Below are 72,089 nucleotides of genomic sequence, written 5' to 3'. Positions count from 1 at the left end.
CCATTCCAGAGTTATCGTGATCGTGCCTGACTCATTCATTAGTTAAAACTCTGATATCCTAACAGATATGGTTATTTTCTTCTCCTGCTAATTACATTGGAGGCAATAGTCCAATATCTTCTATATAGACGTTCATCTGCTCCTTACCATGTATGTAATCCGTTGATAACTTTCCGGAGTTATTTTTCTCTTGTACTGTTTCATCAGGTTCATTACTTCGATCTCTTGTGTTCTAACTTGAAGAGTCACTACGGCTAATGCAGGCACTACGTTCCATATACTATGTCGTTTGTCCCTAAACTAATTAGGGGAGAAAAGGATGTCGTTGTTCCTAGTGTCATTAGCATATGATTTATTTAATTAGTCTAATTAGAGGGTATAATTTTATATGGATAAGCATCTTCAAGTTTTGTTCAACCTTCCATCAATCCACTACTTCTTTAGTCTGCAAGACTCTTAACTGATTCTTTACCGTACGTGTTCCATTTTTTTTATATTATATTTTTTTATGTACAAAGTAGTTCCACTATTTGATACTCCATACTTCTTTGCAGATTGACACTAGATTTGTGGAAGTGATGACATTCAGGTAAATAGTCCCACCGGCCTCTTCACATGATCCTTTTCTAGAGTTGTGGTTTCTTCTGCTAGTATAAAGCTTGCATATTGTTGGGTTACTGATTTCCTAGCATGTAGAAAGACTAATTTAGTAGTTAATGGAGGATAAATTTTGAGATATTGTTCATTCTTCTTGTATTGTAAGAACTTGTAATCAGCTTTCCTCGTGTCTAGACATTTTATACACTGTAACTTTGGCTTACATTCAACTTCCTTTACATACACAGAAAACACCACATGGCATTTTTTTTCAGAAGTCGGATCTATTCTTCGTCTGAATGCTACAACCTCTGTGCTTTAAAATTCAAGTTTAGGAAACAGAACCTGCAACAACTTTGGTAAGGTCATTCACATTCAATTGTTGTTGATATTACTTAAGATCACTGAAGAGACGAATTTGATACTAGAAACCAAGCAATGAATCAAAATCGAAATTACCCTTATTATTAATTTCTGTCACTTTATTTCGTCCACCCCTCTTATCAATTTTCGATTTGCAGTGGATGCCCTTCCAAGAATATGCAATGCAGTATTTTGTTCAGAGATATGAGATCTAAGTTCTTGAGGTACATGGTTAAAATTTGCAACGCAAGAATGGAGGGTCAGTATTCAGGATTTCCGGCCAACAGTGGCTATCAACCAAGCTTTAGAGATGGACGCAAATTCATCTGCTTCAACAATCAGTCTTTCAAATGAGATACATAGCTAACTATGTACAACATACGTAAAATATCGTATAGTGGATATGCACATCATGACACTAGAATTAAAGGGTGTTATTACTGAATGATACTCAAGAGAACGCTTCAACTAGTTAGATTTTGTTTTGTTCTTTTAGATTGAACAAGAATTACTTATCTTTTAGTTTTTGAGAATTTAAAGATGAGTGTTGTAATTTTTGGTTTCACATAACTTGAAATTCTATTGTCAATAATCTTTCGAGTAATGCAATTTTCATTTGTTTTAATTGATTAATTTATAGTTATCTATATTGTTTCACAGGGAAAGTATAGGTGTTTCGAAGGAAGCAAATAATATTTCTATGATTGCAATATTAACGACAAAATAGTTGGTTGTTATTTCTTAATTGATCATCATGAATAAGTATCTAACGACGGATTACTGTTTCGTCTTTAAAAATTAACGACGAATTATCGTTTCGTCGTTAACTTTTAACGATGAAATTGTAACTTCGTTGTTAATAATTAACGACGAATTATGATTTCGTCGCTAAAAGTTAACGACGAAACGATAATCCGTCGTTAATTGTTAACGAAGAAACGGTAATCCGTCGCTAATGCTTAACGACGAAATCATAGTTCGTCGTTAATAAACGTCAATTATTAACGACGAACATCCTCGTTAAAGCCAATAACGACGGAACCTGTTACAACGAACATCATGACCGTCGTTGAAGGTTTTAACGACGAAAGTTGAGGCTTTTAACGACGAAATTGTTCGTCGTTAAATGTCATTTTTCTAGTAGTGTGATCTCGCAAGCATGCGCTCGAGGCCACGCGTGTTGGCGCGCGGAGCTGCGATCGCTGGGCGACCAGCTCTCGCCCTCGCGCGCGCGCGCCTCTGCTTGTACCGTGCCATCGCTGCTCGCCCATCGCCAACATGCGCGCAGCGCTCGATACAAGGCAGGGCTGCTGCCTTGTGCTCGCGCGCCATCGCCTTGCTCGCTGCATTCGTACCGCATGGGCGACGAACTCCCTTGCTCGTCGTCGCATGCCCGCACTATACAACACCCCTTAAGGGTAACACGTAGCGTCCATTGCTTTGTGCGTGCAAGTTTTATGAGCGATTGCATAAAAATTTAAAATTTTAATTTCAAAATTAATGAAAAATTAATAAAATATATTAATTTCATTATTTTAGGGCGAAAAATCAAAAATTCATTAATCAATTAATTTCCGATTAACATGGATTCAAATCTAGGTCATAAAAATTTAAAATTTAACACAAATTAACAATTTTTATGGTGGTTTTTAATCATAGGTATCTAATTAAATTATTAATTAATTATGAAAATCAAATCAATTCTAAATTATTCAAATTTTCAACAAATTAATTATAATTACAAATTAGATTGCATAATTAACAAGGCTAGGCATTCAAACTTGTTAAACATATACAGTAGGTCAATAAAAAATCCAAGATTTTTCAACAAGAATCGCAAATATTTAAATTAACATCTTAAATTTACAAACTTTTGCGTTCGAAAAACTAAAACCTCCGAAAAGTCATAGTTAGGCTTCGAATTTGGGAATTCTGGGTTTCGGTGAAAAATATAAATTTTTGTCAAAATTTTAGAATGCCTTTTACATGCGGAATTGACACAAAAATCACTCGATTTGGTTGAGTAACGAACATTCTGCCGAAAAACTGCGTACATATAATTAAATAAACGCAATTTGCAATTAATTAACAATTACGAAAATTAATCACCCCTTTTAATTCTTGCAAATTTGTAATATTTAACCATGTTTATGCAATTTAGATTATGAAAATAATAAGAGGCTCGTGATACCACTGTTAGGTTATGATACATATGACAAAACATAAATCATGCGGAAAAACCTTAATGCCAGGAAACATATTATTTACACATAATCATTTAGCATAATTTAGGAGCATACGCTTTGTAGCGTGCCCTCCCTAGCTGCGCCCGAACCGAACAAGAACAAGTCTTTAGGACTCCAAATGTCGTCCCTCCGTAGATAGTCCACAGTACGTCCGGATCCGCCTCAAGTTAGACCAACTAGAATCGCCCTTAAGGTTACTAGGAATTTCGGCTATTGTGTTTGCAAGTGTATGGCTGATTTTTCTTTCAAAAACTTACCCTTTGAATACTTCAATTGTATCTATAAATTATGACCCTAGGCTCTTATTTATAGAGGCATGGAAAGTGAATTGGAATCCTAGTAGGATACAAATTAATTAAACTTAGAATCCTATAAGAACTCTAATTAATTAATTTATCCTTTTAGGAATAGGAATTTAATCATATACCAAATCCTAATAACTTTAGGAATCGTGCATGAACACAAACACACACACGCACGGCAGCCACGAGGGCCGCCCATGCGCGTGCGTGCGAGCAGCAGCCCATGCCACGAGGCCCACACAGCCGTGGCCATGGCGCGCGCTGGGCCTGCCTTGCGGTGGGCCTGGGCGCTGCCTTGGCTGGGCGTGTGGCGCGCGTTTGGGTTGCTGTGCGATGGCCCGGCTTCGTGCTGGGCCTTCGTCCGGCAGGCCTCGTCCGATGCTTATTCGTACGATACGCTTCCGATTAAATTCCCGGTTCCGGAATTCATTTCCGATACGAACAATATTTATTATTTCCCATTCCGGAATTAATTTCCATTTCGAACAAATATTTAATATTTCCGTTTCTGGAATTATTTTCCGATTCCGATAATATTTCCGATTCTGACAATATTTCCGTTTCCGGCAATATTTCCTATTCCGGCAATATTTCCATTTCCGATAATATTTTCCGATACGTACCATGTTTCCGTTTTCGGCAATATCATCGTTTCCGAAGTATTCATTTCTTGCTTGTGACGATCTCAGCTCCCACTGAAACCAAGATCCGTCGATTCCGAATATCCATAGATGGAGTATTTAATGCCATTAAATACTTGATCCGTTTACGTACTATTTGTGTGACCCTACGGGTTCAGTCAAGAGTAAGCTGTGGATTAATATCATTAATTCCACTTGAACTGAAGCGGCCTCTAGCTAGGCATTCAGCTCACTTGATCTCACTGAATTATTAACTTGTTAATTAATACTGAACCGCATTTATTAGACTTAACATTGAATGCATACTTGGACCAAGGGCACTATTTCCTTCAATTTCATAAAAAATAAATAAGTTAAAACCAATAAACACAATTGTTGATTAAAAAGAATGTCATGAAATTGATTTGCTTACTTGGGTATCATTTCATTAATGTCTTATTGGTTTAAACCGATTATTTTGGCAATATATAAAAAACCAAACCACACAAAATATTTTTAATAATGTGGTTTGTTTTGATCCGGTTTGGCATGTACGGAGTAATATAGTAAGTTTGGTGTGGATTTGGTCTCAAACCGGAATGTGTCCATCCCTAAACAAATTACACCACCTTTTAATTATGTTGTTAGGTCCCTTAAAAAAATGTTATGCTGTTAGTTGAGTTAGGGTTTTAGAGTAAATAAGTGATTCTAATTTTCATAAATAAAACTTCTCTAAAAGAACGTTAATAAATTTCACAACTCCATGTCTCCTTGTCTCAATTTATTGAAGTATTCTTGAACTTTTTATAATCGTCTTATTTTTTTTCTATCATTCTAGATTGATACTTCAACTGATTTTGGTTGCGATCATTTGTTGTTTCCTTTTTTTCATTTCATTTGTTTGTTATTTTAATTACTTTCCTTGTTTTTTTCTTTTACTTGTTCGATTGTTATTGCTTCAATTCCCTTTTATATTTTTTTCTTCATGTGTTTAGTCAATTATTTTTCTGCCTTTCTCATTGTTTCCTAAATGAAAGATTAGATGGTACGTACATCATGACATAATTAAGCGGCTATAAGGTGAAAATTTATTGAATTTATAAGACAATAGATGAAATAAATGAAGAGAATAGATAAATGAAGGGAGTACGTACAACGTAACTAATACTTCGTATCATACTTGTAATTATAGTTTAAGAATAAGTTATCTATGAGGTCACTATATTGAGTGCCACACACGATTTATTCATATTTTCATTCATAGGCTTGAAATGAGTAGCAAAGTCTTTATATGTATACCTATAACTATGGACTCGATTAACAACATTAATTAATATATGTTAAATTAAAACCTGCTAAGAAAAATAGCGCTATTTTCGACTTTACATTAATACAAAATGTATTTTATTCTTAGCAGGCTTTATATAAGCAATTTATTTTAAAAAACTAGTAGAGTACGACTTTGTTTTAATTTTTACATAGCTTAAACACAATTTTTGTGTACGTCGAATAAGAAAAACAGGGAAATTATTTTGTGCTTATTGTTGGAATATGCTTTATTAGTTATATAATCGAATGAAGGTTTTAAAAAACGTGAAACCCTAATTTTATCAAGCCTAGCCACATAAAGAAATTGAAGCTCGAGGTAAGTTCGAGCTCGAGTTCGAACTCGGTTAAATATAACCAAAACAAGCCGAGTCATGTTAGATAGAGTTTGGCTCGTGTACCCCGCTGGGCATTTCTTTATACAAAATCGCAAACATAATTAAACGAATTAACATATATGTGTGTTGCACAAGCCAATAGTATTAAAATAAAAACTCTTAAACTTCCATTTATAACAGATCTATGTGATTACAAAGCACAAAAGGGAGAATCCTCCTTTTTTATTCGTTGATCACATATCACAAACCACAAATCACAATCCCAAGAGGGAAGCATTTGTTTTATTAAGTGCATGATCGAAATAAAGACGAACTTAATTAATTGCATAAATCAGATGCTTGCTAGCTATGTAGCCTGTAGCAAGCAAGCTGAAGCTGGTCGAAGTGACAATTAAGCTAATTGTAGAACCTTGCAACTGCATAAGTACCAGTAACCTGAGCCACAATCTTGCCTCCAAGAATTGGGTCAGTGGTCTCAGCTTTGCTTCCAGAATGTTGGTCCAGTTTCACTTCAACTACGTTCCAATCAACCGGACCTATTGGTCCAGCTTCAACATATATCTGTACGTACAACATATATGTTGTCAAAAAAACCTATAAAATATTTAAAAGTACTTTCACTTAATTTGGTTAGTTAATTATAATATATAGTACATACCTTTCCACTTGGGCCATCTACAGCAACGATGAATTTACGAGCAGTGGTGTCTTCACCATCAGCATAGACGATTCCCCACTTAACACCTTTAGGAAGGGGTCCGGCCTGGCGCATGGCAACACCAGTGTTAATTGGGAGTGCAGGGAAGTTAGTCAAAGTGCGTCCATTCCAAAAATGAGTCTCCACTTTGTGCACGCGGCCTTTGCTAAAGTTCTTGATATCGGTCATCAATTGATATTCTCCGGAGTTGTTGGCCTTGGAACTAGCCTCATATTCCTTGGCCTTTGCTTCCAAATCAATTTCCACATCCTCCACTACTTCAGGTGTTACATTAATGTCCGCCATATCCTTTCCTTTTTCTTAATAACCTACAATTAATAAATACATTTTATAATAATAATAATAATATAATCAACACAGCAACGTACAAAATAGGAAAAATAACAAAAGGGAAATCCCATAACTAGATTGTACATGCAACATCTTAGCTACCTAAAGATCGACTATATGAATTAATACTACATATAATATTTTACCTTAGTCGTTAAAATTAACACTACATATTTCTACATATTTAATAAAAGGGAAGAGGAAAATTAACAGGAAAAGTAAATAAGAAACGAGAAGATTACATTAACTTTGAGATATATAATAATAAGAAAACACGGAATTGAAGGTGAGATTGTATTACTTGATATACATGAAGCAAAATCGATTGCATATTTATAGACTAAGGCATTCGCAAAGGCACAACCATAGTGAACAAGCTAATATAAGGATAAGTGCACGTAAAATTCAAGATTCTCTAATCCTATCTCTCTTTTGTTATGGAGTCCCCAAAGAATGCCCTTAAAAGCCAAGATTCTCTAATCCCATCTCTCTTTTGTTAGGGAGCCCCAAAAGAATAAGTGCACGTAAAAGCTTTTGCAAATGGTTTTGCTTGCCTCCGATTTACCATTATAATATCATTGTGTGACACCACTTATTAGGCATAAAGCAAAAATAACCATTATTCTCGATAAAATTTACAAAGTACTTTTATATTCTCAATAAATAAAAGTTACACTAAAAATATATAAGTGACCCTAATAAAACTATTATCTCCGTCCCTTTTAAGTAATTTTTTTATTTTTGTGTTTTTTGTATAGAGAACGAGTTACAAAGGGCAAAACTACAAATGATTTACATGAGATCGATTGCATCCTAGATCTTTGTTGCCAATCCCTTAAAGATTTACCAACTAACGCAATTAAATTATTTTAAGTATTTTAAATAGATAAGATACTAGGTAGGAGTTAAGGTGCACAACTCCTGTAATATAATGGAAAGAAAAAAGCAATTCGAAATAGAGCACGAGCCCAAAACTTTTTGTTGACACGTATCTAATCATATCTTTTCTTATATTGTAGTTATTCATGATAAGATCCTTTTCTTAAAAAAGTCCGAAAGGACCCCTAATGTAATAACTTTTAAGTTTATTGGTCCTATCTATCGTATCAATAATTTTGTATCACGTGGTAAATGAGTTGTAAATATAGGACCACTATAGAATAAATGAGTAGTAAATAGGACCACTATAGAATAATTACAATTCTGCATGGGCGAGGACATAATTCCTAATAGATTAAGTACACTTCCCAAGTATTTTGTTCGAGTAAATCCCCTAAACTCTACTTTATTTTTAGAGGATTCTTAGTTTAGATTAACATAATAGGGGATGAACTAGTCACTACAAGAAATCGTGTTTGTTAACGTCGGCAATAATCAGTTGTTGAAGTATTTACCGACGATTAATGGTCGTAAATGGGTAGTCGTTAAACCTGTAGTCGTTAAATGAAAAATAAAAATTGATTTCACAGTCGATAAATTTACCGACTTATTTTAAAATTTTACCGACCAACATTATAATGGTTGGTAAAAGAGGCGGTCGGTATGTAATTAAATACAGTCAGTAATTTCTATTAAGTTATGATACATATGACAAAACATAAATCATGCGGAAAAACCTTAATGCCAGGAAACATATTATTTACACATAATTGTTAGGTTATGATACATATGACAATTCATAAATCATGCGGAAAAACCATAAAGCCAGGAAAACATATTATTTACACATAATCATTTAGCATAGTTTAGATGCATACTCTTTGTTGCGTGCCTTCCCTAGCTACGCCTGCACCGAACAAGAACAAGTCTTTAGGACTCCAAGTGTCGTCCCTCCGTAGATAGTCCACAGCACGTCCGGATCCGCCTTAAGATTGACTAACTAGAATCGCCCTTAAGGTACTACTTATTTTCGGCTAAATGGGCAAGAGTTATGGCTGATTTTTCTGCTTAAAAATCCTAGCTTTGAATACTTGAAAACTTGTGTATAAATTTATGACCCTAGGAATATATTTATAGAACCTTGGAAAGGATTTCGAATCCTGTTAGAATACTAATTAATTAATTAGAATCCTATTAGAACTCTAAATAATTAATTTAATCTTTTAGGATTAGGATTTAATCTATGCACGAATTCCGATAGCTTTAGGATTCTAGCACGTACACACGCACCGCACGAGCATCGCACGCCCATGCGCAAGCCTTGCGGCCCACGCTGTGCGCACGGCGCACAGGCCCACTGCCCGCAGCCCATTTGTGCGCGCGCGCCAGCCTTGGCTGGGACTGGCCTTGCGCTGGGCCTGGTCGAGGCATTGGCGTGTTGTTGGATGCGTGTGGCTTGCTGGGCGATGGCCTGGCTTCGTGCTGGGCCCTCGTCCGGCAGGCCTCGTCCGATGCTTATTCGTACGATACGCTTCCGATTAAATTCCCGGTTCCGGAATTCATTTCCGATACGAACAATATTTAACATTTCCGATTCCGGAATCAATTTCCGTTTCGAACAAATATTTAATATTTCCGTTTCCGGAATTATTTTCCGATTCCGATAATATTTCCGATTCTGACAATATTTCCGTTTCCGGCAATATTTCCGATTCCGGCAATATTTCCATTTCCGATAATATTTTCCGATACGTACCATGTTTCCGTTTCCGGCAACATCTACGACTTGGATAATATTTATATTTCCGATACGATCCATATTTCCGTTTCCGGCAATATCATCGTTTCCGGAGTATTCATTTCTTGCCTGTGACGATCTCAGCTCCCACTGAAACCAAGATCCGTCGATTCCGAATATCCATAGATGGAGTATTTAATGCCATTAAATACTTGATCAGTTTACGTACTATTTGTGTGACCTTACGGGTTCATTCAAGAGTAAGCTGTGGATTAATATCATTAATTCCACTTGAACTGAAGCGGCCTCTAGCTAGGCATTTAGCTCACTTGATCTCACTGAATTATTAACTTGTTAATTAATACTGAACCGCATTTATTAGACTTAACATTGAATGCATACTTGGACCAAGGGCATTATTTCCTTCAGTCTCCCACTTGTCCTTAGGAACAAGTGTGCATTTCCTAATTCCTTTGTCGCTCGATGCTTGCTCTTGAACATAAGGTAAGAGTTGTCATCCTTATTATGTCCAGAGGTGTTCCTCGGTTTCAGAGTTCAACTGATCAAATAAACAGATAATCATAGCCTATGATTCATCCGAGCACGGCCATGCATTTCACAGTTTCTAGCTCTCCGAGTGGCCTTGTACAACTTTTAAGCATCTCATCCCGATTTATGGGAGGACAATCCCAATCTTGCGATCTTGAGATTAGACTTCGTTTGATAGGTGATTACCTGAGCGTTGCCTTTATAGCCTCCTTTTACGGTGCGACGGTTGGTCAACGTCAAAGTAACCAGTTCTCAAACAAGTAATCTCAAATCACTCAGGTATTGAGGATTTAGTGTCTAATAATTTTAATGAAATTTACTTATGACAGATTTTCATCTCTTACAGTAAAGTTTCATAGGTCTTGTCCGATACTAGTCTTCCCAAAGTAAGTATCTATGCAAATGATTATGACATTGCCATGTCCACATAGTTCAAGAAACAGAACTACTAGTCATCTTGCATTCTAATCGTCTAACGTTTTCTATGCGTCCAATTTTATAGAAAACTCCGACTAGGGACCATTTTCAACTTTTGACATTCAAGTTCACTTGATAGACATTTCTTAGTCACAGGACTGGTCCTGACAGTCTATCTTGAATATTTCGTCAAATTGAAGGGACTCATCATTTAATACTAAACCAAGATTAAATGGAATATGAAAATTCATTTCATATATGATAAATGTTCAACCCCAATGTTTTACCACCATGGGCCTCAAACCCATCTTCTAAAACAGTTCATAGAATTCAAAGCTATGCTTGATTTCCAGTGCTACAATGTGAGTGTTTTTTCTCACTTGTTGCATAGGTTTAGTTATCATGCTTTGCCAATCTTAATATCCTTTTCATCGAATGTTCTTCGAGATAGATGATAAGATCTTTTGAGTATGTTTATTTTGTGATCTAGTCTTTTCTTGCTTCAAGAGTGGTTCTACGCATTTTTTCAATGAAGAACCATCAAGCCAGCAGACATGTGATCTACCCAAGTTCAGTGAAGAACACTTTAACATAAACAACCCTGTTTTATTGCTTCTTAGGCAATAAGTACCTTTACTTCAACTTTATAGGTTGCTAGTGATGCTTTGTTTGGAATTACTTATCCAAGCAGTTCACAGATATGTGGAATACTTTCCAGCTGTATCTTAGAACATAGAAATTAATATTTTAATATCCCACGCAACAACTCATGGTCTCCAATCCATGTTGCCATTTCAAAACACGATGCTCTATAGCTCGTCCTTATCAATGGTTAACTCCAAAGGGTCTTGCTTGATCCTTTGCCAGTGTTTATGCGTGTAGCATCAATATTTAGCATATCTTTATTTCCTTGAATCAAGAACTATTCCTATGTACCTTTTCAAGTACCATAAGTATTCTTGATCTTAATCTAGTGGATCTTCACTTAGATCAATAGAGATTGGAATATGTTCGTCATGCCTAAAGTCATACGATACGTTTTTGGCGATCCTCATATTATATCATACATGATAAATTCTTTTGCAGAATAATTCCCAATTGAATTCTATTCATGTAACTTTAGCTTATCTAGTTTCAGTAGATACTAAATTCAGCTAAATTCTTTGACATATAATATAGGTTAAGAATCTCATTTAGACTCTTTGATGTTTAACTTAGTAAATGCTTATACATAGTTCAAACATCCTTTACTTAGATTTATTCACATGGGTCGAATATCTCCAATGGAGACTTTCGTGTTTGATTTAGTAAATGCCATTACTTAATCCAAAACAATATCATAAGATCTTTGTAAATAGATCTTAATACCCAGTATGTACTAAGTTTCGCCTTGGTCCATCATTGATGAATAATTTCAAATCTAAGTCATTAGCATTTGAATGTTATTTCACAATGGAGAGATATGTGTGTGATACACATAGGACCAATTAAGTTTTATATACTCCCACTAAACTTCTTATATATCTATAAGAATCATGTACATTTTATGAAACTAAAATACTTATTAGCTTCATTAAAATATAATTCCAATTCCCAATTGCTTGCTTAAATCTGTACTTAGATTTTATAAGCTAGCTTTCTCTTTCAAGCATTTATTTGGATCCACAAATCCTATGACATACCATGTACATAGTTTATTCCAACATTTGATTGAGGAATACGTTTTGTCATCCAATTGTTATATGTACCAATATGCAATCATTGCTTGAATTATAGACTTGAGCATTACGATTATGCATGAGGTTTCAACACAATTCACACCATGAATTTGCTTGTAACCTTTAGCAACTACTCTCGCTTTGTGTGTGAGCACAATTTCATGTTTGATGGTTTTTATCCTTAAAACAAACTTGCAACCAATAGGTGTGAACCTATTCTTGCAAATCAACAAAATTTCAATTTTGTCATCAAAACATTGAGTATGTTTTATGGCCTCTAACCATTTAAAACATTTGAGTCTATATATGGCCTCTAACCATTTTAGGGAATCTAGGTTTCGTCATAGCTTTACAAACTCATTAATCTACATGATAATAGTTTGACTGCAAGTTGTAGGTTTCTTCACTATCTAATAGAAGAATTGCATAGTTTCAGTGACCTAAACTCCATGTTTCTTCACTATCTAATAGAAGAATCTCATAGTTTCAGTGACTTGAACTCTATGCCTACTTGGGTATAGAACATCAAACAATAGAATATCAATAGCCACTTGAAAGTCCTTTGAATATTCTGTTCTCCTTGAAGCACTTGTAAAGTCTTCTAAGAGATGTCTATTCTTTAAAGCCACTTGTAAAGTCCTTACAGAATAAGTTCGGATTTTCTGAAGCACTTCGAAAAGCCTCCGGAATGTCCGTTTATGTTTGTTGTTCGCCTCGAAGACTTTCGAGGTCTATTTTCTCCCACTTGTCATTTTGGAAACGAATATCCAAAAGGACATTATTTCGAGCAAACAAACATTATGTTCTCAAAAATTCGTGGTAGAAACAATACCCTTGTGTCTCATTTGAATAAATCACAATGAAACATATATCTATACTTGGGCCTTAGTTTGTTGAATAACAAACACTAAGCTCCCACTGAATTTAGCAACTCTTTAGATATATATAATTGAAAAGATATCCTGAAATTACTTTTCAATAGCTTTGACGAATTTGGTTTAGTTTGGTGGTAGTTGAGCATTTTGTTTTAGAAATTATAGGAAAAGTCTTTATGATTCATCATTAATCGAATCAAGTACTTATTGACTTCGATTATTCCAACTAAGATATGCCATATCTTATGGACCTAGATTGTGAAATTACAACACACAATCATTGATGATCATATTTGGTCTCAAGTAATCATCAACATGATCTAACCTAGATCTTTATGATTTCTTGCCAAGTGGATTTTATACTTCTGAATCTTTGAACTAGCCAAACAGATTCAACTTATATCACATTTGAGTAAATAAACCTATATTCACTCAAATCCATGTGAAATAATAAAGTCATAAAACCTTTCTTTAGCTTTGAACTCTATCGTCTAGGCGTTCTAACAATAGTTCATATTCTTTGTTACTTTCAACAAGTAAGACTAGCTTGTCTTAAGTTGATCTAGAAATCAACCAACTTTCAAAAGTCCATTAAAATAGAGCTTGTGAATGTTAACTTGTTGATATGGTCTAAGCAACAATGCCAAAGATTAGTGGAACTCAAATCAAGGGGTTGATTTGAACCTAGTAAAGTTTTTATTTAAAGAGTTGTTTGTTTTAATCAAGCATATTGACTCAACCCGTAAATGACCATTTCATTCAAACAAACACACAAACAAGCATTGTTTTTGTTCTTCTGAATGTGAGTCTTTCTGTGTTTGAAGCAGAAATTTAGGTATGCTGATTATGGAACAAAATAGCCATTAAGTTCCAGCCTTTGAAAGGACTTAAAACAAACTAGATGACCCTACAACTAATGTAGCATTGCCATGCTTCATTTCCCACTTGTAGGCCATTAGTGTAGCCTAGCTTCCATTATTTGAGTTATTACCGAAGTAAGAACCTCAAGCGGTATATGATACCAAGGAAGTTTGATTCCTAGGTCACTTCTCTTTAAACATAAACTTATAGGTAGAAACGGAATTATAAATTCCTTTCATTTGTTCCTTTGTTTTCCTATTTCTTGTACCCTTTCTTATAGTCTTAAGAATTGAATTCTTTAGTGTTGACTTTTATACTTTGTTAGACATGTCCAATGTCACCAACAAGGTTCTTTACCATTTTAATTTATGTTGAATATTTTGTTTCAACTAGATGATCTTACCAGAAGCTTCTAAAGTTCTCTAAGTATCGATCTATTCGAATGTCTAGGGACTAGACTCATTCGAGATTTAAATGGAAAAAAGATTTTAGGTTGTTAACCATTGGTAAAGCTGAGCGTTTAAACTCAATGCTTTATGATCTCAAAACTACAGTGTATTTTGAATTCACAAGCACCAATTGGTTTGCCATTCGACTTTGATGTTCGAAAACAACCATAAAAGTCGCTATAAGAAACGTACATTTTAAATTGCTCACTTTCTCTCATTTCCGTGAATCGTTCTTGGATTCACTACCAATCGAGGAAATTTACTGTTACCTTTCTAAAAGGATTTATTGCAGTGCAAGATATTTAATTATAAACAATAATTAAAACATTCATTGAAGCATGCAAAGTCTAAACATTTATCATGAATAATAACTTGAAATTAAAGCAATCATGCAATTCAAACAAGTTATTAGCATTTTATTCGAATTTATTGTTCCGGCAGGTGCGAATAAAATGATTCCAAGATCCTAAAACCATTGAAGAATTAAGCACAGTTTGTCGACTCAATTCTAAAACATTTTAGGTAAGCAAAAGCCTTTTGCTAATAGTCTAGAAACTATTCTTGGTTGATAGGTACGTCTAAGAACTTATTAGGTAAACCTATCGATTTTGCCACGACATAAAAGGACTCCTTACTTATATCGTTGAGTTTCACCAAAACTAACATGTACTCACAATTATTTGTGTACCTTGCCCCTTTAGGACCAATAAGTAACACCTCGCTGAGCGAAAACTATTACTAGATTGATGTAAAGGATATCCAAGCAAGTGTATATTTTGGCATGGCACCTTTTAACTCAATTTTTAAGTTTGGAACTTAAGGCTCTTACTATGTTGGTTAGATTTTAAGTGAACTAAAATCCTTAATCATGCAACATAATCAAGCCGCAATCTCATGCATAATTAAGACATATTTAAAAGCAATAAATAACTTAAAACATGCATAAGATAAATGTGATCTAGTATGGCCCGACTTCATCTTGAAGCTTTAACTTCAAAGTCCGTCTTGAAAATCTCCGTGGGAGGCACCATTTTCTTCAAATAGAATAAGCTATAATAATAACTAATTACAACTGTTTGATGGTACGCAGACCGTATTTGAATTGAAAAATAACTTTGGTACTTTAGACCAATTACATTCAAATTAATGGTACGCAGACCATATTTTCTATCCTATTTGGGCCATACTAGTCACTTCATAACCTGCAAAACAGTACATATACAATATATACCATTCACCCATTCATTATCATGAATGGCCCACATAGCTGGTTAGTAAAACACATTATGCATCACATAAACATTTGCAGCAATTAATCAAGGGCACCAATAATCTACAAATTATTCAGTCCTTATTAATTCTAATCAAGTTGTTTTAACCTTAAGGATTTGTAGACCTGATCAAGAGTTTATGACTAAAAATGCTCCCACTTAAACCAATAAATTTATATGCTTTACTAATTTTAAACATAAAAATGTATTTCTAGTTTAACCGGAAACATACAAATTTAATTAAAATTTAAAGCTCATATAAATTTGTAATTGAATCCAAAAAGTTTAATTTAATTTCAGTCGTATTTTAAATTAATTCATGATTTTAATTTTAGTAAAATAATTAGAATAAATAAAATTTATTATAATTACAATATTCAAAACGGTTTTTTCATGAAATGCCCCTGAGGTTTCACGAAACGCACCAAATACACCTGCGCGTTTCAAAATACATAATATACCCCTTTTTTTAAAAAAAATGCACCAAATGCCCTTAAATGTCATTAATGACTAACGGCTGTTAACTCCGTTAGTATTAACCTCTAATTTCCTCTAATTAACTCTAGCTAACAAATAACCTAATTACAATTCAAATCACAAAATCAAGCATAAACTAATAAAAAACTATAAACAACAAATTAAAGAGAGAATTAAATAATAAAAGAGAGAGTTAATTATACTATTAATAATTGAATTTGAAGCCCAAAATTGAAGAACTGATATTCTGAAAATAAAGAACAGAACCGAGGGAGAGAGACAAAGAAACTGAAAGTTTCTGAATTCCAATCCCAGAAAACTAAAATCCAACTCAAATTTGAACTCCAAATTGCTCTAATCTACCTTAACAACTGCTGTTGTCCCTTTACATACGATGTTGCTGCTATTTTTGAACAAAATCAGAATACTCAAGAATAAAAAATGAGAAGAACGAAGAAGCAAGAAAAATCCCCAACTCTAAACTGAAATTCTAGCTACCGATTCCAATTTCTAATTTCTCTCTAATCTATCTTCTCTGCGCTATATCCCCCTCCCTAATCGGAGCTCATATTCCCCCTCCTATGTGCTGCTCGCTGCCCTATTTTGTTCCCTCCCCCCGTCGAACAGCCCCATCGCAAAAATGAATCAGCCCAGAAAAATAGGGGTTGTTTGTTCCATGTTGCTGTGCAACTTTGTTCTTCGTCCTTCGAATCCAACCCCCCAAATTCACAAAAAAAATCAGCCCAGAAATAGGGGCAGCACCATGTTCATGTGCGGCCGCACGAAATTGATACGGGTGCACGGTTTCATCAAACTTCAAATCACAATTTCAATTTATTCGAAAATCTGGGTTCAAATATTTTGGGATTTGAGTTAGCAATTGAAGTTTGATGAAGATGGGTTCACCATTTTGATACCCAGAAAAAGGAGATGTGAGATTGAGAGGAAAGAGGGGATTTTGAGTTAATTAGGGTTCATTAGGTGTTAATTAGGATTAATTAGGCTAATCAGTAGTTAAGTAGGGTTAATTTAGGATTAGCTAGATTAATCAAGAGTTAATGTTAACGGAGTTAGACTTCCGTTAAGTCTAGGGGCATTTGGTGCAAATAAGTTTAAATAGGGGTATATTATGTATTTTGAAACGCGCAGGTGTATTTGGTGCATTTCGTGAAACCTCAGGGGTATTTCATGAAAAAACCGTATTCAAAATTAAAATCCAAGAAAATAATTTAAATTATTAATTTTAAAATTAATTAAAATTACGTAAACTGAAAATTTCAAATTAAAATTTCAAAACGATCTAATCGCAACGCAACAATCCCACGCAACGCACGCCCATGGGCCACACGCACACAGCCATCGCTGGCCATGTGCACGCAGCCCATGCGCTGCGTCGCATCGCTGCTGCTCACCATCGCAAGGCATCACGCGAGCTGGTGCTCGCTGCGCGCGCCAGCGCTCGACGCACGAGCATGCTGCCGCAGCCCATCGCTGGGCGCAGCGCTCGTCGCACGTCGCAACAAGCAAGCTGCTTGCCATCGCTGGGCGCAGCACTCGTCGCACGTCGCAACAAGCACTCGCACGCCATCGCTGGGCGCAGCGCTCGTCGCACGTCACAACAAGCAATCGCACGCCATCGCTGGGCGCTGCGCTCGTCGCACGCACAATAGCGCTCGCTGCGCGCGAGCGATCCATGCTTGGGGCGTAGCACTCGTGGCACGCGAGATTGCGCTCGCTGCGCGCGAGGCTCCGCACGCTTGCGCGAGGCAGTGCGCGCTGTGGCGCAGCTCGCTTGCTGCCCACACGCGACTGCTCGTGCCTTGCTCTCGCCCTCGCCCATTCGCCCATCGCACACAGCCCACGAAACAAGGCAGGGCTGCTGCCTTGTGCTCGTGCACCATGGCCTTGCTCATTGCATTCGTACCGCATGGGCGACGAGCTCCCTTGCTCGTCGTCACATGCGCGCACTATACAACACCCCTTAAGGGTAACACGTAGCGTCCATTGCTTTGTGCGTGCAAGTTATTTGAGCGAATCGCATAAAAATTTAAAATTTATATTCAAAATTAATGACAAATTAATAAATAATATTAATTTCATAATTTTAGGGCGAAAAATCGAAAATTTATTATTTAATTAATTTCCGATTCACATGGATTCAAGTCTAGGTCATAAAAATTTAAAATTTAACATAAATTTACAATTTTTATGGTGGTTTTTAATCATAGGTATCTAATTAAATTATGATTAATTATGAAAATCAAATTAATTCTAAATTATTCCAATTTTCAACAAATTAATCATAATTACGAATTAGATTGCATAATTAACAAGGCTAGGCATTCAAATTTGTTAAACATATACAGTAGGTCAATCAAAAATTCAAGATTTATCAACAAGAATCGCAAATATTTAATTTAACATCTTAAATTTACGAAATTTTGCATTCGAAAAAACTAAAACCTCCGAAAAGTCATAGTTAGGCTTCGAATTTGAGAATTCTGGGTTCGGCCGAAAAATACTATGTTTGTCAAAATTTTAGAATGCCTTTTACATGCGGAATTGACACAAAAATCACTCGATTTGGATGAATAACGAAGAATCTGCCGAAAAACTGCGTACGTATAATTAAATAAACGCAATTTGCAATTAATTAACAATTACGAAAATTAATCACCCCTTTTAATTCTTGCAAATTTGTAATATTTAACCATGTTCATGCAATTTAGATTATGAAAATAATAAGAGGCTCGTGATACCACTGTTAGGTTATGATACATATGACAATTCATAAATCATGCGGAAAAACCATAAAGCCACGAAAACATATTATTTACACATAATCATTTAGCATAGTTTAGATGCATACTCTTTGTTGCGTGCCTTCCCTAGCTGCGCCCGAACCGAACAAGAATAAGTCTTTAGGACTCCAAGTGTCGTCCCTCCGTAGATAGTCCACAGCACGTCCGGATCCGCCTTAAGATTGACCAACTAGAATCGCCCTTAAGGTACTACTTATTTTCGGCTAAATGGGCAAGAGTTATGGCTGATTTTTCTGCTTAAAAATCCTAGCTTTGAATACTTGAAAACTTGTGTATAAATTTATGACCCTAGGCATATATTTATAGAACCTTGGAAAGGATTTCGAATCCTGTTAGAATACTAATTAATTAATTAGAATCCTATTAGAACTCTAAATAATTAATTTAATCTTTTAGGATTAGGATTTAATCTATGCACGAATTCCGATAGCTTTAGGATTCTAGCACGTACACACGCACCGCACGAGGATCGCACGCCCATGCGCAAGCCTTGCGGCCCACACTGTGCGCACGGCGCACAGGCCCACTGCCCGCAGCCCATTTGTGCGCGCGCGCCAGCCTTGGCTGGGACTGGCCTTGCGCTGGGCCTGGTCGAGGCATTGGCGTGTTGTTGGATGCGTGTGGCTTGCTGGGCGATGGCCTGGCTTCATGCTGGGCCCTCGTCCGGCAGGCCTCGTCCGATGCTTATTCGTACGATACGCTTCCGATTAAATTCCCGGTTCCGGAATTCATTTCCGATACGAACAATATTTAACATTTCATATTCCAGAATCAATTTCCGTTTCGAACAAATATTTAATATTTCCGTTTCCGGAATTATTATCCGATTCCGATAATATTTCCGATTCTGACAATATTTCCGTTTCCGGCAATATTTCCGATTCCGGCAATATTTCCATTTACGATAATATTTTCCGATACGTACCATGTTTCCGTTTCCGGCAACATCTACGACTTGGATAATATTTATATTTCCGATACGATCCATATTTCCGTTTCCGGCAATATCATCGTTTCCGGAGTATTCATTTCTTGCCTGTGACGATCTCAGCTCCCACTGAAACCAAGATCCGTCGATTCCGAATATCCATAAATGGAGTATTTAATGCCATTAAAAACTTGATCCATTTACGTACGATTTGTGTGACCCTACGGGTTCAGTCAAGAGTAAGCTGTGGATTAATATCATTAATTCCACTTGAACTGAAGCGGCCTCTAGCTAGGCATTCAGCTCACTTGATCTCACTGAATTATTAACTTGTTAATTAATACTGAACCGCATTTATTAGACTTAACATTGAATGCATACTTGGACCAAGGGCATTATTTCCTTCAATAATCATTTAGCATAATTTAGGAGCATACGCTTTGTAGCGTGCCCTCCCTAGCTGCGCCCGAACCGAACAAGAACAAGTCTTTAGGACTCCTAATGTCGTCCCTCCGTAGATAGTCCACAGTTCGTCCGGATCCGCCTCAATTTAGACCAACTAGAATCGCCCTTAAGGTTACTAGGAATTTCGGCTATTGTGTTTGCAAGTGTATGGCTGATTTTTCTTTCAAAAACTTACCCTTTGAATACTTCAATTGTATCTATAAATTATGACCCCATGCTCTTATTTATAGAGGCATGGAAAGGGAATTGGAATCCTAGTAGGATACGAATTAATTAAACTTAGAATCTTATCAGAACTCTAATTAATTAATTTATCCTTTTAGGAATAGGAATTTAATCATATACCAAATCCTAATAACTTTAGGAATCGTGCATGAACACAAACACCCACACACGCACGGCAGCCACGAGGGCCGCCCATGCGCGTGCGTGCGAGTAGCAGCCCACGCCACGAGGCCCACACAACCGTGGCCTTGGCGCGCGTTGGGCCTGCCTTGCGGTGGGCCTGGGTGCTGCCTTGGCTGGGAATGTGGCGCGCGTTTGGCTTGTTGGGCGATGGCCCGGCTTCGTGCTGGGCCTTCGTCCGGCTGGCCTCGTCCGATGCTTATTCGTACTATACGCTTCCGATTAAATTCCCGGTTCCGGAATTCATTTCCGATACGAATAATATTTATTATTTCCGATTCCGGAATTAATTTCCGTTTCGAACAAATATTTAATATTTCCGTTTCCGGAATTATTTTCCGATTCTGACAATATTTCCGTTTCCGGCAATATTTCCTATTCCGGCAATATTTCCATTTCCGATAATATTTTCGGATACGTACCATGTTTCCGTTTCCGGCAACATCTACGACTTGGATAATATTTATATTTCCGATACGATCCATATTTCCGTTTCCGGCAATATCATCGTTTCCGAAGTATTCATTTCTTACTTGTGACGATCTCAGCTCCCACTGAAACCAAGATCCGTCGATTCCGAATATCCATAGATGGAGTATTTAATGCCATTAAATACTTGATCTGTTTACGTACTATTTGTGTGACCCTACGGGTTCAGTCAAGAGTAAGCTGTGGATTAATATCATTAATTCCACTTGAACTGAAGCGGCCTCTAGCTAGGCATTCAGCTCACTTGATCTCACTGAATTATTAACTTGTTAATTAATACTGAACCGCATTTATTAGACTTAACATTGAATGCATACTTGGACCAAGGGCACTATTTCCTTCAGTCTCCCACTTGTCCTTAGGGACAAGTGTGCATTTACCTAATTCCTTTGTCGCTCGATGCTTGCTCTTGAACATAAGGTAAGAGTTGTGATCCTTATTATGTCCAGAGGTGTTTCTCGGTTTCAGAGTTCAACTGATCAAATAAATAGATAATCATAGCCTATGATTCATCCGAGCACGGCCATGCATTTCACAGTTTCTAGCTCTCCGAGTGGCGTTGTACAACTTTTAAGCATCTCATCCCGATTTATGGGAGGACAATCCCAATCTTGCGATCTTGAGATTAGACTTCGTTTGATAGGTGATTACCTGAGCGTTGCCTTTATAGCCTCCTTTTACGGTGCGACGGTTGGTCAACGTCAAAGTAACCAGTTCTCAAACAAGTAATCTCAAATCACTCAGGTATTGAGGATTTAATGTCTAATAATTTTAATGAAATTTACTTATGACAGATTTTCATCTCTTACAGTAAAGTTTCATAGGTCTGTCCGATACTAGTCTTCCCAAAGTAAGTATCTATGCAAATGATTATGACATTGCCATGTCCACATAGTTCAAGAAACAGAACTACTAGTCATCTTGCATTCTAGTCGTCTAATGTTTTCTATGCGTCCAATTTTATAGAAACTCCGACCAGGGACCATTTTCAACCTTTGACATTCAAGTTCACTTGATAGACATTTCTTAGTCACAGGACTGGTCCTGACAGTCTATCTTGAATATATCGTCAAATTGAAGGGACTCATCCTTCATCGAAAAACATTTCCCAAGCCAAATCTTGACAGAGTTCAACATAGGAATGTCATTTCCGATAAGTAATATGTCGTCGACATATAATACTAGGAAAGCAATTTTGCTCCCACTGACCTTCTTATATACACAAGATTCGTCTGCGTTCTTGATGAAACCAAAGTCACTTACTGCTTCATCAAAACGTATATTCCAGCTCCTTGATGCCTGCTTCAATCCGTAGATTGATTTCCTTAGCTTGCATACCTTTTTAGAATTCTTTGGATCCTCAAAACCTTCAGGCTGTGTCATGAACACAGTTTCTGTTAAAATGCCGTTTAAGAAAGTGGTTTTGACATCCATCTGCCATATTTCGTAATCGTAATATGCAGCGATTGCTAACATTATCCGAATAGACTTTAGCATTGCAACTGGTGAAAAGGTTTCATCGTAATCCACACCGTGGACTTGCCTGTAACCTTTTGCAACCAATCTAGCTTTGAAAACTTCAAGTTTCCCATCCTTGTCCTTTTTCAGTTTGAAAACCCATTTTCTTCCAATGGCTTGGTAGCCATCTGGCAAATCGACCAAATCCCATACTTGGTTTTCAGACATGGAGTCTAATTCAGATTGCATGGCTTCTTGCCATTGCTTGGAGCTAGGGCTCGTCATAGCTTGTTTGTAAGTCGCAGGTTCATCACTTTCAAGTAATAGAACGTCATAGCTCTCGTTCGTCAAAATACCTAAGTACCTTTCCGGTTGAGATCTATATCTCTGCGATCTACGCGGGGTTACATCTCTAGATTGACCATGATCCTCACCAGATTCTTCTAAAGATCTCTGAGTTTCATCTTGAATGTCATCTTGAGCATTCTCTAGAGTTTGTTGTTCGACTCAAATTTCTTCGAGATCTACTTTTCTCCCACTTGTCATTTTGGAAATGTGATCTTTCTCTAAAAATACACCATCTCGAGAAACAAACACCTTGTTCTACTCAGATGTATTGTAGAAGTAATACCCCTTTGTTTCCTTTGGATAGCCCACAAGGATACATTTGTCAGATTTTGGATGAAGTTTGTCTGAAATTAATCGTTTGACGTATACTTCACATCCCCAAATCTTAAGAATAGACACTTTTGGAGGTTTTCCAAACCATAACTCATATGGAGTCTTTTCGACAGCTTTAGACGGAGCTCTATTTATAGTGAGTGCAGCTGTATTTAGTGCATGTCCCCAAAATTCTATTGGAAGTTCGGCCTGACCCATCATTGACCTAACCATGTCTAGCAAGGTTCTGTTCCTCCGTTCTGACACACCGTTCAATTGTGGTGTTCCAGGAGGAGTCAATTCTGATAGAATTCCACATTCTTTCAGATGGTCATCAAATTCATAGCTCAGATATTCACCGCGACTATCAGACCGCAGTGCCTTAATCTTCTTACCTAATTGATTCTCTACTTCACTCTGAAATTCCTTGAATTTATCAAAGGATTCAGACTTATGCTTCATTAGGTAGACATAACCATATCTACTGAAGTCATTAGTGAAAGTGATAAAGTAGCTGAAACCACCTCTAGCATTTGTACTCATTGGTCCACATACATCTGTATGGATTAAACCCAATAGTTCAGTTGCTCTTTCTCCAACTTTAGAGAAAGGCTGCTTTGTCATTTTGCCAAGTAAACATGATTCGCACTTACCATAATCCTCTAAGTCAAATGGTTCTAGAATTCCTTCCTTTTGAAGTCTTTCCATGCGTTTCAAGTTAATATGGCATAATCGACAATGCCACAGATAGGTGAGATCTGAATCAACCTTTTTGGCCTTTTTGGTATTTATGTTATAAACTTGTTTGTCGTGATCTAATAAATAAAGTCCATTGACTAATCTAGCAGATCCATAAAACATCTCTTTAAAATAAAACGAACAACTATTGTCTTTTATTAAAAAGGAAAATCCCTTAGCATCTAAGCAAGAAACTGAAATGATATTTTCAGTAAGACTTGGAACATGGAAACATTCTTCCAGTTCCAAAACTAGCCCAGAGGCAACGACAAATGATAAGTTCCTACAGCTAATGCAGCAATCCGTGCTCCATTTCCCACTCGTAGGTCGACTTCACCCTTGCTTAACTTTCTACTTCTTCTTAGTCCCTGAGAATTGGAACATAAGTGTGAGCCACAACCTGTATCTAATACCCAAGAAGTTGAATTAACAAGTGTACAGTCTATAACAAAAATACCTGAAGATGGAACGACTGTTCCGTTATTCTGATCTTCCTTTAGCGTCAAGCAATCTCTCTTCCAATGCCCCTTCTTCTTGCAGTAGAAGCATTCGGATTCAGAAGTGGGTTGACTGACCTTCCTCTTTTCAGACTTGGCGCCAGTTTGCTTAGTTGGGCTGGCCTTGTTGCCACCTTTCTTAGCATTCCTCTTCTTTCCAGATTTCTTGAACTTGCCCCCACGCACCATAAGCACATCTTGCTTATCACTTTTGAGCGTCTTTTCAGCGGTCTTCAGCATACCGTGAAGCTCATTGAGCGTTTTGTCCAGACTATTCATACTGTAGTTCAGTTTGAACTGATCATACCCGTTATGAAGAGAATGGAGGATGGTGTCTACAGCCATTTCCTGAGAGAATTGCTGATCCAGCCGACTCATATTCTCAATGAGTCCAATCATTTTGAGAACATGTGGACTTATGGGCTCTCCTTTCTTAATCTTGGTCTCAAGAATTTACCTATGAGTCTCGAATCTTTCGACTCGAGCCAGATCTTGGAACATGTTCTTCAACTCACTGATGATTGTGAAAGCATCTGAGTTGATGAACGTTTTCTGCAGATCTGCACTCATGGTGGCGAGCATTAGACATTTCACATCCTTGTTGGCATCAATCCAACGATTGAGGGCTGCCTGAGTGACCCCGTCGCCTGTGGCTTCGGGCATCGCCTCTTCCAGGACATACTCATTTTCTTCCTGCATAAGAACTATTTGCAAGTTCCTTTGCCAGTCAAGGAAGTTTTTCCCGCTCAACTTCTCCTTTCGAGAATTGATCGAATGTTGAATGAATTGTTGTTTGCCATAAATAAAACTACAATTGAAAAGAATAAACAAATAAATAATCATTCACAGTTTCTCTTAATAAACTTAAATTCTAGCATATATGCATAATTCAACGTTCATTAAGCATTTTATTCAAGTTATGTGTTCTGGCAGGTGTGAATAAAATGATTCTAAGATCCTAAAATCCATTGAAGAATTAAGCACATTATGTATTTAGACTTAATTATAAATCCTTTAGGTAAGCAAAAGCCTTTTGCTAATAGTCTATAAACTATTCTTGGTTGATAGGCACGTCTAAGAACTTATTTGGTAAACCTATCGATTTTGCCACGACATAAAAGGACTCCTTACTTATATCGTTGAGTTTCACCAAAACTAACATGTACTCACAATTATTTGTGTACCTTACCCCTTTAGTATCGATAAGTAACACCTCGCTATGGCGGAAAACTATTACTAAGATCGATGAAAAAAGGATATCCAAGTAAGTGTTATTTTGGCATGGCACCTTTTAACTCAATTTTTAAGTTTGGAACTTAAGGCTCTTACTATGTTGGTTAGATTTTAAGTGAACTAAATCCTTAATCATGCAACATAATCAAGCTTTGATCTCATGCATATTTAAGACATATTTAAAAGCAATAAATAACTTAAAACATGCATATGATAAATGTGATCTAGTATGGCCCGACTTCATCTTGAAGCTTCAACTTCAAAGTCCGTCTTGAAAATCTCCGTGGGAGGCGCCATTTTCTTCAAATAGGATAAGCTATAATTAAACTAATTACAACTATTTGATGGTACGCAGACCATATTTGAATTGAAAAACAATTTTGGTACTTTAGACCAATTACATTCAAATTAATGGTACGCAGACTATATTTTCTATCCTATTTAGGCCATACTAGTCACTTCATAACCTGCAAAACAGTACATATACAATATATACCATTCACCCATTCATTATCATGAATGGCCCACTTAGCTGGGTAGTAAAACACGTTATGCATTACATAAATATTTGCAGCAATTAATCAAGGGCACCAATAATCTACCAATTATTCAGTCCTTATTAATTCTAATCAAGTTGTTTAACCTTAAGGGATTTGTAGACCTAATCAAGAGTTTATGACTAAAAATGCTCCCACTTAAACCAATAAATTCATATGCTTTACTAATTTTAAACATAAAAATATATTTCTAGTCTAACCGGAAACATACAAATTTAATTAAAATTTAAAGCTCATATAAATTTATAATCGAATCCATTAATTTAATTTATTTCAGTTGAATTAAACAAATTTAAATTAATTGAAGATTTAATTTTAGTAAAATAATTAGTATAAATAAAAATTATAATAATTATAATATTCAAAATTAAAATCCAAGAAAACAATTTAAATTTCGAATTTTAAAATTAATTAAAATCGTTTACGAACTGAAAATTAAAATTAAAATTTAAAACTCGATAATCGTAACATGACGAGCACTTGGGCTTGCGCCCAAGCCCCATCGATTGCACGACCATCGCTGGCCCATGGCACGTCATCGCAGCAGCCACGCGCAAACGCAGCAAGCCAAGCTACGCTTGCGCGCAGCCTGCCCGCCCATCGCACCGCAGCAGCAACGATGTGCTCGCTCGCTTGCTCTCACTACTAGAATATCTACATTTAACAACAAAATAGTTACGACGGAGTTAGAAATTAGTCGTTAACATGAGCAGCGCGCTTTTGTAGTACGACCAAAATTAAAATCGTCGTCATTGGCTAAAATAAAAAAAATAAAGGAAAAATAAAAACAACTTTGTTTGTCGTTATTTCTAACATTCGGAGCAAAGTCCTATAATTTTGAAGTCCCTGAAATTCCCCTCACCTTCAACCTAAAAAGTAAAATTCCCCTTTGTGAAATTGATATCGACAAAATGTTTCATCCTCTTTCTTTTGTTAGGTTATGATACATATGACAATTCATAAATCGTGCGGAAACAACCATTAAGCCAGGAATACATATTATTTACACATAATCATTTAGCATAGTTTAGATGCATACTCTTTGTTGCGTGCCTTCCCTAGCTGCGCCCGAACCGAACAAGAACAAGTCTTTTAAGACTCCAAGTGTCGTCCCTCCGTAGATAGTCCACAGCACGTCCGGATCCGCCTTAAGATCGACGTTGGGCGCAGCGGTCGTGGCACGCGAGCTTGCGCTCGCTGCGCGCGAGGCTGCGCGCGCTTGCGCGAGGCAGTGCGCGTTGTGGCGCAGCTCGCTTGCTGCCCACACGCGACTGCCGTGCCTTGCCTTCGCCCATGCCTCATTCGTCCATAGCTCGTGGCCCACGACACAAGGCAGGGCTGCTGCCTTGTGCTCGTGCACCATGCCCTTGCTCATTGCATTCGTGCCGCACGGGCGACGAGCTCCCTTGCTCGTCGTCGCATGCCCGCACTATACAACACCCCTTAAGGGTAACACGAAGCGTCCATTGCTTTGTGCGTGCAAGTTATATGAACGAATCGCATAAAAATTTAAAATTTATATTTAAAATTAATGACAAATTAATAAATTAATATTAATTTCATAATTTTAGGGCGAAAAATCGAAAATTTATTATTCAATTGATTTCCGATTATCATGGATTCAAGCCTAGGTCATAAAAATTTAAAATTTATCATAAATTTACAATTTTTATGGTGGTTTTTAATCATAGGTTTCTAATTAAATTATAATTAATTATGAAAATCAAATTAATTCTAAATTATTCTAATTTTCAACTAATTAATCATAATTACAAATTAGATTGCATAATTAACAAGGCTAGGCATTCAAACTTGTTAAACATATACAGTAGGTCAATCAAAAATTCAAGATTTATCAACAAGAATCACAAATATTTAATTTAACATCTTAAATTTACGAAATTTTGCATTCGAAAAACTAAAACCTTCGACAAGTCATAGTTAGGCTTCGAATTTGAGAATTCTGGGTTCCGCAGAAAAATACTAATTTTGTCAAAATTTTAGAATGCCTTTAACATGCGGAATTGACACAAAAATCATTCGATTTGGATGAGTAACGAAGAAACTGCCGAAAAACTGCGTACGTATAATTAAATAAACGCAATTTGCAATTAATTAACAATTACGAAAATTAATCACCCCTTTTAATTCTTGCAAATTTGTAATATTTAACCATGTTCATGCAATTTAGATTATGAAAATAATAAGAGGCTCGTGATACCACTGTTAGGTTATGATACATATGACAATTCATAAATCGTGCGGAAACAACCATTAAGCCAGGAATACATATTATTTACACATAATCATTTAGCATAGTTTAGATGCATACTCTTTGTTGCGTGCCTTTCCTAGCTGCGCCCGAACCCAACAAGAACAAGTCTTTTAGGACTCCAAGTGTCGTCCCTCCGTAGATAGTCCACAGCACGTCCGGATCCGCCTTAAGATTGACCAACTAGAATCGCCCCTAAGGTACTATAAATTTTCGGCACTTTTAAGCAAGATGTGTGACTGAATTTTTCTCTCAAAAACTCACTTTGAATACTTGAATAACTCGTTATAAATTGTGAACCCAGGCCACATATTTATAGGGGTATGGAAAGAGAATTGGAATCCTATTAGGATACGAATTAATTAAATTAGAATTATAATAAAACTCTTATTTAATTAATTTATCAAATAGAATTAGGAATTTAATCATTAAACGAATTCTGCGCGTTTTAGGTTTCGTATGCGAACACAAACACTTACGCGAGCATGACCCGCAAGCGTGCAGGCCATGCCCGAGCACAGCCCACACGGCCGCACGGCCCACGCGAGCTACAAGCCCACGCGAGCTGCAGCAATGCTCGCAGCCCACTGCGCGCAGCTGCGCGCGCTGCCACGGCCTGCTGGGCCTGGCCTTGCGCTGGGCCTGGCCTGGCCTTGGCTGTTCGTGTGGCGCGCTTGGCTTGCTGGGCGATGGCCTGGCTTCGTGCTGGGCCCTCGTCCGGCAGGCCTCGTCCGATGCTTATTCGTACGATACGCTTCCGATTAAATTCCCGATTCCGGAATTTATTTCAGATACGAACAATATTTAATATTTTTGATTCCGGAATTAATTTCCGTTTCGAACAAATATTTAATATTTCCGTTTCCGGAATTATTTTCCGATTCCGATAATATTTCCGATTTAGACAATATTTCCGTTTCCGGCAATATTTCTATTTCCGATAATATTTTCCGATACGTACCATGTTTCCGTTTCCGGCAACATCTACGACTTGGATAATATTTATATTTCCGATACGATCCATATTTCCGTTTCCGGCAATATCATCGTTTCCGGAGTATTCATTTCTTGCCTGTGACGATCTCAGCTCCCACTGAAACCAAGATCCGTCGATTCCGAATATCCATAGTTGGAGTATTTAATGCCATTAAATACTTGATCCGTTTACGTACTATTTGTGTGACCCTACGGGTTCAGTCAAGAGTAAGCTGTGGATTAATATCATTAATTCCACTTGAACTGAAGCGGCCTCTAGCTAGGCATTCAGCTCACTTGATCTCACTGAATTATTAACTTGTTAATTAATACTGAACCGCATTTATTAGACTTATCATTGAATGCATACTTGGACCAAGGGCATTATTTCCTTCATCTTTCTCTTTCACTACATATCCTAGCCCCCAATTTCCAAACCCTTCAATTTTAGATCGCTAAACCTTTCATCTACCACCCTATTAATCCAAGTAATGAATTTTATTAAAACCCTAGATTTTGCAGCAAACATGGGGGAGGTTAATTGCGAGTGTCAATGGCTTATTTTAGAGAGCAAGGATTAGAGAAGCGGTGGAACAACACCAATGCAGCGTGAAAGAGTGAGAAAATGGAGAACGAAAGGTGAATTGTGAGGTTGAAGTGATTTCATGGAGGAAGTGTCGGGTTAAGGTAAAGGTCGATATCAAATCGGCTTGGAATGCTCTTATAGATTGTGAATACCTCGCTGATTTTGTCGCAAATCTTGTTTGCAGGTAATGTTTAATTTTAAATTTGATTGCACTAGTATTTTTGTCTTTCAAATATCTCTGGATTTGTTATTATTTGTTAAGTTTTTAATGAAATAAATAGTTTTGTTTAATACTTCGCATTTTCATTCGCTTAAGGCGTTTTTTGATCCTAAAATTCACATTTTTAGACCGTCTGATATGAATCTGCATCAGTAGTTGAAGCAATTGGTTTAGAATGGGAGATTGTATGAAGGACTCCATCACTTGGTCTTTCATGGTCATTTAATAGGAACTTATGCGATTATAAATCATATGTTCTTCTGTAGATTCACATTCTTACTCGTGGCCCCCTATGTTTGAATAGCTTTGGTATTGATTGATTATATCAAATTTGCAAGATCCCCGTATAATAAATCTATAGAAAATGAACCAATCATTCTTATTTATTGTGTAATTTTATGCATGCTCGATGTCACAAAGTAGATTCTCTATTAAGTGTAATAGACCTGACTTCCACGCTGCTGAAAAAATAAGTATGTTATTAACTCCTTCATCTTGTTTTCACCTAGTTGATACTTGTAATTTTGTTTATTCAATATGCATTCATTTATATCTGAAGAATTATCTGGTTGTTTTTCGGAAACATCATAAACCTAATGTTGAGCATCAACTCAGGCCTACCTTGATGGTGTGCTTGATCTTGCTTCACCTTTATTTTATGCGAGCTTTTGTCGTACATTAGCAAATCATGTTGGTTTAGCGGATATTGTTGGCAACCGTTCTGCATTTCCTTATCCAAGTTAGGGTGAGTGTTTGAAACTCTTTTTTTATGTGCTACCCCTTTCTCTCAATCTAAAATGATCACTTATGTAGTCATAAGGTTTCTCTTTGCTAGGAGATTTTGAAAATATAAAAGATTAAATATGCAAAACAATCATGTATTATTCTTCTAAACCGTGGTTTCTCATTTTTTTTCACTTGTTTTTTGATGGGTGATATGATGGATATAGGAATATAATGGTGTCACTCTTAACCCTAAGCATGTGTGGAGAATCTGGACTACATAAGTTCCTTTCCCCTTCTTTTCTTTTCTTTTCTTTTCTTTTCTTCTTTGTTTTTTTTTTGTGTGTATCTATCAGGGTGATATTGGTAAGATTAATGATATACCAAATTGAGTTCCTCAATCAAATCGTAATCCTTTGAGCAGGCTAAAGGCTGGAACATTTCCTGGACACTTCTTGCACTGACATTTCCTTCATAGATTGTATTCTGCTTTAATTTTAGTTTTCGACTAGCATAGCTAACTTTGTTTCTATTTCGTGTTTATGGATTGCATTCATTCAGCGTCACGACATAATCGAAAATGATTGATGCAAGTATGCAAAAACTCCAGACAAAATGATGCAAGCTCCAAAATCAGACAAAATCGATTCCACTAGCAAGCTGGCAGGACAGAATATGCACAGGGTGCTCGTAGAAATCATCTAGTTCATGTAATAAAAAAGGAAGATGGTTCTGCTAGCAGAGCTTTCCTTGACAATGTTGGTCAATGATACACTTTTGGTTAGGTATGTGTTAACTAATTTTGTTTGCACCTACAGATGTCACTACTAGAAAATCCACATTTAACTTCCCTATATGTGAAATTTTGTGATTTTGGAGTATAGAAACCTATGACAGATCTAAATCGTGCTTTTAACATATGAGTTCGCACGATGAGATGATTTCAGTTTCTGAAGTGCAAATGTTGTCAGTTTTTAAGTTAATCCGTATAGACATTATTAGTGCTTGTGATGTGCTGAGCCCGTGATGACAATGCCTAAGATTGGTCTAGGTGTTACTAGTTCACTAGTCTAAATTGATATTTCTTGAAATAAACTACTTCACTAGTCTAAATTGATATTTCTTGAAATATAAGAAATTGTGATGTACTGTTATACTGGAACAACAGCTTGAATATACCATTACATTCTGAATTCTGCTGATTCATGTACAAAGTAAAGGTATTAACAGATGTGACCCATACTCCATTTTCAGGCAAAGGAGAATAGATGATTAGGTTCCCTTTCTAATATTCAATACTAGCTTATTCATTAAGCATAGAAACATACTAATTAAGCTTATAAAGAATATTTCTGAAGCTTTCAAAAGTCATTTTTAATAGGTAATATTATTTAGCTTGAACTTCCCTGGGATCTGGCGTTGCTGCTCCCATTCCAGAGTTATCGTGATCGTGCCTGACTCATTCATTAGTTAAAACTCTGATATCCTAACAGATATGGTTATTTTCTTCTCCTGCTAATTACATTGGAGGCAATAGTCCAATATGACCCTAGGCTGATTTATCTTTCAAAAACTTACCCTTTGAATACTTCAATTGTATCTATAAATTATGACCCTAGGCTCTTATTTATAGAGGCATGGAAAGGGAATTGGAATCCTAGTAGGATACAAATTAATTAAATTTAGAATCCTATAAGAAGTCTAATTAATTAATTTATCCTTTTAGGAATAGGAATTCAATCATATATCAAATCCTAATAACTTTAGGAATCGTGTATGAACACAAACACACACACGCTCGGCAGCCACGAGGGTCGCCCATGCGCGTGCGTGCGAGCAGCAGCCCACGCCACGAGGCCCACACAGCCGTGGCCATGGCGCGCGCTGGGCCTGCCTTGCGGTGGGCCTGGGCGCTGCCTTGGCTGGGCGTGTGGCGTGCATTTGGGTTGTTGGGCGATGGCCCGGCTTCGTGCTGGGCCTTCGTCCGGCAGGCCTCGTCCGATGCTTATTCGTACGATACGCTTCCGATTAAATTCCCGGTTCCGGAATTCATTTCCGATACGAACAATATTTATTATTTCCGATTCCGGAATTAATTTCCATTTCGAACAAATATTGAATATTTCCGTTTCCGAAATTATTTTCCGATTCCGATAATATTTCCGATTCTGACAATATTTCCGTTTCCGGCAATATTTCCGATTCCGGCAATATTTCCATTTCCGTTAATATTTTCCGATACGTACCATGTTTCCGTTTCCGGCAACATCTACGACTTGGATAATATTTATATTTCCGATAGGATCCATATTTCCGTTTTCGGCAATATCATCGTTTCCGAAGTATTCATTTCTTAACGATCTCAGCTCCCACTGAAACCAAGATCCGTCGATTCCGAATATCCATAGATGGAGTATTTAATGCCATTAAATACTTGATCCGTTTACGTACTATTTGTGTGACCCTACGGGTTCAGTCAAGAGTAAGCTGTGGATTAATATCATTAATTCCACTTGAACTGAAGTGGCCTCTAGCTAGGCATTCAGCTCACTTGATCTCACTGAATTATTAACTTGTTAATTAATACTGAACCGCATTTATTAGACTTAACATTGAATGCATACTTGGACCAAGGGCACTATTTCCTTCAATTTCATAAAAAATAAATAAGTTAAAACCAATAAACACAATTGTTGATTAAAAAGAATGTCATGAAATTGATTTGCTTACTTGGGTATCATTTCATTAATGTCTTATTGGTTTAAACCGATTATTTTGGCAATATATAAAAAACCAAACCACGCAAAATATTTTTAATAATGTGGTTTTGATTTGATCCGGTTTGGCATGTACGGAGTAATATAGTAAGTTTGGTGTGGATTTGGTCTCAAACCGGAATGTGTCCAACCCTAAACAAATTACACCACCTTTTAATTATGTTGTTAGGTCCCTTAAAAAAATGTTATGCTGTTAGTTGAGTTAGGGTTATAGAGTAAATAAGTGATTCTAATTTTCATAAATAAAACTTCTCTAAAAGAACGTTAATAAATTTCACAACTCCATGTCTCCTTGTCTCAATTTATTGAAGTATTCTTGAACTTTTTATAATCGTCTTATTTTTTTTCTATCATTCTAGATTGATACTTCAACTGATTTTGGTTGCGATCATTTGTTGTTTCCTTTTTTTCATTTCATTTGTTTGTTATTTTAATTACTTTCCTTGTTTTTTTCTTTTACTTGTTCGATTGTTATTGCTTCAATTCCCTTTTATATTTTTTTCTTCATGTGTTTAGTCAATTATTTTTCTGCCTTTCTCATTGTTTCCTAAATGAAAGATTAGATGGTACGTACATCATGACATAATTAAGCGGCTATAAGGTGAAAATTTATTGAATTTATGAGACAATAGATGAAATAAATAAAGAGAATAGATAAATGAAGGGAGTACGTACAACGTAACTAATACTTCGTATCATACTTGTAATTATAGTTTAAGAATAAGTTATCTATGAGGTCACTATATTGAGTGCCACACACGATTTATTCATATTTTCATTCATAGGCTTGAAATGAGTAGCAAAGTCTTTATGTGTATACCTATAACTATGGACTCGATTAACAACATTAATTAATATATGTTAAATTAAAACCTGCTAAGAAAATTAGCGCTATTTTCGACTTTACATTAATACAAAATGTATTTTATTCTTAGCAGGCTTTATATAAGCAATTTATTTTAAAAAAACTAGTAGAGTACGACTTTGTTTTAATTTTTACATAGCTTAAACACAATTTTTGTGTACGTCGAATAAGAAAAACAGGGAAATTATTTTGTGCTTATTGTTGGAATATGCTTTATTAGTTATATAATCGAATGAAGGTTTTAAAAAACGTGAAACTCTAATTTTATCAAGCCTAGCCACATAAAGAAATTGAAGCTCGAGGTAAGTTCGAGCTCGAGTTCGAACTCGGTTAAATATAACCAAAACAAGCCGAGTCATGTTAGATAGAGTTTGGCTCGTGTACCCCGCTGGGCATTTCTTTATACAAAATCGCAAACATAATTAAACGAATTAACATATATGTGTGTTGCACAAGCCAATAGTATTAAAATAAAAACTCTTAAATTTCCATTTATAACAGATCTATGTGATTACAAAGCATAAAAGGGAGCATCCTCCTTTTTTATTTGTTGATCACATATCACAAACCACAAATCACAATCCCAAGAGGGAAGCATTTGTTTTATTAAGTGCATGATCGAAATAAAGACAAACTTAATTAATTGCATAAATCAGATGCTTGCTAGCTATGTAGCCTGTAGCAAGCAAGCTGAAGCTGGTCGAAGTGACAATTAAGCTAATTGTAGAACCTTGCAACTGCATAAGTACCAGTAACCTGAGCCACAATCTTGCCTCCAAGAATTGGGTCAGTGGTCTCAGCTTTGCTTCCAGAATGTTGGTCCAGTTTCACTTCAACTACGTTCCAATCAACCGGACCTATTGGTCCAGCTTCAACATATATCTGTACGTACAACATATATGTTGTCAAAAAAACCTATAAAATATTTAAAAGTACTTTCCCTTAATTTGGTTAGTTTATTATATTATATAGTACATACCTTTCCACTTGGGCCATCTACAGCAACGATGAATTTACGAGCAGTGGTGTCTTCACCATCAGCATAGACGATTCCCCACTTAACACCTTTAGGAAGGGGTCCGGCCTGGCGCATGGCAACACCAGTGTTAATTGGGAGTGCAGGGAAGTTAGTCAAAGTGCGTCCATTCCAAAAATGAGTCTCCACTTTGTGCACGCGGCCTTTGCTAAAGTTCTTGATATCGGTCGTCAATTGATATTCTCCGGAGTTGTTGGACTTGGAACTAGCCTCATATTCCTTGGCCTTTGCTTCCAAATCAATTCCCACATCCTCCACTACTTCAGGTGTTACATTAATGTCCGCCATATCCTTTCCTTTTTCTTAATAACCTACAATTAATAAATACATTTTATAATAATAATAATAATATAATAACTTTTAAGTTTATTGGTCCTATCTATCGTATCAATAATTTTGTATCACGTGGTAAATGAGTTGTAAATATAGGACCACTATAGAATAAATGAATAGTAAATAGGACCACTATAGAATAATTACAATTCTGCATGGGCGAGGACATAATTCCTAATAGATTAAGTACACTTCCCAAGTATTTTGTTCGAGTAAATCCCCTAAACTCTACTTTATTTTTAGAGGATTGTTAGTTTAGATTATAATAATAGGGGATGAACTAGTCACTACAAGAAATCGTGTTTGTTAACGTCGGCAATAATCAGTTGTTGAAGTATTTACCGACGGTTAATGGTCGTAAATGGGTAGTCGTTAAACCTGTAGTCGTTAAATGAAAAATAAAAATTGATTTAACAGTCGATAAATTTACCGACTGATTTTAAAATTTTACCGACCAACATTATAATGGTTGGTAAAAGAGGCGGTCGGTATGTAATTAAATACAGTCAGTAATTTCTGTTAGGTTATGATACATATGACAAAACATAAATCATGCGGAAAAACCTTAATGCCAGGAAACATATTATTTACACATAATCATTTAGCATAATTTAGGAGCATACGCTTTGTAGCGTGCCCTCCCTAGCTGGCCCGAACCGAACAAGAACAAGTCTTTAGGACTCCTAATGTCGTCCCTCCGTAGATAGTCCACAGTTCGTCCGGATCCGCCTCAATTTAGACCAACTAGAATCTCCCTTAAGGTTACTAGGAATTTCGGCTATTGTGTTTACAAGTGTATGGCTGATTTTTCTTTCTAAAACTTACCCTTTGAATACTTCCATTGTATCTATAAATTATGACCCTAGGCTCTTATTTATAGAGGCATGGAAACGGAATTGGAATCCTAGTAGGATACGAATTAATTAAACTTAGAATCTTATAAGAACTCTAATTAATTAATTTATCCTTTTAGGAATAGGAATTTAATCATATACCAAATCCTAATAACTTTAGGAATCGTGCATGAGCACAAACACCCACACACGCACGGCAGCCACGAGGGCCGCCCATGCGCGTGCGTGCGAGCAGCAGCCCACGCCACGAGGACCACACAGGCGTGGCCTTGGCGCGCGCTGGGCCTGCCTTGCGGTGGGCCTGGGTGCTGCCCTTGCTGGGCATGTGGCGCGCGTTTGGTTTGTTGGGCGATGGCCCGGCTTCGTGCTGGGCCTTCGTCCGGCTGGCCTCGTCCGATGCTTATTCGTACGATACGCTTCCGATTAAATTCCCGGTTCCGGAAATCATTTCCGATACGAACAATATTTATTATTTCCGATTCCAGAATTAATTCCGTTTCAAACAAATATTTAATATTTCCGTTTCCGGAATTATTTTCCGATTCTGACAATATTTCCGTTTCCGGCAATATATCCGATTCCGGCAATATTTCCATTTCCGATAATTTTTTCCGATACGTACCATGTTTCCATTTCCGGCAACATCTACGACTTGGATAATATTTATATTTCCGATACGATCCATATTTCCGTTTCCGGCAATATCATCGTTTCCGAAGTATTCATTTCTTGCTTGTGACGATCTCAGCTCCCACTGAAACCAAGATCCGTCGATTCCGAATATCCATAGATGGAGTATTTAATGCCATTAAATACTTGGTCCGTTTACGTACTATTTGTGTGACCTTACGGGTTCAGTCAAGAGTAAGCTGTGGATTAATATCATTAATTCCACTTGAACTGAAGCGGCCTCTAGCTAGGCATTCAGCTCACTTGATCTCACTGAATTATTAACTTGCTAATTAATACTGAACCGCATTTATTAGACTTAACATTGAATGCATACTTGGACCAAGGGCACTATTTCCTTCAGTCTCCCACTTGTCCTTAGGGACAAGTGTGCATTTACCTAATTCCTTTGTCGCTCGATGCTTGCTCTTGAACATAAGGTAAGAGTTGTGATCCTTATTATGTCCAGAGGTGTTTCTCGGTTTCAGAGTTCAACTGATCAAATAAACAGATAATCATAGCCTATGATTCATCCGAGCACGGCCATGCATTTCACAGTTTCTAGCTCTCCGAGTGGCCTTGTACAACTTTTAAGCATCTCATCCCGATTTATGGGAGGACAATCCCAATTATGCGATCTTGAGATTAGACTTCGTTTGATAGGTGATTACCTGAGCGTTGCCTTTATAGCCTCCTTTTACAGTGCGACGGTTGGTCAACGTCAAAGTAACCAGTTCTCAAACAAGTAATCTCAAATCACTCAGGTATTGAGGATTTAGTGTCTAATAATTTTAATGAAATTTACTTATGACAGATTTTCATTTCTTAGAGTAAAGTTTCATAGTTCTGTCCGATACTAGTCTTCCCAAAGTAAGTATCTATGCAAATGATTATGACATTGCCATGTCCACATAGTTCAAGAAACACAACTACTAGTCATCTTGCATTCTAGTCGTCTAATGTTTTCTATGCGTCCAATTTTATAGAAAACTCCGACCAGGGACCATTTTCAACCTTTGACATTCAAGTTCACTTGATAGACATTTCTTAGTCACAGGACTGGTCCTGACAGTCTATCTTGAATATATCGTCAAATTGAAGGGACTCATCCTTCATCGAAAAACATTTCCCAAGCCAAATCTTGACAGAGTTCAACATAGGAATGCCATTTCCGATAAGTAATATGTCGTCGACATATAATACTAGGAAAGCAATTTTGCTCCCACTGACCTTCTTATATACACAAGATTCGTCTGCGTTCTTGATGAAACCAAAGTCACTTACTGCTTCATAAAAACGTATATTCCAGCTCCTTGATGCCTGCTTCAATCCGTAGATTGATTTCCTTAGCTTGCATACCTTTTTAGCATTCTTTGGATCCTCAAAACCTTCAGGCTGTGTCATGAACACAGTTTCTGTTAAAACGCTGTTTAAGAAAGCGGTTTTGACATCCATCTGCCATATTTCGTAATCGTAATATGCAGCGATTGCTAACATTATCCGAATAGACTTTAGCATTGCAACTGGTGAAAAGGTTTCATCGTAATCCACACCGTGGACTTGCCTGTAACGTTTTGCCACCAATCTAGCTTTGAAAACTTCAAGTTTCCCATCCTTGTCCTTTTTCAGTTTGAAAACCCATTTGCTTCCAATGGCTTGGTAGCCATCTGGCAAATCGACCAAATCGCACACTTGGTTTTCAGACATGGAGTCTAATTCAGATTGCATGGCTTCTTGCCATTGCTTGGAGCTAGGGCTCGTCATAGCTTGTTTGTAAGTCGCAGGTTCATCACTTTCAAGTAATAGAACGTCATAGCTCTCGTTCGTCAAAATACCTAAGTACCTTTCCGGTTGAGATCTATATCTCTGCGATCTACGCGGAGTTACATCTCTAGATTGACCATGATCCTCACCAAATTCTTCTAAAGATCTCTGAGTTTCATCTTGAATGTCATCTTGAGCATTCTCTAGAGTTTGTTGCTCGACTCGAATTTCTTCGAGGTCTACTTTTCTCCCACTTGTCATTTTGGAAATGTGATCTTTCTCCAAAAAGACACCATCTCGAGCAACAAACACCTTTTTCTACTCAGATGTATTGTAGAAGTAATACCCCTTTGTTTCCTTTGGATAGCCCACAAGGATACATTTGTCAGATTTTGGATGAAGTTTGTCTGAAATTAATCGTTTGACGTATACTTCACATCCCCATATCTTAAGAAAAGACACTTTTTGAGGTTTTCCAAACCATAACTCATATGGAGTCTTTTCGACAGCTTTAGAGGGAGCTCTATTTATAGTGAGTGCAGCTGTATTTAGTGCATGTCCCCAAAATTCTATTGGAAGTTCGGCCTGACCCATTATTGACCTAACCATGTCTAGCAAGGTTCTGTTCCTCCGTTCTGACACACCGTTCAATTGTGGTGTTCCAGGAGGAGTCAATTCTGATAGAATTCCACATTCTTTCAAATGGTCATCAAATTCATAGCTCAGATATTCACCGCATCTATCAGACCGCAGTGCCTTAATCTTCTTGCCTAATTGATTCTCTACATCACTCTGAAATTCCTTGAATTTATCAAAGGATTCAGACTTATGCTTCATTAGGTAGACATAACCATATCTACTGAAGTCATCAGTGAAAGTGATAAAGTAGCTGAAACCACCTCTAGCATTTGTACTCATTGGTCCACATACATCTGTATGGATTAAACCCAATAGTTCAGTTGCTCTTTCTCCAACTTTAGAGAAAGGTTGCTTTGTCATTTTGCCAAGTAAACATGATTCGCACTTACCATAATCCTCTAAGTCAAATGGTTCTAGAATTCCTTCCTTTTGAAGTCTTTCCATGCGTTTCAAGTTAATATGGCCTAATCGACAATGCCACAGATAGGTGAGATCTGAATCATCCTTTTTGGCCTTTTTGGTATTTATGTTATAAACTTGTTTGTCGTGATCTAATAAATAAAGTCCATTGACTAATCTAGCAGATCCATAAAACATCTCTTTAAAATAAAACGAACAACTATTGTCTTTTATTAAAAAGGAAAATCCCTTAGCATCTAAGCAAGAAAGTGAAATGATATTTTTAGTAAGACTTGGAACATGGAAACACTCTTCCAGTTCCAAAACTAGCCAAGAGGGCAACGACAAATGATAAGTTCCTACAGCTAATGCAGCAATCCGTGCTCCATTTCCCACTCGTAGGTCGACTTCACCCTTGCTTAACTTTCTACTTCTTCTTAGTCCCTGAGAATTGGAACATAAGTGTGAGCCACAACCTGTATCTAATACCCAAGAAGTTGAATTAACAAGTGTACAGTCTATAACAAAAATACCTGAAGATGGAACAACTGTTCCGTTATTCTGATCTTCCTTTAGCGTCAAGCAATCTCTCTTCCAATGCCCCTTCTTCTTGCAGTAGAAGCATTCGGATTCAGAAGTGGGTTGACTGACCTTCCTCTTTTCAGACTTGGCGCCAGTTTGCTTAGTTGGGCTGGCCTTGTTGCCACCTTTCTTAGCATTCCTCTTCTTTCCAGATTTCTTGAACTTGCCCCCACGCACCATAAGCACATCTTGCTTATCACTTTTGAGCGTCTTTTCAGCGGTCTTCAGCATACCGTGAAGCTCAGTGAGCGTTTTGTCCAGACTATTCATACTGTAGTTCAGTTTGAACTGATCATACCCGTTATGAAGAGAATGGAGGATGGTGTCTACAGCCATTTCCTGAGAGAATTGTTGATCCAGCCGACTCATATTCTCAATGAGTCCAATCATTTTGAGAACATGTGGACTTATGGGCTCGCCTTTCTTAATCTTGGTCTCAAGAATTTGCCTATGAGTCTCGAATCTTTCGACTCGAGCCAGATCTTGGAACATGTTCTTCAACTCACTGATGATTGTGAAAGCATCTGAGTTGATGAACGTTTTCTGCAGATCTGCACTCATGGTGGCGAGCATTAGACATTTCACATCCTTGTTGGCATCAATCCAACGATTGAGGGCTGCCTGAGTGACCCCGTCGCCTGCGGCTTCGGGCATCGCCTCTTCCAGGACATACTCATTTTCTTCCTGCATAAGAACTATTTGCAAGTTCCTTTGCCAGTCAAGGAAGTTTTTCCCGCTCAACTTCTCCTTTTCGAGAATTGATCGAATGTTGAATGAATTGTTGTTTGCCATAATTAAAACTACAATTGAAAAGAATAAACAAATAAATAATCATTCACAGTTTCTCTTAATAAACTTAAATTCTAGCATATATGCATAATTCAACGTTCATTAAGCATTTTGTTCAAGTTATGTGTTCCGGCAGGTGTGAATAAAATGATTCCAAGATCCTAAAATCCATTGAAGAATTAAGCACATTATGTATTTAGACTTAATTCTAAATCCTTTAGGTAAGCAAAAGCCTTTTGCTAATAGTCTATAAACTATTCTTGGTTGATAGCCACGTCTAAGAACTTATTAGGTAAACCTATCGATTTTGCCACGACATAAAAGGACTCCTTACTTATAATCGTTGAGTTTCACCAAAACTAACATGTACTCACAATTATTTGTGTACCTTACCCCTTTAGTATCGATAAGTAACACCTCGCTATGGCGGAAAACTATTACTAAGATCGATGAAAAAAGGATATCCAAGTAAGTGTTATTTTGGCATGGCACCTTTTAACTCAATTTTTAAGTTTGGAACTTAAGGCTCTTACTATGTTGGTTAGATTTTAAGTGAACTAAAATCCTTAATCATGCAACATAATCAAGCTTTGATCTCATGCATATTTAAGACATATTTAAAAGCAATAAATAACTTAAAACATGCATAAGATAAATGTGATCTAGTATGGCCCGACTTCATCTTGAAGCTTCAACTTCAAAGTCCGTCTAGAAAATCTCCGTGGGAGGCGCCATTTTCTTCAAATAGGATAAGCTATAATTAAACTAATTACAACTATTTGATGGTACGCATACCATATTTGAATTGAAAAACAATTTTGGTACTTTAGACCAATTACATTCAAATTAATGGTACGCAGACTATATTTTCTATCCTATTTGGGCCATACTAGTCACTTCATAACCTGCAAAACAGTACATATACAATATATACCATTCACCCATTCATTATCATGAATGGCCCACTTAGCTGGTTAGTAAAACACGTTATGCATTACATAAATATTTGCAGCAATTAATCAAGGGCACCAATAATCTACCAATTATTCAGTCCTTATTAATTCTAATCAAGTTGTTTAACCTTAAGGGATTTGTAGACCTAATCAAGAGTTTATGACTAAAAATGCTCCCACTTAAACCAATAAATTCATATTCTTTACTAATTTTAAACATAAAAATATATTTCTAGTCTAACCGGAAACATACAAATTTAATTAAAATTTAAATCTCATATAAATTTATAATCGAATCCATTAATTTAATTTATTTCAGTTGAATTAAACGAATTTAAATTAATTGAAGATTTAATTTTAGTAAAATAATTAGTATAAATAAAATTTATAATAATTATAATATTCAAAATTAAAATCCAAGAAAATAATTTAAATTTCAAATTTTAAAATTAATTAAAATCGTTTCCGAACTGAAAATTAAAATTAAAATTTAAAACTCGATAATCGTAACATGACGAGCACTTGGGCTTGCGCCCAAGCCCCATCGATTGCACGACCATCGCTGGCCCATGGCACGTCATCGCAGCAGCCACGCGCAAACGCAGCAAGCCAAGCTACGCTTGCGCGCAGCCTGCCCGCCCATCGCACCGTAGCAGCAACGATGTGCTCGCTCGCTTGCTCTCACTACTAGAATATCTACATTTAACAACAAAATAGTTAAGATGGAGTTAGAAATTAGTCGTTAACATGAGCAACGCGCTTTTGTAGTACGACCAAAATTAAAATCGTCGTCATTGGCTAAAATAAAAAAAATAAAGGAAAAATAAAAACAACTTTGTTTGTCGTTATTTCTAACATTCGGAGCAAAGTCCTATAATTTTTGAAGTCCCTGAAATTCCCTTCACCTTCAACCTAAAAAGTAAAATTCCCCTTTGTGAAATTGATATCGACAAAATGTTTCATCCTCTTTCTTTCTCTTTCACTACATATCCTAGCCCCCAATTTCCAAACCCTTCAATTTTAGATAGCTAAACCTTTCATCTACCACCCTATTAATCCAAGTAATGAATTTTATTAAAACCCTAGATTTTGCAGCAAACATGGGGGAGGTTAATTGCGAGTGTCAATGGCTTATTTTAGAGAGCAAGGATTAGAGAAGCGGTGGAACAACACCAATGCATTGTGAAAGAGTGAGAAAATGGAGAACGAAAGGTGAATTGTGAGGTTGAAGTGATTTCATGGAGGAAGTGTCGGGTTAAGGTAAAGGTCGATATCAAATCGGCTTGGAATGCTCTTATAGATTGTGAATACCTCGCTGATTTTGTCGCAAATCTTGTTTGCAGGTAATGTTTAATTTTAAATTTGATTGCACTAGTATTTGTGTCTTTCAAATATCTCTGGATTTGTTATTATTTGTTAAGTTTTTAATGAAATAAATAGTTTTGTTTAATACTTCGCATTTTCATTCGCTTAAGGCGTTTTTTGATCCTAAAATTCACATTTTTAGACCGTCTGATATGAATCTGCATCAGCAGTTGAAGCAATTGGTTTAGAATGGGAGATTGTATGAAGGACTCCATCACTTGGTCTTTCATGGTCATTTAATAGGAACTTATGCGATTATAAATCATATGTTCTTCTGTAGATTCACATTCTTACTCGTGGCCCCCTATGTTTGAATAGCTTTGGTATTGATTGATTATATCAAATTTGCAAGATCCCCGTATAATAAATCTATAGAAAATGAACCAATCATTCTTATTTATTGTGTAATTTTATGCCTGCTCGATGTCACAAAGTAGATTCTCTATTAAGTGTAATAGACCTGACTTCCAGGCTGCTGAAAAAATAAGTATGTTATTAACTCCTTCATCTTGTTTTCACCTAGTTGATACTTGTAATTTTGTTTATTCAATATGCATTCATTTATATCTGAAGAATTATCTGGTTGTTTTTCGGAAACATCATAAACCTAATGTTGAGCATCAACTCAGGCCTACCTTGATGGTGTGCTTGATCTTGCTTCACCTTTATTTATGCGAGCTTTTGTCGTACATTAGCAAATCATGTTGGTTTAGCGGATATTGTTGGCAACCGTTCTGCATTTCCTTATCCAAGTTAGGGTGAGTGTTTGAAACTCTTTTTTTATGTGCTACCCCTTTCTCTCAATCTAAAATGATCACTTATGTAGTCATAAGGTTTCTCTTTGCTAGGAGATTTTGAAAATATAAAAGATTAAATATGCAAAACAATCGTGTATTATTCTTCTAAACCGTGGTTTCTCATTTTTTTTTCACTTGTTTTTTGATGGGTGATATGATGGATATAGGAATATAATGGTGTCACTCTTAACCCTAAGCATGTGTGGAGAATGTGGACTACATGAGTTCCTTTCCCCTTCTTTTCTTTTCTTTTCTTTTCTTCTTTGTTTTTTTTTTGTGTGTATCTATCAGGGTGATATTGGTAAGATTAATGATATACCAAATTGAGTTCCTCAATCAAATCGTAATCCTTTGAGCAGGCTAAAGGCTGGAACATTTCCTGGACACTTCTTGCACTGACATTTCCTTCATAGATTGTATTCTGCTTTAATTTTTGTTTTCGACTAGCATAGCTAACTTTGTTTCTATTTCGTGTTTATGGATTGCATTCATTCAGCGTCACGACATAATCGAAAATGATTGATGCAAGTATGCAAAAACTCCAGACAAAATGATGCTGTTGTTCCTAAGTTTTGGTTGATGACACACACACATATTGCAAACTTCCTGATTATGGTTGCTAAATGACTTTGAACAGGTAAATGCCCAAGTTTCTATTAGGATAGGAACTTGAATAAGCTGGTGAAGTTCCTGATGTACACTTGGAACAGTCACTGGAGTTCCAGAGCTGGAAGTTGTATTTGTTCCAGTTTGAAGTCACAAGAGGAGCAACACAGTTACATATCAAGAGTTCCGAATATCCACAAGAACTATTACAGACTCATGGCAACGAGTTCCTATTTAAACAAAAGAGGAACTCATTATTGTTCCTGAGCTGGAACAAGTGAAGCTTCAGAGTTGAATGCCTCACCAAAGGAAAGACATATATGTCTAGGTAGTTTATCTTACTTAGACTATATGTAATATATTAATATGCTAAGTAGTATATAAGGAACTAGAGGAACTTGGATTACTCGTGTGTTTTTGTCAAAAATATCAAGCAACACAGTTTTAAGGAAAACACTTTTAAATAAAATATCTTTTCCTATTTAATAAGAATAAGATTTTCATCACATTCTGTTACTTAAATAAAAACAGTTTTTATCTTCCTAAAACTTCTCCTATTTATTTTGACAAAATAAATAAACATTTTTCAGTGATTGACATAGTCTTAAACACGTCCAGCAGTTGAGGAAGTTGTGTGGGAAGTGGTCTCCCCTTGTTCCTCAAGTCTAGGGACGTGAAAATCAAAGTGTCAGTTGTTGGCAGTTGAGTTTTTGAAGGGAACAAACCCTAAGGACAAAACTCTATATAAGGCCAAGAAGTTTTCTGAAAAAAAAACACACAAACTTTCTAAGAGTTCTTGCTTTCCTAAAAACGCATTGTCAAAGATTTTTCTAAAAACAGTTTGTGTCCTAGTTAATCCTAAGTTCCTAAGTGACATATATACACAAAAGCATCATTAATATCTAGAGTTATCCAAACACGAATTGTATTTGGTATTAGTAAGGATAGAGTTATCTTGTTGAGACTTAGAGTTTAAGTCTGAGAGAGAGAAGTGAAAGAGCTGTAATCAGAGTAGATTACTGTGAGGAACACAAGTTTGAGAGGAACTTGTGTTGGAGAGATTATTGTAATCGAGGCATTACTATAATAAAAGAATTCTCTTCTTGATTAGTGTCAAGAAGTTTTCACAATTGTTGTTATTGTCTTCTCTATTCTCAGTTCCTTGATTGTTTCTTAAGTTCCGCAAGAAACTTTATCAAAGTTCTAATTACAATTCACCCCCCCCCCCTCTTGTGCGTGTTCCTACTGGAATAACAGTTGGTATCAGAGCCAGTACTCACTAAAACACAGGAAACCCTGTTTGAGTCAAGTTCCTGAAAGTATGAACTCACAAGAGAAACTGGAAGAAGGTTACTCGACACAAAGGCCACCTATGTTCAATGGCAAGTTCTACTCATACTGGAAGAATAGAATGGAGATATTCATCAAAGCTGAAAATTACCAAGTTTGGCGTGTAATTGAAGTTGGAGACTTCGAGGTAACAAAGACCAATGCTGAAAACGAGGTAGTTCCTAAACCAATGTCTGAATTTTCTAAAGAAGACTTTGATAAATATGAGATGAATGCCATGGCTGTCAAAATCTTGCATTGTGGGCTTGGACCTCATGAACACAACAGAGTCATGGGGTGCAAGAACGCAAAACAGATTTGGGAACTACTTCAAGTAACCCACGAAGGAACTAATGAAGTTAAGCGTTCCAAAATTGACCTTTTGATGTCTAAATATGAAAGATTTGAAATGCTTCCAAAAGAAACTATTCAAGAAATGTTCACTAGATTTACTAACATAACCAATGAATTAGTTTCTCTTGGTAGAATCATTCCCACAGATGAACAGGTAAGAAAAATACTAAGAAGCATGCCACAAGATGATCGTTGGAGAACAAAGGTCACTGCACTGTTTGAGACCAAGGACTTCACCAAGTTCAACATTGAACAACTTGCTGGTTCCTTGATGACACACGAATTGCATCTTGGAGCTGCTGTTCCTGAGAGCTCAAGAAGTCGAGGACTTGCTCTAAAGGCTGAGGAACTCGATGAATCTGAACCAGATGAAGAAGAGGCTGCCATGCTGGTGAGAAGAATGAGAAAGCTCTATAGGAACTTCAAACCAGGAAACCAGAAAGGAAGGAACTTTGCCAAGAAAATCACTAGTTCCAAAACTGAGCAAGGTTGCTTCAAATGTGGAGAAACTGATCATCAAATTCGTGAATGCCCTCTGTGGGAGAACGACAAGACCAGAGGAAAAGGGAAGGAACAGGTCAAAGATCGCTTTAACAAGTCTACCTTCAACAGACCAAACTTCAAGAAGGCCATGATAGCTGCATGGGGCGAAGCAACAGACTCAGAAGACGATGAGGAACAACCAAATGAAGAAACTGCAAATCTCTGCCTTATGGCTAGAACAGAAGGAACTGATCAAGTTCCATCAGAAGAAGTAAGTTCCTCCACTCTTCAGTGTCTCTCAAAGTCAAAACTAATTGAACTGTTGCTAGAAACTCTAGATGATTACAAAAAGCTAAGTATATTAAAAGCACAAAGTGATAGAGCCTTGGAACTCAGTAAAGACCACATAAATTATCTGAACAATATTCGATCTGATGTCCAAGGCAGGTTCTTTGAATTACTAGATAGAAATACCTCTATTAATGAGTCATTCGAAAAAATTAGAAATGAAAACATCCTTCTACAAGTTCAACTCAGTCAATATAAGATGTTTAATCTAAGTTTAGATCCTACAAAATCCTTGGAGATCAACATGGGAGTTTTTAACATCGACTTAGAAAATTTAAACAAAGATCTGATCACCACAAAGGAACAAAAAGAGAAACTGGAAAGGGAACTATCCATGGCCAGGGCACAGAGACAACCACCTAAAGTTCCTCCCAAATGGATTGAGAATGCTCAATCTAAGAGAACAGAAGGATTGGGCTTTAACCATAAAACTAGTCATAAGAAAAAGTATGTGGATCTTCCTAGTGTAAAAGTCTGTTTCTCATGTGGAAGTGGAAGTCATATAAGTACTGAGTGTTCCAAGATGAAGGAACAGGATCAAAGAAACATAAATTATGTAAAGCAAAAATGGGTCAAGAAGTCTGAAGTTATAGTTGAAAAGGAACTCGAGGAAACCCGAGTTCCTGTAACTAACCTTTGATCTCTTTACAGATTCTAGTGAAGGGGAACAGCTCGTGGTATCTCGACAGCGGGTGTTCCAAACACATGACAGGAGACAAATCTAAATTCCTCTCACTAGAAGCCTACAATGGAGGAACTGTGACCTTTGGAGACAACATGAAAGGAGAAATTGTTGGAATTGGAAAAGTTGGAAGGTCAAGTTCCTACGCCATTGAAAATGTATTTTTAGTCGAGGGTTTGATGCACAGTCTACTAAGCATCTCTCAATTCTGTGACAAAGGAAACTCTGTAAGTTGTACTTCTGAAAACTGTCAAATCATAAACAATAACACTGGGAAGGTTATTTTGGAAGGAACTCGTAAAGGGAACACATATTCTGTGGATCTCAATACAGTTCCCAGGAACAATCTAACCTGCCTCAGTGCCCTTGAAGAAAATTCCCTACTATGGCACAGGAGGTTTGGACATGCTAGTTTCTCTCTGCTTGACAAACTAAGATCAAAGGAACTGGTTCGAGGACTCCCCTCAATCAAGTTCCTAACTGATAAAGTGTGTGATGCATGTGCAAAAGGCAAGCATGTCCGAAGTTCCTTTAAATCTAAGAAATTGGTAAGCACCACAAAACCATTGGAACTCATTCATATGGACTTATGTGGACCAATGAGAATTCAAAGCAGAAGTGGGAAAAAATATGTATTAGTTATTGTTGATGATTACTCTCGCTTTACTTGGGTCATATTTCTAACAAGCAAGGATGAAACGTTTGATGAGTTTGTTACATTTTCAAAGAAAATCCAGAAAACCACAGGTCACCAACTGATCCATATAAGATCAGATCATGGAACAGAATTTGAAAATTACAAATTCGATGAATACTGCAAGGAACAAGGTATGGACCACAATTTCTCAGCTCCCAGAACTCCACAACAAAATGGAGTTGTTGAGAGGAAAAATAGAACCTTAGAGGACATGGCAAGAACCATGCTAATAGCCAGTTCCCTGCCTAGGAACTTCTGGGCTGAAGCAGTCAATACTGCTTGTCACATTATAAATAGAGTTATGATTCGAGCAATCCTAAACAAAACCCCCTATGAGCTACTAAAAGGTATAAAACCCAACATCTCTTACTTTAGAGCCTTTGGCAGCAAATGTTTTGTCCACAACAATGGAAAAAGGAACTTGGGGAAGTTTGATGAAAGAAGCGATGAGGCAGTGTTCCTAGGATATGCCTTAAATAGCAAGGCTTATAGAGTTTATAACAAAAGATCTATGTGTGTTGAGGAAAGTGTACATATAATATTTGATGAATCTAACAAAACTGACATAGTACAGGAACAAGAATTTTTCGAGATTGGTTTATCTCGTGCTGCAGAAAATGATGAGGAATTCCAACCAAGCAAACACACAGCCAGAGGAACTGCTCAACAAAATCAAGAAGTTCCCGTACTAGAGGAACAAGCAGAAAACCAAGAAGATCCAGAAACAACACCAGAGGAACCCCACAATGACCAACAGGGAACTCAGGTCATAGAAGGAACTGACGAAAATGCCACAACACCAGTAGCTCAATTTCAACCTAAACCTTGGAAGCATCAAAAGTCCCACCCAATGGAACTCATTGTGAGTGACATCAGAAAAGGAACTCAGACAAGGTCACAACTAAGGAACTTTTGCGCATTCCACGCGTTCCTCTCCATATTTGAGCCAAGAAATCACTCTGAGGCTCTGGAAGACGCTGACTGGATCATTGCCATGCAAGAAGAATTAAATGAATTCAAAAGAAACAAGGTATGGCACTTGGAACCCAAACCAAAGCACCAGAAGGTGATAGGGCTGAAATGGGTGTTCCGGAACAAGAAAGATGAACATGCAACAATCATAAGGAACAAAGCAAGGTTAGTGGTCAAAGGTTATAACCAACAGGAAGGTATTGACTTTGAAGAAACGTTTGCACCTGTTGCTAGATTAGAAGCCATTAGAATCTTAATTGCTTTTGCTGCTTTCATGGGTTTTAAACTTTATCAAATGGATGTTAAATGTGCTTTCTTAAACGGTTTCTTAGAGGAAGATGTTTATGTGGAACAGCCCCCTGGATTTGAAAATCCCGAATTTCCAAATCATATTTACAAATTAGATAAGGCTCTCTATGGACTAAAACAAGCCCCTAGATCTTGGTACGAGAGATTATCAAAGTTCCTCCTTCAAAATGATTTTAAAAGAGGTAGAATAGACAAAACCTTATTCTTAAAATCTAGAGGAACTGACTTGTTAGTAGTTCAAATTTATGTTGATGATATATTATTTGGAGCAACTAATGAAAATTTGTGCAAGGATTTTGCAAGCTTGATGAGCAGTGAATTTGAAATGAGTATGATGGGGGAACTCAATTTCTTCCTTGGTTTACAAATCAAGCAAACCGAGGAGGGAATCATGATACACCAACAAAAGTATGTGAAGGAACTCCTAAAGAAATATGAGCTAGAATCAGCCAAAGTAAATCACACTCCCATGGGAACTGCTACCAGATTAGACACTGATCCAAATGGGAAAAGTGTGAATCAAACGAAATACAGAGGTATGATTGGATCACTATTATATTTAACGGCCAGTAGACCTGACATTTCTTTTAGTGTAGGACTATGTGCAAGATTTCAATCGAATCCAAAGGAGTCCCATCTAACTGCGGTGAAAAGAATACTAAGATATCTCAAAGGAACTGATGACCTATGCCTATACTATCCAAGAAGTGGATCTTTCGAGCTAAGAGGATATGCGGATGCTGATTATGCAGGTGACTTAGTGAATAGAAAAAGCACATCAGGTATGGTACAGTTCCTAGGTCCATGCATGGTTTCTTGGGGTTCCAAGAAACAGAACACTGTTGCTCTATCCACAGCTGAAGCTGAGTATGTAGCTGCTGCAGCTTGTTGCTCACAAATTCTATGGATAAAACAACAGCTAAGAGATTTTGGTATTATCTATGATTGTGTTCCTATCTATTGTGATAACACTAGTGCTATTTGTATTTCAAAAGATCCAGTTCATCATTCCCGAGTCAAACACATCCACATTAGACACCATTTCCTTAAAGATAATGTTGAGAAAGGTTTGATCAAATTAGATTTTTGCCAAACTGATCACCAAATTGCTGATATTTTAACTAAGCCTTTGAACAGAGAGAAACATGAGAAAATGAGAATGGAACTCGGAATGATCAAGCTAAGGTAATTGCCAAATTGAAATTCCTCTAAGGCAAAAGCAAAAATCATGGTACATATAGACTATTACAAACACAAAATCTTGTGTGCAAACATAGTTGAAGCTTACCATCGTGGCAAATTCACTCACACTCCAAATGAGCAAGGTAAGCAGTTCCTTTCAAACTAGTTAAGTCAGAGATACGAAATCAAGCAAGTCAAAGTCAAACACAATTTTTTTTTCATTTTCCTTTTATTTTTATCTATTTATTTTTTAAAATTCAAAACCGAATACCCATATTCAAAGAATGTTTGGAACGGTTCCATTGGCAATAAATAGGAGAAACTCTTCCCTTTCCACATTCAATCCATGCAACCCCCTTTCTCTCTCTCCCACACGCCTTCTCCACTGACATCACCTCTCCTTTCACCTATAAAAACCTCCACCATGGTTCTCACAAGCAACAACACTGATCTCACATCCCTCAAACGAAAGAGAAACCCTTCATCTCCAGTTCCCATGGATACCTCACCCATTCAATCGCCAATTCCTCTTCGATCCCACAATCCAATGCTCGCAATCACTCAGGGGGAACAAACCGACACTGACATCGAAATGAAATCCCCAATCTCAAACCCTAGATCCTCCACAAGAAAATCCAAAAAACGACGAGTGGAAGCTTCTGGTGAAAACATCGAGGAAACAGAGGAGAATGCTCAAACTCAGGGGGAAGCAAAAGGGTCCAAGAAACTCACTGCAAAGGAAAACAACCTGGTCGAGGGGTTCGCAATCAACTCAACATGGTGTGAAGCCACGAAATTTAAAGAGTTGATGGAAATCCTTGAACAACAAAAATGGGTAAGTTTGTTGAGTACCTATGCCAAATCCCCCTTAATTCCTGAAGCTATGAAAGAATTCTGCAAGAACTTTGCATGTGTTGATAATGTATGTTCAAGTAAAGTGAATGGAACTCGCATCGAATTTGATGCCTCTTATCTGGAACAGCTGTTTGGTACACCCAATAGGGGTTTTGATATGTGGCTCAAAGGTCAAATCACAGTGACCATAGATAATGTAGATGAGAAAGATATAGTTGGTTCCATTGGAGGAGATTCTAAAGTATCCACCTCCACCTCACACAACTGCTTTTCACCTCTTCAAAAATTACTGTTTAATATTGTGTGGAGAGGTGTAGTTCCTCGAACTCAGAAAAGGAACATAGCAAGTCTGTTTGATGCATGTCTCATGTATTGTCTTGAAAGGAAAATTCCCATAAACTTTCCTGCAATCATGATCAAACACTTATCCACCTGTATCCCCAAATTCAAAATTCCATACTCCTCCCTTCTTACAGAAATCTTCAAAAGCTTCTCAGTTGACCTTAGCCCATACTTTGTGATTCCCTTAAAATCCACCCAAATCCTTCAACTTGAAATGCTCCATCTATTAAATCTTAAAGTGGTTCAGGGTAAAGTCATTAGGGCTGGAAAGGAAGAGAAACAAGATGAGGAAGATCAGGAAGGAACTGTAGTTAAAGAAGAAGTGGAGGAGGAGGAGGAACTCGAACAAATAGAGGTCCCTTTATCTCGAGGGAACAGGAAGAGTGTAGGAAAAAGAAAGAGCTTGAGGGTGGCAATGAAGGAGAACAAGAAAAGAGGGCCTGTCTTCATGGAAATAAATGAGGAAGGGGATGTCAAGGAGATGCCCATAGAGGAGGATGCTGTTCCACTGAATCAAGAGGAACTGCCTGAAACTGTTGGGCCAAGAAAAAGGACACCCAGATCCTCCAAAAAGTCCAAAGCTCGTCGTGTTCCATCTGAACAGGAACATGTTCAAGATCATGGGGGTGCCTGGAACACAAAGGATGATCAGATATTGGAGCTGAAGGCAACAGTTGCTCGTCTAGTGGAACTACAGGAGGGAACAGATCACATGATTAGCTCAATGCAGGCCCACATAGGTGCATTGGTTACAAGTGTCAAGACTCTCCAAAACAATCTTCACCACTACTCAGAACAAGCCAATGCAACTCGTGCCACAGTCCTCACCAAGATCAACAATCTGGAATCTTTTGAGGAGACTGTGATAGAAGAAACTGCTGGTTCTGGTTCCCCATCCCAAGCCTAAATCACCCTATCCCATGTTTCTTTTATCTTTTGCCATGGAACAATCTTTTTAATTTGCTTTCGGTTTGTATAATTTTCAAACTTGGGTATTTGTTCCATCTTATTTTGACTTGCTTGGTTACACATATCTGTGCTTTCTAGTTTTGATCATTACTGCTTGCTTTCAATTTATTGTATGAGTTGGCTTAATACTTTGAGGCTAGCTTAACTTGCCAAACGTTGATCGTGGGGCACTGTGTTTGGAATGGCTATATTTCGTGCTATGCTTTTTGTTGATGTCAACAGGGGGAAGTCAAGGGTGCAAACTTCCAAGGCACACTCAATCCCAGTTCCTGCATCAATCTCTCTGAATCTCTCTGTAAGTTTATTTTTCTTTCTTTCTTTCTTCTCTTTAATCTTTCTCTTTTGTTTTTTAATTTTTATGTTCTGTTTGTTCCTGTTTGTACTTACTCTCTTTGTAAAAAGTTTGCAAGTGTTGTCATCACCAAAAAGGGGGAATATTGTTGTTCCTAAGTTTTGGTTGATGACACACACACATATTGCAAACTTCCTGATTATGGTTGCTAAATGACTTTGAACAGGTAAATGCCCAAGTTTCTATTAGGATAGGAACTTGAATAAGCTGGTGAAGTTCCTGATGTACACTTGGAACAGTCACTGGAGTTCCAGAGCTTGAAGTTGTATTTGTTCCAGTTTGAAGTCACAAGAGGAGCAACACAGTTACATATCAAGAGTTCCGAATATCCACAAGAACTATTACAGACTCATGGCAACGAGTTCCTATTTAAACAAAAGAGGAACTCATTATTGTTCCTGAGCTGGAACAAGTGAAGCTTCAGAGTTGAATGCCTCACCAAAGGAAAGACATATATGTCTAGGTAGTTTATCTTACTTAGACTATATGTAATATATTAATATGCTAAGTAGTATATAAGGAACTAGAGGAACTTGGATTACTCGTGTGTTTTTGTCAAAAATATCAAGCAACACAGTTTTAAGGAAAACACTTTTAAATAAAATATCTTTTCCTATTTAATAAGAATAAGATTTTCATCACATTCTGTTACTTAAATAAAAACAGTTTTTATCTTCCTAAAACTTCTCCTATTTATTTTGACAAAATAAATAAACATTTTTCAGTGATTGACATAGTCTTAAACACGTCCAGCAGTTGAGGAAGTTGTGTGGGAAGTGGTCTCCCCTTGTTCCTCAAGTCTAGGGACGTGAAAATCAAAGTGTCAGTTGTTGGCAGTTGAGTTTTTGAAGGGAACAAACCCTAAGGACAAAACTCTATATAAGGCCAAGAAGTTTTCTGAAAAAAAAACACACAAACTTTCTAAGAGTTCTTGCTTTCCTAAAAACGCATTGTCAAAGATTTTTCTAAAAACAGTTTGTGTCCTAGTTAATCCTAAGTTCCTAAGTGACATATATACACAAAAGCATCATTAATATCTAGAGTTATCCAAACACGAATTGTATTTGGTATTAGTAAGGATAGAGTTATCTTGTTGAGACTTAGAGTTTAAGTCTGAGAGAGAGAAGTGAAAGAGCTGTAATCAGAGTAGATTACTGTGAGGAACACAAGTTTGAGAGGAACTTGTGTTGGAGAGATTATTGTAATCGAGGCATTACTATAATAAAAGAATTCTCTTCTTGATTAGTGTCAAGAAGTTTTCACAATTGTTGTTATTGTCTTCTCTATTCTCAGTTCCTTGATTGTTTCTTAAGTTCCGCAAGAAACTTTATCAAAGTTCTAATTACAATTCACCCCCCCCCCCTCTTGTGCGTGTTCCTACTGGAATAACAGATGCAAGCCCCAAAATCAGACAGAATCGATTCCACTAGCAAGCTGGCAGGACAGAATATGCACAGGGTTATCGTGATCGTGCCTGACTCATTCATTAGTTAAAACTCTGATATCCTAACAGATATGGTTATTTTTCTCTTGTACTGTTTCATCAGGTTCATTACTTCGATCTCTTGTGTTCTAACTTGAAGAGTCACTACGGCTAATGCAGGCACTACGTTCCATATACTATGTCGTTTGTCCCTAAACTAATTAGGGGAGAAAAGGATGTCGTTGTTCTTAGTATGATTAGCATATGATTTAATTAATTAGTCTAATTAGAGGGTATAATTTTATATGGATAAGCATCTTCAAGTTTTGTTCAACCTTCCATCAATCCACTACTTCTTTAGTCTGCAAGACTCTTAACTGATTCTTTACCGTACGTGTTCCATTTTTTTTATATTATATTTTTTTATGTACAAAGTAGTTCCACTATTTGATACTCCATACTTCTTTGCAGATTGACACTAGATTTGTGGAAGTGATGACATTCAGGTAAATAGTCCCACCGGCCTCTTCACATGATCCTTTTCTAGAGTTGTGGTTTCTTCTGCTAGTATAAAGCTTGCATTTTGTTGGGTTACTGATTTCCTAGCATGTAGAAAGACTAATTTAGTAGTTAATGGAGGATAAATTTTGAGATATTGTTCATTCTTCTTGTATTGTAAGAACTTGTAATCAGCTTTCCTCGTGTCTAGACATTTTATACACTGTAACTTTGCCTTACATTCAACTTCCTTTACATACACAGAAAACACCACATGGCATTTTTTTCAGAAGTCGGATCTATTCTTCGTCTGAATGCTACAACCTCTGTGCTTTAAAATTCAAGTTTAGGAAACAGAACCTGCAACAACTTTGGTAAGGTCATTCACATTCAATTGTTGTTGATATTACTTAAGATCACTGAAGAGACGAATTTGATACTAGAAACCAAGCAATGAATCAAAATCGAAATTACCCTTATTATTAATTTCTGTCACTTTATTTCGTCCACCCCTCTTATCAATTTTCGATTTGCAGTGGATGCCCTTCCAAGAATATGCAATGCAGTATTTTGTTCAGAGATATGAGATCTAATTTCCTGAGGTACATGGTTAAAATTTGCAACGCAAGAATGGAGGGTCAGTATTCAGGATTTCCGGCCAACAGTGGCTATCAACCAAACTTTAGAGATGGACGCAAATTCATCTGCTTCAACAATCAGTCTTTCAAATGAGATACATAGCTAACTATGTACAACATACGTAAAATATCGTATAGTGGATATGCACATCATGACACTAGAATTAAAGGGTGTCATTACTGAATGATACTCAAGAGAACGCTTCAACTAGTTAGATTTTGTTTTGTTCTTTTAGATTGAACAAGAATTACTTATCTTTTAGTTTTTTAGAATTTAAAGATGAGTGTTGTAATTTTTGGTTTCACATAACTTGAAATTCTATTGTCAATAATCTTTCGAGTAATGCAATTTTCATTTGTTTTAATTGATTAATTTATAGTTATCTATATTGTTTCACAGGGAAAGTATAGGTGTTTCGAAGGAAGCAAATAATATTTCTATGATTGCAATATTAGCGACAAAATAGTTGGTTGTTATTTCTTAATTGATCATCATGAATAAGTATCTAAAGACGGATTACTGTTTCGTCGTTAACAATTAACGACGAATTATCATTTCGTCGTTAACTTTTAACGATGAAATTGCAACTTCGTTGTTAATAATTAATGACGAATTATGATTTCGTCGCTAAAAGTTAACGACGAAACGATAATCCATCGTTAATTGTTAACGACGAAACGGTAATCCGTCGCTAATGCTTAACGACGAAATCATAGTTCGTCGTTAATAAACGTCAATTATTAACGACGAACATCCTCGTTAAAGCCAATAACGACGGAACCTGTTACAACGAACATCATGACCGTCGTTGAAGGTTTTAACGACGAAAGTTGAGGCTTTTAACGACGAAATTGTTCGTCGTTAAATGTCAATTTTCTAGTAGTGTGATCTCGCAAGCATGCGCTCGAGGCCACGCGTGTTGGCGCGCTGAGCTGCGATCGCTGGGCGACCAGCTCTCGCCCTCGCGCGCGCGCCTCTGCTTGTACCGTGCCATCGCTGCTTGCTCATCGCCCACATGCGCGCAGCGCTCGGCACAAGGCAGGGCTGCTGCCTTGTGCTCGCGCGCCATCGCCTTGCTCGCTGCATTCGTACCGCATGGGCGACGAGCTCCCTTGCTCGCCGTCGCATGCCCGCACTATACAACACCCCTTAAGGGTAACACGTAGCGTCCATTGCTTTGTGCGTGCAACTTTTATGAGCGATTGCATAAAAATTTAAAATTTTTAATTCAAAATTAATGAAAAATTAATAAAATATATTAATTTCATTATTTTAAGGCGAAAAATCAAAAATTCATTAATCAATTAATTTCCGATTAACATGGATTCAAATCTAGGTCATAAAAATTTAAAATTTAACACAAATTAACAATTTTTATGGTGGTTTTTAATCATAGGTATCTAATTAAATTATTAATTAATTATGAAAATCAAATCAATTCTAAATTATTCAAATTTTCAACAAATTAATTATAATTAAAAATTAGATTGCATAATTAACAAGGCTAGGCATTCAAACTTGTTAAACATATACAGTAGGTCAATAAAAAATTCAAGATTTTTCAACAAGAATCGCAAATATTTAATTTAACTTCTTAAATTTACAAACTTTTGCGTTCGAAAAACTAAGGTTAGTCATAATTAACAAGGCTAGTCATAGTTAGGCTTCGAATTTGGGAATTCTGGGTTTCGGCGAAAAATATAAATTTTTTTCAAAATTTTAGAATGCCTTTTACATGCGGAATTGACACAAAAATCACTCGATTTGGTTGAGTAACGAACATTCTGCCGAAAAACTGCGTACATATAATTAAATAAACGCAATTTGCAATTAATTAACAATTACGAAAATTAATCACCCCTTTTAATTCTTGCAAATTTGTAATATTTAACCATGTTTATGCAATTTAGATTATGAAAATAATAAGAGGCTCGTGATACCACTGTTAGGTTATGATACATATGACAAAACATAAATCATGCGGAAAAACCTTAATGCCAGGAAACATATTATTTACACATAATCATTTAGCATAATTTAGGAGCATACGCTTTGTAGCGTGCCCTCCCTAGCTGCGCCCGAACCGAACAAGAACAAGTCTTTAGGACTCCAAATGTCGTCCCTCCGTAGATAGTCCACAGTACGTCCGGATCCGCCTAAAGTTAGACCAACTAGAATCGCCCTTAAGGTTACTAGGAATTTCGGCTATTGTGTTTGCAAGTGTATGGCTGATTTTTCTTTCAAAAACTTACCCTTTGAATACTTCAATTGTATCTATAAATTATGACCCTAGGCTCTTATTTATAGAGGCATGGAAAGGGAATTGGAATCCTAGTAGGATACAAATTAATTAAACTTAGAATCCTATAAGAACTCTAATTAATTAATTTATCCTTTTAGGAATAGGAATTTAATCAAATACCAAATCCTAATAACTTTAGGAATCGTGCATGAACACAAACACACACACGCACGGCAGCCACGAGGGCCACCCATGCGCGTGCGTGCGAGCAGCAGCCCACGCCACGAGGCCCACACAGCTGTGGCCATGGCGCGCGCTGGGCCTGCCTTGCGGTGGGCCTGGGCGCTGCCTTGGCTGGGCGTGTGGCGCGCGTTTGGGTTGCTGGGCGATGGCCCGGCTTCGTGCTGGGCCTTCGTCCGGCAGGCCTCGTACGATGCTTATTCGTACGATACGCTTCCGATTAAATTCCCGGTTCCGGAATTCATTTCCGATACGAACAATATTTATTATTTCCGATTCCGGAATTAATTTCCATTTCGAACAAATATTTAATATTTCCGTTTCCGGAATTATTTTCCGATTCCGATAATATTTCCGATTCTGACAATATTTCCGTTTCCGGCAATATTTCCGATTCCGGCAATATTTCCATTTCCGTTAATATTTTCCGATACGTACCATGTTTCCGTTCCCGGCAACATCTAAGACTTGGATAATATTTATATTTCCGATACGATCCATATTTCCGTTTTCGGCAATATCATTGTTTCCGAAGTATTCATTTCTTGACGATCTCAGCTCCCACTGAAACCAAGATCCGTCGATTCCGAATATCCATAGATGGAGTATTTAATGCCATTAAATATTTGATCCGTTTACGTACTATTTGTGTGACCCTACGGGTTCAGTCAAGAGTAAGATGTGGATTAATATCATTAATTCCACTTGAACTGAAGTGGCCTCTAGCTAGGCATTCAGCTCACTTGATCTCACTGAATTATTAACTTGTTAATTAATACTGAACCGCATTTATTAGACTTAACATTGAATGCATACTTGGACCAAGGGCACTATTTCCTTCAATTTCATAAAAAATAAATAAGCTAAAACCAATAAACACAATTGTTGATTAAAAAGAATGTCATGAAATTGATTTGCTTACTTGGGTATCATTTCATTAATGTCTTATTGGTTTAAACCGATTATTTTGGCAATATATAAAAAACCAAACCACACAAAATATTTTTAATAATGTGGTTTTGATTTGATCCGGTTTGGCATGTACGGAGTAATATAGTAAGTTTGGTGTGGATTTGGTCTCAAACCGGAATGTGTCCATCCCTAAACAAATTACACCACCTTTTAATTATGTTGTTAGGTCCCTTAAAAAAATGTTATGCTGTTAGTTGAGTTAGGGTTTTAGAGTAAATAAGTGATTCTAATTTTCATAAATAAAACTTCTCTAAAAGAACGTTAATAAATTTCACAACTCCATGTCTCCTTGTCTCAATTTATTGAAGTATTCTTGAACTTTTTATAATCGTCTTATTTTTTTTCTATCATTCTTGATTGATACTTCAACTGATTTTGGTTGCGATCATTTGTTGTTTCCTTTTTTTCATTTCATTTGTTTGTTATTTTAATTACTTTCCTTGTTTTTTTCTTTTACTTGTTCGATTGTTATTGCTTCAATTCCCTTTTATATTTTTTTTCTTCATGTGTTTAGTCAATTATTTTTCTGCCTTTCTCATTGTTTCCTAAATGAGAGATTAGATGGTACATACATCATGACATAATTAAGCGGCTATAAGGTGAAAATTTATTGAATTTTTGAGACAATAGATGAAATAAATGAAGAGAATAGATAAATGAAGGGAGTACGTACAACGTAACTAATACTTCGTATCATACTTGTAATTATAGTTTAAGAATAAGTTATCTATGATGTCACTATATTGAGTGCTACACACGATTTATTCATATTTTCATTCATAGGCTTGAAATGAGTAGCAAAGTCTTTATGTGTATACCTATAACTATGGACTCGATTAACAACATTAATTAATATATGTTAAATTAAAACCTGCTAAGAAAAATAGCGCTATTTTCGACTTTACATTAATACAAAATGTATTTTATTCTTAGCAGGCTTTATATAAGAAATTTATTTAAAAAAAACTAGTAGAGTGCGACTTTGTTTTAATTTTTACATAGCTTAAACACAATTTTTGTGTACGTCGAATAAGAAAAACAGGGAAATTATTTTGTGCTTATTGTTGGAATATGCTTTATTAGTTATATAATCGAATGAAGGTTTTAAAAAACGTGAAACTCTAATTTTATCAAGCCTAGCCACATAAAGAAATTGAAGCTCGAGGTAAGTTCGAGCTCGAGTTCGAACTCGGTTAAATATAACCAAAACAAGCCGAGTCATGTTAGATAGAGTTTGGCTCGTGTACCCCGCTGGGCATTTCTTTATACAAAATCGCAAACATAATTAAACGAATTAACATATATGTGTGTTGCACAAGCCAATAGTATTAAAATAAAAACTCTTAAATTTCCATTTATAACAGATCTATGTGATTACAAAGCACAAAAGGGAGCATCCTCCTTTTTTATTCGTTGATCACATATCACAAACCACAAATCACAATCCCAAGAGGGAAGCATTTGTTTTATTAAGTGCATGATCGAAATAAAGACGAACTTAATTAATTGCATAAATCAGATGCTTGCTAGCTATGTAGCCTGTAGCAAGCAAGCTGAAGCTGGTCGAAGTGACAATTAAGCTAATTGTAGAACCTTGCAACTGCATAAGTACCAGTAACCTGAGCCACAATCTTGCCTCCAAGAATTGGGTCAGTGGTCTCAGCTTTGCTTCCAGAATGTTGGTCCAGTTTCACTTCAACTACGTTCCAATCAACCGGACCTATTGGTCCAGCTTCAACATATATCTGTACGTACAACATATATGTTGTCAAAAAAACCTATAAAATATTTAAAAGTACTTTCACTTAATTTGGTTAGTTAATTATATTATATAGTACATACCTTTCCACTTGGGCCATCTACAGCAGCGATGAATTTACGAGCAGTGGTGTCTTCACCATCAGCATAGACGATTCCCCACTTAACACCTTTAGGAAGGGGTCCGGCCTGGCGCATGGCAACACCAGTGTTAATTGGGAGTGCAGGGAAGTTAGTCAAAGTGCGTCCATTCCAAAAATGAGTCTCCACTTTGTGCACGCGGCCTTTGCTAAAGTTCTTGATATCGTTCGTCAATTGATATTCTCCGGAGTTGTTGGCCTTGGAACTAGCCTCATATTCCTTGGCCTTTGCTTCCAAATCAATTTCCCACATCCTCCACTACTTCAGGTGTTACATTAATGTCCCCTATATCCTTTCCTTTTTCTTAATAACCTACAATTAATAAATACATTTTATAATAATAATAATAATATAATCAACACAGCAACGTACAAAATAGGAAAAATAACTAAAGGGAAATCCCATAACTAGATTGTACATGCAACATCTTAGCTCCCTAAAGATCGACTATATGAATTAATACTACATATAATATTTTACCTTAGTCGTTAAAATTAACACTACATATTTCTACATATTTAATAAAAGGGAAGAGGAAAATTAACAGGAAAAGTAAATAAGAAACAAGAAGATTACCTTAACTTTGAGATATATAATAATAAGAAAACACGGAATTGAAGGTGAGATTGTATTACTTGATATACATGAAGCAAAATCGATTGCATATTTATTGACTAAGGCATTCGCAAAGGCACAACCATACTGAACAAGCTAATATAAGGATAAGTGCACGTAAAATTCAAGATTCTCTAATCTTATCTCTCTTTTGTTATGGAGTCCCCAAAGAATAAGTGCCCTTAAAAGCCAAGATTCTCTAATCCCATCTCTCTTTTGTTATGGAGCCCCAAAAGAATAAGTGCACGTAAAAGCTTTTGCAAATGGTTTTGCTTGCCTCCGATTTACCATTATAATATCATTGTGTGACACCACTTATTAGGCATAAAGCAAAAATAGCCATTATTCTCGATAAAATTTACAAAGTACTTTTATATTCTCAATAAATAAAAGTTACACTAAAAATATATAAGTGACCCTAATAAAACTATTATCTCCGTCCCTTTTTATTCTTTACGTTTTCTGTTTTTGGGTGATATTTAAATAAAAAAACGATTCATTTACCTAGAAACGTATAACACTTAAAGAAAACAGGGAAAGTAAGTTAAATTATTTGAAGTAATTTTTTTATTTTTGTGTTTTTTGTATAGAGATTGAGTTACAAAGGGCAAAACTACAAATGATTTACATGAGATCGATTGCATCCTAGATCTTGGTTGCCAATCCCTTAAAGATTTACCAACTAACGCAATTAAATTATTTTAAGTATTTTAAATAGATAAGATACTAGGTAGGAGTTAAGGTGCACAACTCCTGTAATATAATGGAAAAAAAAAAGCAATTCGAAACTAATCATATCTTTTCTTATATTGTAGTTATTCATGATAAGATCATTTTATTAAAAAAGTCCGAAAGGACCCCTAATGTAATAACTTTTAAGTTTATTGGTCCTATCTATCGTATCAATAATTTTGTATCACGTGGTAAATGAGTTGAAAATATAGGACCACTATAGAATAAATGAGTAGTAAATAGGACCACTATAGAATAATTACAATTCTGCATGGGCGAGGACATAATTCCTAATAGATTAAGTACACTTCCCAAGTATTTCGTTCGAGTAAATCCCCTAAACTCTACTTTATTTTTAGAGGATTGTTAGTTTAGATTAACATAATAGGGGATGAACTAGTCACTACAAGAAATCGTGTTTGTTAACGTCGGCAATAATCAGTTGTTGAAGTATTTACCGACGGTTAATGGTCGTAAATGGATAGTCGTTAAACCTGTAGTCGTTAAATGAAAAATAAAAATTGATTTAACAGTCGATAAATTTACCGACTGATTTTAAAATTTTACTGACCAACATTATAATGGTTGGTAAAAGAGGCGCTCGGTATGTAATTAAATACAGTCAGTAATTTCATAAAAAATAAATAAGTTAAAACCAATAAACACAATTGTTGATTAAAAAGAATGTCATGAAATTGATTTGCTTACTTGGGTATCATTTCATTAATTTCTTATTGGTTTAAACCGATTATTTTGGCAATATATAAAAAACCAAACCACACAAAATATTTTTAATAATGTGGTTTGTTTTGATCCAGTTTAGCATGTACGGAGTAATATAGTAAGTTTGGTGTGGATTTGGTCTCAAATCGGAATGTGTCCATCCCTAAACAAATTACACCACCTTTTAATTATGTTGTTAGGTCCCTTAAAAAAATGTTATGCTGTTAGTTGAGTTAGGGTTTTAGAGTAAATAAGTGATTCTAATTTTCATAAATAAAACTTCTCTAAAAGAATGTTAATAAATTTCACAACTCCATGTCTTCTTGTCTTAATTTATTGAAGTATTCTTGAACTTTTTATAATCGTCTTATTTTTTTCTATCATTCTAGATTGATACTTCAACTGATTTTGTTGCGATCATTTGTTGTTTCCTTTTTTTCATTTCATTTGTTTGTTATTTTAATTACTTTCCTTGTTTTTTTCTTTTACTTGTTCGATTGTTATTGCTTCAATTCCCTTTTATATTTTTTTCTTCATGTGTTTAGTCAATTATTTTTCTGCCTTTCTCATTGTTTCCTAAATGAAAGATTAGATGGTACGTACATCATGACATAATTAAGCGGCTATATATAAGGTGAAAATTTATTGAATTTATGAGACAATAGATGAATTAAATGAAGAGAATAGATAAATGAAGGGAGTACGTACAACGTAACTAATACTTCGTATCATACTTGTAATTATAGTTTAAGAATAAGTTATCTATGAGGTCACTATATTGAGTGCCACACACGATTTATTGATATTTTCATTCATAGGCTTGAAATGAGTAGCAAAGTCTTTATGTGTATACCTATAACTCTGGACTCGATTAACAACATTAATTAATATATGCTAAATTAAAACCTGCTAAGAAAAATAGCGCTATTTTCGACTTTACATTAATACAAAATGTATTTTATTCTTAGCAGGCTTTATATAAGCAATTTATTTTAAAAAACTAGTAGAGTACGACTTTGTTTTAATTTTTACATAGCTTAAACACAATTTTTGTGTACGTCGAATAAGAAAAACAGGGAAATTATTTTGTGCTTATTGTTGGAATATGCTTTATTAGTTATATAATCGAATGAATGTTTGAAAAAACGTGAAACTCTAATTTTATCAAGCCTAGCCACATAAAGAAATTGAAGCTCGAGTTCGAACTCGGTTAAATATAACCAAAACAAGCCGAGTCATGTTAGATAAAGTTTGGCTCGTGTAAACCGCTGGGCATTTCTTTATACAAAATCGCAAACATAATTAAACGAATTAACATATATGTGTGCTGCACAAGCCAATAGTATTAAAATAAAAACTCTTAAATTTCCATTTATAACAGATCTATGTGATTACAAAGCACAAAAGGGAGCATCCTCCTTTTTTATTCGTTGATCACAGATCACAAACCACAAATCACAATCTCAAGAGGGAAGCATTTGTTTTATTAAGTGCATGATCGAAATAAAGACGAACTTAATTAATTGCATAAATCAGATGCGTGCTAGCTATGTAGCCTGTAGCAAGCAAGCTGAAGCTGGTCGAAGTGACAATTAAGCTAATTGTAGAACCTTGCAACTGCATAAGTACCAGTAACCTGAGCCACAATCTTGCTTCCAAGAATTGGGTCAGTGGTCTCAGCTTTGCTTCCAGAATGTTGGTCCAGTTTCACTTCAACTACGTTCCAATCAACCGGATCTATTGGTCCAGCTTCAACATATATCTGTACGTATAACATATATATTGTCAAAAAAACCTATAAAATATTTAAAAGTACTTTCACTTAATTTGGTTAGTTAATTATATTATATAGTACATACCTTTCCACTTGGGTCATCTACAGCAACGATGAATTTACGAGCAGTGGTGTCTTCACCATCAGCATAGATGATGTGAGGGGGTCGAAAAAGCACGAGGCTAGAGCGTGACCTCGTCCCTCGTGGGTGTGACGATTCTTTTATTCAATCAAGTGTAATTAGATTTCCTGTGAGTATATACCCATTTGACTAGTAATATAGGAGTCGCCATTCAGTTTTTAACAACAATGAGAAAAATGACAAAACCCGGTTATCGTGACATAAAGGGAGTGCAATTATGTTTGACCACGACGGCCGTAGGTTCCCTTGTGATCCCTGGTGTGGGGATCTCTCAACATACACCCGCAAGGTAGAGAATTAGGGTTCGGGGGACTGTAACTACCGAGAGGATTACTTCGCTCGTCGATAACTCCAGAGGCAGGATATCCTTACTAGCTCAGCATAAATAATTGAAGGGACATGCGTTAACTAGTAAACTAATCTGAGTTGATTTTAGCAATATGCAACATATAATACTAGATCGATCGTGATTATCTAATTTAAATAGTATTAAGGGACCTAGCATGATAATCCAATTTCCCAAAAATATTATATTTGTTAGGCGTGATAGAACAATCAGATTTAGTTAGTTTAACAGTTCATAAAAAGGGCGAGAAAAGCAATTAAATCACCGAGAAGGGGCACATTACGACGCACCCTTGAGAGGTGCGTCACGGTTCTCAGAAAACTAACCACTTTGAGTTTGATATTTCTCCTTTTTATTTAACGAATCTCAATTATGGGACAGGATACGTTCTGTTCGATTTGTGGATCGATTGCGACAGAACGCGTGAACAATTTCGCAGCGTGAGGCTTAGGCTAAGGGTTGGAGTCAATACTCAGAATATGAATTGTGTGTCCTTTTCACGTCGAATTTGGGGCTGTATTTATAGGGAAGAGTTCGTGGAAAGATAGAATTGCAGAGTTCTAATCCACAAAGAATTAGGAAAAAACACGTACCCAGGTATTTTCAGCGCCCAGGCCTGGGCGCCGATGATTTCGGCGCCCAGAGCCAGGCGTTGAAAATAGGGTATGGGCTGTTTTCTTAGTCAGATTCGGATTCCTGAAATCCGTAGTGTTTGAGACTTAATTGAGTCTTTTAGTGCGTATCAATTTCATGACGGAATGCGTCTGGGCTCGTTACGAACTCTAGGCTCGTTAGGATTTTAATTAATACGTAAATCTTATTTCCGAATCATATTAGGAATAGGATTCTCGCAGTTTTCTATCTCATTTAGGATTTATGTTGGAGTGCAACACCTAATTCTGACAGGTTTCTATCTTTTATGACTTTCCACTTTTAAAAACTACCCTTTACGGCAATTACTATTTTTAGAAGATTTCCATAAATAGCAGGTTTCGGGTGAAATGAAAAGGGGAATTGAGATTCGTTTATTTTATAGGAGATGCGTTGTCAAGTGGAGATTTATGTTTTCATCATCGAACATTTCCCTTTCGGGAATGGGGAAAAAAGTAGGTGTCTACAGTTAGCCCCCACTTTGACTGAGTCTCGGGATGAGACGATGGTCAAAGTATTAGACGGAGTGCGTCACACAAGCCATGGTGTATGTGACCTGTTTTGCGAGGGTCTCACGAGCCCCCGAGTGATAACATTTTACTTAAGGGTTATCACTTGAAATGTCGACATATCCCTCACGTGTCATTGGGATTTGTCAACGGATAGTATAGAATACTCCCTCACTTTGTCATTGGGAGTAGCTACAAATGTTTTCGAAATCAAAGATATAAATTGTAATTGGGCCTGGCCAAGCCCAACCACGAGGTAAAAATGTTTTTAAAGATTCTCACTTTCAGGGCTAGCTAAACGAGAAAACCCCCTTGTTTTTTATGGGACGTAAAACGAAGGAAAATCCAGCACATCTCTCTTTTTTGGAAAAAACGGAAAACCAATCCTTTTAATTTTTGGAAAAGGGAAAACCAGAAAAAGTTATCGCTGCAGCGACTAAGGACCTACGCGACTTGTGACGTAGACCCCGCCGGCTAAAGATGGCGAGCTTGTCCGCTAAGGGTGGACGCCCTGTCCGAAAAAGTGGACAAATCTTGTTTTTTTGAATATTTGAAAATAAGGACCTACGCGGCTTGTGACGTAAACCCCGCCGGCTAAAGATGGCGAACCTGTCCGCTAAGGGTGGACACCCCGTCCAATAGAAGTGGACGAATCTATTTTGTAATTTGTTTTGTGTGTTTTTTTTTTTTTTTGAAAATAAGGACCTACGTGGTTTGCGCCGTAGACCCCGTCGGCTGAAGATGGCGAGCCTGTTTCATTTTGTTTTTGAAGACTTTATTTTTGGAAAACTGAGGACCTGCGCGGCTAGTGACGCAGAGCCCGCCCGCTGAAGGTGGGCGAGCCCTGTCCGCTAAGGGTGGACGTCCCTGAATTCGTTTTTTCGATTTGGGAACTCGCGCGGTTTGTGACGCGATCTTGCCAACTGAAGATGGGCAAGTTCCTATTTCTTTGGTTCTTTGTGATTTCTTTTGAGAATTTCTTTTTATTCATTCTTGCAAGAGCGAATTCTTTCGAGGGATGCTCGAATTTAGTTGTAACCTGAACGTGGGCTGACAACGTGTTCAGACGGACCTTTGTCTTGCGACCGTCTACTTTCGTGATTTTGAGCTAGTCTTTACGGCTCGACTTGGTCTTCGATCAGAGGACCGTGCACAAGTGTCAATGACGACCTTTCCTTAGGTCGAACCTGTTTTTTTTTTTGAGATATCCAAACATGATATGGTGTATGGCGCAGTCCGGGAATGTGATTTTGATCGTGCGCTCCTTGTTGGAGTCTATTTTTCGCGAGCCCCCAAGCATTGGGGCTCGTCGGTCGTTTTTCGCATCTTGTAATCATGTTTGGGGTCATGCTCGTATGTGCGAGCAACCTTTTATAGTAGTGTGCTACTTTAGCGAAGCCGTGAAGTGCGACTTTAGTTTTCAGGCGACATCCGGTTTTAGCTTGGCCCGGATTAATCCTTTGACAGACAAACATTTTTTATTTGGAAAACCAACGACTTAACGATACACATTTTTGGTGTTTCGAAGAATGACCATGATATTTAACTTGTTTTTTGAAAAGTGTACATAACCATTTTCTGAGACGAGTCTAAGTTTCGACCAAGTTTTAATGTTTATTTTTTGCTTATTTGGGAGCATAAGGTGCTTTGGGCTTGATCCTACTTGCAATAGGGCCTCGTGTTTAGCAACACGGTTTTAAGTCCTTTCTGTTCCGCGTTTTGTGAAATCCGGGCCTTGGGCTACATTTCCGGCGCCCAAGGCTAGGCGTTAATCATTTCGGCGCCCAGCCGTGGGCGCTGAAAGTCTTTTCCTGGTGATATTTGACTTTCGGATTTCCTAACACGTTTCCGAATGGGATCAGGATGTCACTGGGTGCGTCCAGCTATATATAGGGGCTAGATACGTCCCTATTTTCCACCACTCTCAATTTCTTTCTCTCTTTTTCGCTGTGTTTTAATTACTCATTGCTTTTGCCATGTCGATCCCTACTTTCTCACTCCAACGAACTGTTAGGCGTTGGCTACGGGCCCTTACTCCCACAGAAAAGGCTTTGTTAAAAGAATACCACTTAGAGGCACTTTTAGGCTTACAACAAATTAATATTGATTATAACTTTCTGCATGCTGCCCTAAGCTTTTGGGACTCCGATCATCATGTTTTTGCCTTTCGGGGCAACGAGATATGTCCTTTGCCAGATGAATTTGCTGCGATCCTTGGTTATCCTACTAATGCTACTCCTGTTACTCTTGCACCATCGAAGAGGGTAAAACAACTATAAGGGCTTTCCTAGGACTAGATGATAACATGTTTGCGGAAATTGTTGTAGGTGACGAGGTTAACTTGGCAAAACTTGTAAAACATCACTTTAGGCCTAGTAAGAACATGACCGAACAGAAATTGAATATTCGAGCCCTTGTATTTTGCTTGTTGAATCACTATTTGCTATCGAATAACAATGGTGAGTTCGGTGACATAAGGTTGATCCCCTTGATTAGCCAGATGGAAAGTTGCTATTCTATTATGCCGTTGGTTGTTGCTGAGACTTTGCTGAGTGCGGATGAGATCAAGAAGGATACCAAATCTGAACATTTTAAGGGGAGCCCCCTATTACTGCAGGTAATCGATTTATCCTTGCGCACGTATACACGTTTTTTTTTGCGTACACAACAAGTTTCAGCGCCCAAGGCTGGGCGCTGGAATTTTCGGCGCCTGGTCCTGGGCGTTGAAACTGCGCACCAGGAACCGTTTTCTTTTATTATTTTTTTGATCGTGCCCGTTTTTTGCAGATTTGGCTCGTGGAACGGCTTAGACTTTTGGAAGCTCCCGCCGATCCTAAACATTATCGCCCTATAGCATTGGGTAACCGAAAATACTTGCACCAAGGCCAAGACGAGGCCGAATGGACCTCCTTTTTTACTTATGGCATTTGTTCTATTAAGTGGGTGGTACCATGGTGGGGTTTGACTACTATGACAGGGGGTTCTGATGTATCGGTTTATGTTTCCTTGTTGGGGCTATCTCGTCCCATTTATATTTTCCCTTACCGAGTCATGTGTCAATATGGTTTAAGGCAGACTATCCCCTTTTCTGATACGGTACCACCTAAGGTAGCGGCCTTTTCACAAACACGGGTCCTAGCGTGGGCTAAGTATTATGATGGTCTCCCGCGTTGGGCCGTAGCTACAAATGGCTTTGTGGGTCTTTCTAAAAAACTACAAGTTGTGGATGAGCTCCGATGATAAAGATGTGAGGGCCGAGGCTCGTAATGAGGAGCCGGCTGAGCTTTTGATACCTCGTATTCGTGTTAAGTATGAGGGTCCTGATTCTGCCAAACCTCGTACCTATAGTATTAAGACTGTGAAAGCTCGTCCTGATCGAAAGCGAAAGGAAGTTCCTCCCCGTTCCAGTTTCAGGCCTAAAAAGATGCCTAACATGAAGGGGCCTGCTGTTGTTAAAAAAAATGCAAGCTCTCGCAGAGATCGTCGCCGGAACAATGTATGGGTTAGGAAGGCTCAGCCGCCTGTAGAAACAGTGGCTAGTCTAGTTGATGATAATAATCCTTCTCCCACCATTGTCTGTGCCCTTGAGGCTGAGCGGGATATAACTGATAATGTTTTTGAAGCCTTGGCATCTTTGGAAGTTAGTGTCCAGGAGCCGGTTCTTATGGAGATTGATATTGGGGCAGCGCAGAAGACTGTGGGGGTGGATCCTGCGAACATTTCCCTCTACAAGACTTTATTTGATGATCCGAAAGAACTAGAGTAGTGTAGTTCTTGCTAGGGTGTAGGTGCCCTTTATTTATTTCAGTTGTGTTTGTTTTTATTCTTAGCACTTTGTTTTCCTTCTTATTCTTTTTTCAATAAAGGCGTATTTTTATTTTTCATTTTCATTCATTTTTGTTTCTCCTCTTTTTTAGGCATTTTTTTTTTTATGTCTTAACACTTTTTGCACAAAGAATATGAGTTTTTTTATATTGGACCAAATCCTTGGTAAGGATTGCCTACGTATCTTGTCAGAATCAGGTCGCGCGTAGCTCTAGGATGCCAGATTTTAATAGATATGCCCTGAGGTGGTAGCATATTACTTAACCGGTCAAATGAGTGAAGTATTATCATTATTTTCGTCTGCCGATTTTTTTGCCGTAAGTCGCGTAAAAAATGAAATTCGACTATGTTTTGTATGGCTATATTTTTGGTAAGACTATTTGGATACGTACTGTACCCCCAAGTGTTCGTTATTTTTCCGTTGTGTGCGGATAAAATGACGAGCACTTTTGAAA

General features: G+C 36.9%; 2 protein-coding genes and 2 long non-coding RNA genes across 5 annotated transcripts in view; 1 reads left to right on the top strand and 3 right to left on the bottom strand.

Annotated features, from left to right (window-relative positions):
• The window catches only part of LOC130469559 (uncharacterized), a 4,174-nt gene extending 2,594 nt beyond the window's left edge, over positions 1-1,580 (top strand). The window contains exons 3-5 of the long non-coding RNA XR_008930016.1: positions 555-589; positions 846-956; positions 1,119-1,580. This is a non-coding gene — a long non-coding RNA (uncharacterized lncRNA). The remainder of the gene's footprint in view (positions 1-554; positions 590-845; positions 957-1,118) is intronic.
• A 4,354-nt stretch (positions 1,581-5,934) lies between these two features.
• LOC110780463 (uncharacterized) lies at positions 5,935-7,220 on the bottom strand. Its single transcript, XM_021984851.2, has 3 exons — positions 7,083-7,220; positions 6,451-6,818; positions 5,935-6,353 (listed from the first exon to the last, which is right to left on the bottom strand). Exons 2-3 carry the CDS (start codon positions 6,793-6,795, stop codon positions 6,189-6,191), a joined length of 510 nt encoding a protein of 169 aa, XP_021840543.1. The 5' UTR covers positions 6,796-6,818; positions 7,083-7,220; the 3' UTR covers positions 5,935-6,188.
• Positions 7,221-35,204: 27,984 nt separating this feature from the next.
• LOC130470556 (uncharacterized) lies at positions 35,205-63,046 on the bottom strand. 2 transcript variants are annotated; one of them, XM_056840874.1, is made up of 3 exons: positions 62,894-63,000; positions 35,724-36,091; positions 35,205-35,626 (listed from the first exon to the last, which is right to left on the bottom strand). In XM_056840874.1, the coding sequence occupies exons 2-3, from the start codon at positions 36,066-36,068 to the stop codon at positions 35,462-35,464; spliced, it is 510 nt and encodes a 169-aa protein (XP_056696852.1). In that variant the 5' UTR covers positions 36,069-36,091; positions 62,894-63,000; the 3' UTR covers positions 35,205-35,461. The 2 variants fall into 2 exon arrangements, with proteins under 2 accessions (XP_056696852.1, XP_056696853.1); XM_056840875.1 differs by lacking the exons at positions 35,205-35,626; positions 35,724-36,091 and adding exons at positions 61,742-62,163; positions 62,261-62,629 and having other exon boundaries at positions 62,894-63,046.
• A 2,686-nt stretch (positions 63,047-65,732) lies between these two features.
• Positions 65,733-67,251, bottom strand: LOC130469554 (uncharacterized). Its single transcript, XR_008930012.1, has 2 exons — positions 66,247-67,251; positions 65,733-66,149 (listed from the first exon to the last, which is right to left on the bottom strand). It is a non-coding gene; the product is annotated as an uncharacterized lncRNA (long non-coding RNA).
• Positions 67,252-72,089: the final 4,838 nt, after the last annotated feature.

The sequence above is a fragment of the Spinacia oleracea genome, chromosome 3 (assembly GCF_020520425.1).
Source record: "Spinacia oleracea cultivar Varoflay chromosome 3, BTI_SOV_V1, whole genome shotgun sequence".
NCBI classification, from domain to species: domain Eukaryota; kingdom Viridiplantae; phylum Streptophyta; class Magnoliopsida; order Caryophyllales; family Amaranthaceae; genus Spinacia; species Spinacia oleracea.
Note: the sequence above shows the minus strand (reverse complement) of the source record. Positions and strands in the feature narration are given on the sequence as shown.

Bases quoted from the DNA above. Each gene is read 5' to 3' on its own strand.
- LOC110780463 (XM_021984851.2), bottom strand. From the start codon at position 6,795: ATGGCGGACATTAATGTAACACCTGAAGTAGTGGAGGATGTGGAAATT. The intron at 6,354-6,450 runs GTATGTACTATA...TTGTACGTACAG, and splicing joins TAGATGGCCCAAGTGGAAAG to ATATATGTTGAAGCTGGACC.
- LOC130470556 (XM_056840874.1), bottom strand. From the start codon at position 36,068: ATGGCGGACATTAATGTAACACCTGAAGTAGTGGAGGATGTGGGAATT. The intron at 35,627-35,723 runs GTATGTACTATA...TTGTACGTACAG, and splicing joins TAGATGGCCCAAGTGGAAAG to ATATATGTTGAAGCTGGACC.